This window comes from Cibotium barometz, chromosome 40, assembly GCF_041138505.1.
Source record: "Cibotium barometz isolate CiBa-2024 chromosome 40, ASM4113850v1, whole genome shotgun sequence".
Classification (NCBI taxonomy): Eukaryota; Viridiplantae; Streptophyta; class Polypodiopsida; order Cyatheales; family Cibotiaceae; genus Cibotium; species Cibotium barometz.
Window position 1 is genome coordinate 396941 of NC_141085.1, and position 72089 is coordinate 469029.

Sequence of the window (72089 nt, forward strand, 5' to 3'; positions counted from 1 at the left end):
ACCTGGAGCACCAGACCTTTCTTCATCAGGAAGGATGACATGGTCATTTGGCATTACAGCCCCACCCCACCCCACCCCCACACACACAAAAATTCCCCTATGTTGAGAGTGGCCAGCCATGGAGGGAGCCCCTCCCTTCATTTTTTCAGTTTTCTTACCGTCATGGACAGGGTTGTATTACACCAAGGATTTTTTCTTCAACAAAAAATTGGTGGTTTGTGCGGCATGCATGCAACAATTTTGGCACCATACAGACAGTGTCTCTAAATTTTCATTGAACGAACCATCACCAGAGGTTCCTTTTCATGGTAGAAGACAATATCTCGAAATTTGAAAGTTTCTACTTTTGAAGGCAACGGATCACCCCTGCCAAAAGAAAGCTGCACTTGTTGCAAAATCACTAGCAAGTATGTTACATAATGTACACGTATGGCACAAGTATGCTAACAAACATTACAAAGCCATAAAAAGGACCTTAAATATCCAATACTGCTCTTAAAAAGAATCTTTCGTAGAACATGTAGGTGTTAGTATAGCATTGAGTGAGAATGAGGCAGCGAGTAGCACCTGGGCTTCAGTAGGTGGGCTTGTTTCTGAGACTTTGGCTGGTGCACCATCTGGAACACTTACACAATTCAAAAACCCTGCTTCTTCCATTGATAGTTTATCAATTTCTCCTTCAACCTGAAAGTAACACAGACTTCAGGTCCATAAGCTGCACAATGAGCTGATTCTTTAAAAGGACACACAACATGTACTTGCTCGGGGATCCTCACAATGATGATCTCACTTGCAGACACGATGTCATCAAGCCCATACAAAACTTTCAAAGACTGCTTCTCCTGCCAGACGTAAAACACAGCTCAGATGACAACCACCTATTCCTAATTGCTTTGCTAAAACTGAGAGGGAGCATAGGCATGATACGTACCTGCCAGAAATGTTTGCCCAAAGTTCGGTACTTGCAATTGACTATTTTTCCATTCATTCTATATGGGAAAGCTATCACTTGCTGCACGAACAGTATTGCATGTGACCTATCAGAAAGGATATCCCAAGGAGGAGGGTGAACATACAGACCATACACTGTGAACACTAGAATTCTACTTACTCCAAACTGGTTAGATGTTTCCTTTACTCCATTACGAATCAAGGTATTTTTGGTGATCTTTCTGGTTTGAAAATAATAAAGTACCTGCAAAACAAGAGCCAAAATTCTCATTAGAGATCTTGCTTGAGCTTGTTTTGGCTGGTCCCTACAATTAAGGGTGGGCATTTGCACAAATGGATAAAGTTCTGTATTGGGTGTGGAGCATTCATTGATATAGAACCAGAAGACATGAAAAGATGCACCCATCCCTATCTCCAATGCAACCCTATTTTCTGAGTTATAACATTTAGATTGTACTGAGACAGCTTGTTTGCCAAAGAAACAAACATCAAATAGTTTTAAAGCTTTTTCATTCATCTGTATATAAAGTTTGCTTTTGTACATTAGCACTGCCTGTTGTCCAAAAGCTCCATTTGCTTCCAAAGCGGGTCGCATCTCCTCAGGTTTTATCCAAAAGGGCTTCGGCCATATGTACCAAAATCAAGTTATGTGTGGCTCTTGCATCAAAGAGGAAGAGGGCATTCTCGGAGGTTCTCCCAAGCTTTGCATTAAACTCTATGGATTGCCCTAAATCACCAACCACATCCACGATCAACTGCTCTCCAGGCCCCAGCACTACTATACAATCTGTACCTGCACCGGTACCTGCTGTATGGGTTGTAGGGATTGCCACGTCAACAGTAGCAACCTGTATGGAGAACTGTCGAACTGTACAGACAGCAAGTATCATCTGTGCAGAAAGAAAATGCTGTTTTGAAAGTTTATTGTCACCTGAAAATCAGTTAAACAGTTTGTTTTATCACTTTCACTGCTGGAAACCCTGTATTTGATGAGTTACAGGCTGCCCCTGCATTTTTGGTGTTGTACAATCAGCGCCCAAGTGGTTGCTACTGGATCCTTGAAAAGGTGTTTCTTGGAGAGAGCAAGAAAGTTTCTACCATTAGAAGGCATCCAAGTTCCAGTGTGAGACTGGGCATGGCTTGAGCGATCCACACAGCAGTCTGTGTGAGACTGAGCCATGTTTGAGAGATCCACACTGGAGTCTGGACCTTGTGTGAAGCTTTGGAGTTCTCCCCCTTGCTTAGTGACTTGGGGCGGTGGTGATTCTCATCCTTGCGTAGTGGCTTGGATCTGGGATCTTTGTTTGTTTTGTTTTCATTTATGCATATGGAAATTTGGCTATGAGAGCACCCTCAAAGCTTGTAACTGTAAATACTCTTTTTGGGATATAAAATTTCTAAGAGGGGGTCCGCCCGTTCCAGCCTTATTGTGGTGTTGATGGTCTTGAGCTAAGTTGAGTTGAATGTGCTAAATTATCTATTAAGTGTTGTTAACACTAGTGTTTTGGACCAGTGCTGTTTTGGACCAGTGCCATATTCTCTTTTACCTCTTGGACTGTAGGCCCTACCACCATGAGGTCCACAACCTTCTCACATGAACTATACCAAACGGACCTCCCCAAGTTTCTCTAGGAAGAGTCAAGATAAATGGCCATGAGTCCTCGATTGTCTACATCAAAAACAAAATCTCCACATATAAGCATGTGTACATAGTGTGTATGAAATCTCGTCACAGATGAAACAAGAAAAAGCAACAGTAAACTAAAACTGAAAACTGAAAGCTAAGATCTCAGACTCTTAAGATTATAGATCCTACTGTGCCAGGTATAGGGTACAATAAGTGATGGAATATGCAAGGGCTGAATAAAAACAGTCAATCACCCTGTATGCCGAACAAAAGCCCATCCAGGATGTCCATCATGGGAGAGAGAGAAAGAGAGAGATGTGGCTGCTCAAGTGAGGAGAGTGGTTGCATGACTCAATGATTGCTCTTATTCGATGAAATCATCACAAGTACATGCTTTTGTAGACTGGAAGCCTTATCTTTTGACCCTTAGAAATCCCACACAAACACTTGATGAAAGACACATGGCAACCTTATCCTATCCTCCTACTATAAGTGATCACTCCCTAAGAGGGTGTTTGATACCACTGTAAGCCCAACGGAGCATGCAGTGACAGATGCAACCACGTGTATGAGAGATAAAGATAGAGAGAGAAGGGGGAGAGAGAGATGGGAATAGGGGATTTACACAGTACACCACACTGAGCAGAGAACAAGCCCCGCCCCCTCTTCAGGAATTTATTTCAAGAACAATCCACGGGCTTTTCCAAGCCAGGACCAATACAACAGATAAATACAATATCAAACAAAGGTGTCGATGACAAGATCGGGCCGAGGTCGATGTCGAGGCACAAAATAGTTGATGCCGAGCTCACCACCAGGATGACCCACAAGAGGCTTACACCGGGCTAGTACCAAAATCCAAAGAATCCAACTGATGTTCTCAAGTATCCACAAAAAGCTCTTTCTTCCCAATCCAATCTTTTCACTAATAAAGGAGGAGGTGGCGGTTCTTCAAACGGAAGCAACTCCCCTCCCAAAGAAGGCGGCTGAAAGGAGGTGCTAATGGAAGAGTTCAGACAACAGCCAATAGTTTGTGGTGGAGGAGTAAACGGGCAACCAACAGATGACAGAAAATCGAGCAAACAGGAGGTAAAAACCCCGGCTCTGGAGCGGCGGAGGTGCCGGTGGCAGGCGGCGAGAAACTGGCACTGGGTGGCGGCGACGCCGGCGGTAGGCGGCGGAGGCGGTGAATGGCTCAAGCTCCATGGATAGGCAACTTTCCACAACACGTTAGGGTAGGGTTTCCTTAACATCTTTGGCGCCGTTGATGGAGAGTGTCATCTGTTACTTGTCTACGCTATCTTTGATTTGAATCCGACGGGGCCTCCATAGCCCGGTGCCAGGTAACCGGTGTGCCAGGTAAGCTCTTTGGCATGCGGTTTTTTAAATTTTTGTTGTATTTTGATGTTTTGCTTGGTTATTTTTTAAGTTTTTGTTGAGATTCATGTATAGCTTGGTGTTTAGAGTAGGATTACTACTTGTTTGAGTAAAACAACTTGTGGTTAGAGAGCCTAATCAAGAGGGTTTTTGCTAAATCATTTTTCTTAATTTTAAGCTTAATCTCGGACACATGGACAAGATGATGAACACATGGAAACACGGTTCCTAAAGTTGGAATTGGAAAAAGCACTCATCTAGGTCAAAAAGCAAGAAAAAGCAAAAGTCAAACTTTGTTGACCAAAAAGCTGAGGGCACCGTTGGAAAGCTCGTTGAACTGAGTCAAAAAGCTATAAGCCACTTTTTCAAAAGCAGCTCCAGGGCCAAAAAGCAAGGCCCTGAAGTTAAAATCAAGAACTTTGAATATTATTAAAATAAAAGCAAAAGCCAAGTAGTAAAAACAAAAGCAAAGCATGGTACAAGCAAGCCTCCTCTCAAGTAGTGAAAGAACCAAGCACCCTCTTGGTGGAGCATCGAAGAAATCTTGGAGGCTCATAGAAGAAGCACGTGGAGAACTCCTTGGGAAAAGCAAGAACATCATCAACTTTCTTGTGTACTACTCTTTTAGCCCCTTTGCAGCACCAACCACCACTTCTCCACCCCTTGTGAAGAAGCGCCGGCCGCCCAGAGCCGCCTGGCCGACACCGCCGCCACCCAGAGCCAGTTTCTCACCGCCTGCCACCGGCACCTCCGCCGCTCCAAAGCCGGGGTTTTACCTCCTGTTGCTGGATTTTCTATCATCTGTTGGTTGCCCGTTTACTCCACCACCAACTATTGTCTGAACTCTTCCATCAGCACCTCCTTTCAGCCAAATTCTTTGGGAGGGGAGTTGCTTCCGTTTGAAGAACCGCCACCTCCTCCTTTATTAGTGAAAAGATTGGATTGGGAAGAAAGAGCTTTTTGTGGATACTTGAGAACATTAGTTGGATTCTTTGGATTTTGGTACTAGCCCGGTGTAAGCCTCTTGTGGGTCATCCTAGTGGTGAGCTCGGCATCAACTATTTTGTGCCTCGACATCGACCTCGGCCCGATCTCGTCATCGACACCTTTGTTTGATATTGTATTCATCTGTTGTATTGGTCCTAGCTTGGAAAAGCCCGTGGATTGTTCCTGAAATAAATTCCTGAAGAGGGGGTTGTTCCCCGCTCAGTGTGGTGTACTGTGTAAATTCCCTATTCGCATCTCTCTCTCTCTATCTTTATCTCTCATACACATGGTTGCATCTGTCACTGCACACTCGGTTGGGCTTACAGTGTTCACACTTCCTTAGCCCCGAAAACCCAACAAAATCCCCTTCAAAGTGAAGGAGGTGTTTCCCGAACATACCTTCAATAGTCAAAGTGATATAGACTCTAGACTACATCATGTGCTCAATGGAGACACAATGGCAACCAACACCTGAACTCTCATGCCATGCCTGATATAAGAGCATGAGCACCTATGACAGCCTACATCACTATACCAAGCTAGCCTCCCCAATTCTAAACAAAGGTATGAAGGAAATGTTGGAGCATGACCACCTATGACAGCCTACATCAGTATACCAAGCTACCCTCCCCAGTTCTAAACAAAGGTATGAAGGAAACGTTGGAGCCTTTTATAAGAATCAAGGCTTCTTACAAGGAAAACTGACACGTAGCTCTTTATTACAATCGGTTTTGGGGGACTACCCAGGGAGAGAACCCATGACCAACACATTGGCTTTAAAGGGCCCAATCATAATCTTCCTCTACAAGAGAAAGATCTTCCATTGCTGGTGCAATGGTCACCGTGAATGCTCTGTCTTCAATTGTTGTGGATGCCTCTGCTTCATTAAGATCTCTTTCTTCTACCCAGTTGGCATTGCACTTTCTCTTGTTCTTTGGCCAGCTTTTTCAAGCATCAGTCCTCCATGTGTACAATCTTCTTGCAAAAGTTGCACCTAATTGTCTTTCCTTTTCCTTTGTTCTTTACAAACATAGCTCTGTCAACATCAAATGTCTTCTCTGATTACTCTTTGAGACAACGATCCTCATCTATTAGGGTTGTAATCATGTCATCAAAAGATGTCCTTCTATTTACCCTTACGTAGATTAGGATTTCATAATATTTTTTTATATGCTCAATGCTGGACAAGAGGACAGCTTTCTTGTCATCTTCATCACGCTCTACTTTCAAGCTTGAGAATTGTTGAGTGAGTGAACCCAAATTGTTCAAATGTTCAGCAAGGGATTCACTTTCTTTTATTTTTAAGCCAAAGAATTTTTGCTTGAGAAAAACCTTTGAATTATTGATTTTATTACCAAACAGATTTTCAACTTATCCCATACCTCCTTGCATGTCTTGTCCAAATCGACATGATGTATAAGATTGTCTTCAAGGCCAAGACAAATAAGTGCAAGAGCTTTGTCGTTTCTATCCTCCTAGTTTCTGATCTTCTCGTCATCATCTTTTGGCTTCTCTTCTTTGCCATTGCACCATCTCTCATGAGGAGAAGGCGTATCTTCTTCTACCGTGTGGGGAAGTTGCTCTCACTAAATTTTTCAATAGCCATGCTACTTCTAACAGCCTCCATGGAGCCCTAAAATTTTGAACGTTGAAGTATTAAATTAGACAAAAAATCACCTCATTACCCCAGATTGAACTTGGTGTTGCTCTGTTGTAGGCATGTTGAGCAAGAGGGTGTTGATGGCGGTAACGAGCACACCCTTGCACAATCCCACGGGCTATTGCACCAGCAAGATGTTGACTAGTTCTAAGTGCTCTTCTAGATCATTCAGGTACCTGTCACCATTTGGTCCCTTCACCAGCCTTGACCAATGTTTCACAAATTGTGCAGAGCCAAGGTGTGAACCGGGATAAGGCCTTTTGAACAGATTATAATTGATTTCTAATGCACCTTCTGAAAATCTTTTTGAACTTCTGTTTCGGAGGAATTTATTTTAATAAGAAGAGATATTTTTCCATCCAAAAATATCTAAAATCTGAATAACCTCTCTCTAGAACATTTTCTCTCTCTAAGCCAAAATAGATAGAAACAAGATCTTTTATATATCTGAAGAGGGATTTGATTACAGGGGAAGATACTGAGGTTCCCCATATCGCCATATGTCTTTCATACACAGTGTGTGTGGGATTTCTGAGGGTCAAAAGATAAGGCTTCCAGCCTACAAAAGCATGTACTTGTGATTATTTCATCGAATGAGAGCAATCATTGAGTCGTGCCACCACTCTCTCACTTGAGCAGTCACATCTCTCTCTTTCCATGACACTCAGGACATGGACATGTTGTATACAGATTTGTCGCATAGGCCAATTTGGCCTTCCGTAGACGTTAATATATCTTTTCTTTCTTTCTTTTTTCTTTTCTCTCTTTCTTTTTTTTCTTTTTTCATGAAATGGTGTTTTATATTATATGTAAAAAATGTACATCAGCCACATGGCTCACACAGAACCTATGGCCCCAAAAAAACCCCCACAAAAGATCCTCTAAAGGATCATGACCATGCAAACTTGTACACTAATAAGAAAGCCTCCTAGCCAAATAAGCATCCCAGATAAAAGCATCAAAGATGAGCCCCGAGCCGCCGTAGACCATAACGAAATAACATCTGCATCCAGTAGCTGAGCTGAGAGAAGAGAAGAAAACTGCCAAAGGAGCAAACCGCGGATACGTAGAATGTGCCCATGTATTCCAGACAAGGAATCAAAGATGAATCCATTCCGTGTAGTCCAAATATACCAAAGTCCTGTCCATCTAAGGAAATGGAATATCACAAGGTGACTGTCCGAAGTAATGACTTGAGGACAAATCCCAAATATCCACTGATGAGTCATCATTAGGGCAGCCTATAACGGTGGTAGAGGCTAGTGTGCAGCAAGAGAGCCTCCATTAATGAAGAGAGAGGGCTCCAATTTATAGATTTGGGCCTCCCATGAGCTAAAATGGCAAGAGAAGGCTACAATGACAAGTGGAGAGCCACAAAGCATCAACACAAATCTTGCCCAGATACAAACACATCATCTAAAAGCCATCCAAAAAAAACTGTCTCAAAACAGTCCCATAATTAGCTCATAAACAATCCATCAATCAGCACGGAGCCAAAAACAGTCCCGAATTCCGTGCTAAAACAGTCCCAAAAACTGAGCCTCAAATCAGCCCCTTGAAGAGCCCTCAAATCAGCCTCTTCCATATCTGCCCATAAATGAGTCGACTAACCCTGTCAGGCTCTTGGAGAAAAGCAACCAGCCATGTGGCTGCCCTGGAAGAAGTTGAACAGCTCTTTGGGAGTTCCGGAACAAGACGACCAGCTCTATGGGAGCTATGGAAGGAGTCGACCTGCTTAAAACAGTCGAGATTTTGCTGTACGGCCAATGCAAGAGAGAAGAGACACAATTGGCCAACAGAGGAGAGAGAGAAGGCTCCAGAGGGATGCGCATGCCAAGAAGGAGAAGCCCAACCTCTTTTTAATGAAGTCGACTAGCTATATTTGCAACATTTTGCCCAAAAATATCAACTTTATGCTTTTTCTTGGCTTGTACTCCAAGTTTGAGCCCAAAATATCAACTTTATGCCTTTCTTGGCTTGTACTCCAAGTTTTAGCCCAAAATATCAACTTTTTGTGCTTTTTCCAGTTTGTAGCCGAAGTTTTTCCTAGGCTTCTCTTTCTGTCCACATATACATGCCCAAAATAATATAATGTCTAGGCCTTCATTAATGATGTGTGAAAACACTGACTTATAAACATTATAAGTCTCTTTAATGATAAAAATCCATGGTGCTCATGCTGCATAGCCATCTTTTAGGCCAAACTTTGTGAGCAAATGCTCCAGCTTTCTTCTGTGGAAAATCCCGGTTCACACCTTGGCTCTTTAATGATAAAAATCCATGGTGCTCATGCTGCATAGCCTCCTCCTATAGGGGAGTGTTCACATCCTAAGAGGGTGTTCACACCTCCTAAGCCCCGGACGGCGAAAACCCAACATAGATATCCCAACCACCACATCTTGTAGACTTAGCCACCATATAGTGTGCAATCATGATTGTGATACTCCAAAATAACAAACTTATCCATAGCTTCTTCCTCCCAGGTCATTGTTTGCACATGCTCTTGATGCATATCTGCTTCAAACCAATAAATGGGCAGGCCATGCTTAACTACACTAATGGTCAGTTTTTGTCCCAAGTGGAGGATTTTCTTCTTCTTCCTTAAAAAGAAAGAAAGCCTATACTATGATACCGCTATAACTCAAGCACGGGGCTTACACAGTTTGTTTTTTTTTGTTCCCCCAAGAAAAGATCCTTCCATTAGTTACCAAAATGTAGCCAAAATGAGTAAGTACATGATCCAGCCTCAATTACGAGAGACAAGAAAAATAGATGGGGATAGAGAGGTTCTTCCTCGGTGGCTGGCCGCTCTCAAAGGAAGAGGAGGAGGAAGGGGAAGGCCAAGTGACCTTGCTGTCTCTAAACCTGAAGGACTGCTGCTCCCGTTCCGCAAAAAAGCCTCTCGGCATTTCCGCATACGCTCGGAGCCGCCCCGCAACTTCTCCCACTGGCCACGGAGGGTGTGAATGGTGTCTGTCCATATGCTCTGGATGCACTCAACGGGCAGCATGGTAGTGCCCTCTACAGTGAGCACGCCAAATGTGCCATGCTGCAATGCTACTAATGATCTCCCACCTCTAATAGGTGCCTGTGATACTCCTCCCCTTTGGGGTTGCTAAAAAAGAGGCTGTCGTGATCCTGCAGTGGGCGAGGCCCTGTCCTATCTCCTCATATGCAAGGGCTAGTGCTGACTCAGATGCCCAAGCAACCGCCCCCCAAGTAATGGTGCAAGGCAAATGCCTAGTCCATGGTGAGGATCCCTTGCCATACCTGTTGCGCCTTGGGACAATCCCAAAGGCAATGACATTGAGACTCGTGAGGGTGTCCACACCTAGAACAGAGCATCGACCGACCTCCAACTGCCAAGCTCCTGTGAGCTATCTCCCAAAAGAAAAGAGTAATCTTCCATGGCAAGAAACTGTCCCACAGCCGTTTCCAAAAAATTCCGTAGGAAACGGATGGGGATATCCTGGGTCTCTGACAATATACTGCTGTTGTTGGCGTACTATCAACCATTAGCATCTGAATCCAGCCAGGTGCCATTGCCAAGCTCCTATGAGCTATCTGCCAAAAGAAAAGAGTAATCTTCCGTGGTTGGAAGCTGTCCCACAACCATTTCCAAAAATCCCGAAGGAAATGGGTGGGGATGTCCTAGGTCATTGCTGCCCGGATCCCACTGCAGTCTCATCTCAGTGGTCGGCCCTCCCATAACCATAATCTCCATACTGCTCGCTGCCCGACTGCTCTGCTGATGCCCGACCACCCCCTCAGTGCTGGCCGACTGATCTTGATCTGGCTGACTGACCATTGTGCTGGTCGTGAGCAGGCTGCTGTCGGCCTGTTTTGAGCTGGCCGACCAACAACCAGGGGCCATATAAAATGGCCCCTTGCCCTCACACTTCTGTATTCTGTATTCCGGGATTTTATAGGTGTATATAGCAGAGTTACACTAGCTTCTCTCTCTCTTTCATCTGTGTATTGCTCTCTACAGTAGTTGTCTTCATTTCCGTTGTGCATTCTAACAGAGGCGGGTCGAGGATTCGTGTGCGAGCCACCGTGGAGGAATGGAAGACTCGATGTCAAAGGTAAACTTGTCTCTGCCTCGGATCCCAGCGAGGCTCCTCTCCTAGGCCTCGGGTGAAAGCCGTCGGAAAGTGAGCCACTCTCCAAGAGACTGTGCTAGTCCCTCGCTCAAAGCCTCCCAACAGATGTGAGGGCAGGAGCCTAGCATGTGGCTGCTAGGATGTCACATGCGGAAGCTCTCTGGGAGTCTTCTTTCAGCCCCAAACACCATCCTGGAACAACCTGATGCAAAACGCAAGCAAGAGAGACGGAGAGAGAGAGAAAGAAAGAAAGAAAGAAAGAAATAAAGTTGTATTAACGTCTTCAAAAGGCCAAAATGACCTATGAGACCAAAAGGTTACATCATATCCATGAGGTACATCATCCTAGGTACAAAATAGTAATAAAGAAAGATAACAAAAATCTAGAACTTTAAAATCTGATCTAGGTACATGAGCAGAGAGCTCTCATATCACCCTAATACATCCCTCATGGGCCGCTGTGACATGGTGCTCAAGGTGGTAAAACTGGGCTGGTGCGAGGTCGTCTTGCGATGATGGGAGATGATGGCCCGGATCCTCCTGTGGTGGCGTGGACGTGGGCGAGGGCCATGGGGTCTGGGGCGTCGAGCTCTGTATAACTCAGTGGCTCTCTGTCGAGTGTCACGCCTCTCGGCCGAGCTCCTGCACTAGCCTGTGGTCTAGGTATGATGGGTGGATCGGCCTTCAGAGTGCTGGTATGGAAGAAGTCGGTGACAGCTCTCTGTGCTAGTCCTCGAGCAAGTACAGCTAATCTGGATCTCACTAAGCACTCCCTGTGTCTACGGAGCTCTAGACGAAAAAGTCCCACGCATCTCTAATCCGGGAAGTCCATGATCCTGGAAAGTGGTCCGAACCCATCTCGGAAGAGACAGTGGAACCTCCCCTGAATCTCATAGTATACAGGGCATCGACATATTCTCAGCTGGTGGGACGAGGTGCGGATCTGGCCGACCGCACATCTCACCCGAAAGGATAGGTGTATGTCCATGTAGCGTGGACGGATGATGAACCCATCCTCTGTCAGGCATAGGAGGTGATCTTTGTAGAAGGCCATCTTCGTCTCCAGTGGACGACTAGGTGAACTCCATGTCTACTAAGTATCCAGTCTGACAATGTCCTTCCTGATAACCCTGTTCCGCTCTGTGCGGCTGAGAGCAAATGACGGGGCCTCTATGCTGTACTGGAAGGGGGGGAGTGCCTCCATCTGCATACCGTGCATGCCAAACCAAGTGCCTACCTATGCATGCCAGCACTCTATATCTCCCTCAAGTGTCAACTGTCTCGAGGACTCCTGCACATGACATAGGAAGAGGTTCCAACTTCCAAAACACAGGCTGAAGGAGTCTCTCCTCATCGTTGATTGGGGAAGATTGGTGAGAACAGAACGGATGTGGTCCCAGGCTCGGAAAAAGCTAGCCGCATAGCGGTCCTCGAAGGCTGGAGTCAGGCCATAGGTCCTCATCTCTATAAAGATCATCTCGAGCTCGAGGACTAGGGACCACCAAGAACTGGAGTATAGGCAGAGATACAGGCCATGAGAAAGTCCTTGCAGGGCTCACAACCTGGGAGGAGGCCTCTGATGATCAGCCTACCCAGAAGGGCTCTGCTATGCATAAGAGGATCAATGTTGCCCAAGCCGCCTCTGAGGGGAGGCTGAACGATGACTAACCAAGCCACCTTGGCCCCGTGCCAGCTTGCCATCGCTGCTCGCCCAGACGAAGTTGCAGATCAACTTGCCCAATACACACCCTGGAAAAGGCCCAGTAGGAGGTGATGTACCACATGGTAGTGTGAAGGACCTCCTTCGCTACCACTACTCTGTCGGCAAAAGTAGAGGTAGCGTGAAGGACCTTGTTCGCTGCCACTACTCTGTTAGCAAGAGAGAGCCTAGTCGTGCTCCAGTATAGATGCTTCTTCCGAATACTCGGAAGGAGGCTGTTGCTCGGAGGTGATCTCAATCCCAACTTTACAGCCAAGATAATGCACTGGAGCACCCTCGGAGGTTCTCCACCTCTCCAGAGAGGTAGGCCGCTATGTCATCTGCAAACTCAAAATCGAGTAGCTCCACCTCAGACCTGATAGGTAGCCTGAGGCCCTATCGTCAGGTCTCCCAAGGGCTAAAAAACTGCTCATCGCCTCCGCCACAAAAAGGAAGAGGAAGGGCATCAACAAGAAACTCCGGAGAGCCGGAGAGGGACCACCTCAAGCGTTTGCTGCCTGAGGAAAATTCAACATAAAAGGTTGCAGTATACACATGAATATTTGTCCTGGAGCTGGCAGCAGGTTGGGCAGTCCATGAAGGCAATTCAGCCCTATAAAAGGGCACACTGGCTCAATGATAGGCATTCAATCCCTCCTTGGGATTGGATCTTAGATTTAGGACTAGATTAGGGTTTCTACCTTTTCATGAAGGCAGCCTATGGCTGTTAAGATTGTACATCCTTTCTGTACCATATGAATATACTGAATACTCAGCTATCTCTCTCTCCTGTATGTGTTTTGCATCAGCATGTTCCAAGCTGGTGTTTAGGACTGAAAAAAGACTCCCAGAGCTTCCGCATGTAACATCTTCCCCATGTGACCCCTCCTTTTTTTGTTGCCTAGCAGGTTTTTAGCTTTTGGACTGCTTCATTTCGGCAGGTGTTGGCTTCCTTTGGTCCTCACCCCTTTAGGAAGGCTCCATGGTAGTTTTGTATAAGTATGTAAACTAGGCCTTAAATAAAGCGGTTCTTGTGTGTGAACAACCGATAGTATGAGTAGCTATTGTGCCATGCTTTCCAGCACTCGCCCCTCTTCCCGTTGTATGAGGGTTTGAGGGGTGGGTCTTTCTCCAAGAACAAAGGATATATGGCTGTATTCGAGTACTTGATAATGGTCTGTATTCTCTATCCAGTTTGCTCATGCAAAACTTCGTGAAAGAGCTACCCAGATGGCTACTAGAAACAGATCTTTTTTGCATAACTCCGGCTCTCTCAGCCTGCACACGTGTGTACGAAGAAGTACTTGACATACTGAGCATTTGGAATATCTTGTAAAGTAAAAGGACGGGTCTGAGAAAAGCTCAACTTGGGAGAAGGTAAACGATTTAAAGAAGAGATTCTGTTATGATGATTCGGAGGACGTAGATGTTTCTTAGACAGAGGAAGTGTTACATGTCTTGTATTGACGGGATTCCCCTACAGGTTCATATTAGGAAGTCTAGAGGGCTTAGGGTCCTTAGTGTGGGGTTAAAGGCAAAGTGCCTGAGGGGTTATCCCAATGAATGGGTTAGGCCTTAGGAATGGGTCAACTACCCACACATGAAGAACCCAGCTAGGGGGGGCATTTTGGAATATCTTGTAAAGTGAAAAGACAGGCTTGAGGAAAGCTCAACTTGGGAGAAGGTAAGCAATTTAAAGAAGAGATTCTCTAATGATGTTTCCGAGGATGTAGACGTTTCTTAGACAGAGGAAGTTCTACATGTCTTGTATTGACGGGATTCCCCTACAGCTTCATATTAGGAAGTCTAGAGGGCTTAGGGTCCTTAGTGTGGGATTAAAGGCAAAGTCCCCTAGGACTTTCAGGGTTATCCCAATGAATGGGTTAGGCCTTAGGAATTGAGGAACCCTCGTATGGGTCAACTACTCACACGTGAAGGATCAAGCTAGGGGGGCACTTGTGGACCTGGTTGAGTGCCATGTGTACAACCTTCTGAATTGCCACCTTGCTGAGTCGAGAAGATGTAGACGAGCAGGGGAAGGAGGTGAAGAAAATGAGAGAATACACAGTGAAGTAACCAGGTCTGGCTGGGAGCATGGCTGGGTGGAATACAAAAGAAGCCCTCTCATTGCAACTCATTGGACGAGAACAAGCGGGAGGATAGGTGAGAAAGCAGGCAGGGAAAAAGCAAGTTGAGGGGCAGAGTAGCGCACCATGGCTGTGTATAGTATGAAAAGGATGCACCTGAGAAACCTGTCTCCAAGCCTCTTTAAAACATAAAATCAATCAAAAGAGAATGTAGTGCCAACTAGGCAAGCCAAACATTTGTCAACTAACACATCTCACCCACCCTTGTTGGAACTCACATCTTCACGAAGATCATTTAGTTTGCATGTAACTTCAGCAGAACCTGCATTTTCTGGAATACCCTGAACAGACGTACTTGATTTGTCACCGCCATTTTCTGGAATAACCTGAACAGATGTACTTGTCTCCTCACCCGCATTTTCTGGGAGACCCTGAACAGACGAAATTGTCTTGTCACCCTGCAAAAACATAAGCAGACAAAAGTTGGAAGCAGCATCAGATTTCTTTGGCAGAACATCTTCAAAATGAAAGGCATATCACCAGGGCTCAGAAGCACAGAGAAACTTTTTGATTTGGCATACCCCTATACGGCCACTGTATAAACAGCTGCTTCGGAGGCAATTCCACATTGCAAATCCCCTGTCAAAGGGAATGATCTTAACCTTCCTCGTCATTGCAGAAGTCACATAAAATTAACAAAACAAGCATGACTGGGAACCAATCAAACCATGCAAAATATTGTAATACATGCTAGTATAGTTTCAAAAATTTCACTCACAACTGATGACTTACCCATCAGGCGAAATGTTCACTGCAAGGGTTCTCTCTCCTTTGATACCACCTTCACACTACAATTGCCATAACAAGGAAAATCAGCTGGAAAAAGAAGCAACTTCAGCCCATGTTCCCTTGTTAGAACAATCCACCTCAAACTAGATCACATATTCAGCTTTCAGCACATGATTTTGTGTTTGAATGCAAATCACCTCCCCAAATATGCGGCTATAAGGCTATGGATGAGTGTAATGGTACAAGAGTTACAATGTGACAAGCAGAAGCTCTAGGAGTCTTCTTTCAGCCCTATGCATTGCATAAGAACTCTTGATGCAAGAACAATCAACATAAAGAAAGAAAGAAAGAAATAAAGATGTATTAACGTCTACTAGAGGCCGAACTCGACCTATGAGACAAATCAATGTACAACTGTCAATGTCTTCTGGATGTCCAGAAAAAAAAAGGACAAAATGAACATGAAATAAACTATGAAAGTACTGAGCGAGTTGGGGGGGTGTGATGGATGGAGCACTACTGCTAGAGGCTCAGTATGCAACCTATAAACATAGAGAGAGAGAGAGAGAAATGAAATGAAATGAAATGTTATATTAACGTCTTCAAAAGGCCATAATGACCTACGAGACCAAAAGTTACATCATGGTGGATCTGATACAATGTCTGGATAAAAAAACCCAGAAAATGAAAAATAAAGATGATACTACTGGCACCTAGAAAATGAAACTGGAAATGGAAGGTAAACAGAAACCCTTATAGGGTGTGAATATAGTGAGGGGGGGGGGTATGCTATGGAGGTGAGTGGAATATAGTGAGGGGATATAATATCATGTGGGACGGAGGGGTACACTATGGAGGTGCCTCCATCTCATAATATGTGCCGCATCGGACGCTGGCGGATCTCCTCAATAGAGAGAGAGAGAGAGAGAGAGAGAGAGATGGCTATGTATTCAGTATATTCATAGATGTACAAAAAGGTACAAGATGCTGGCTGCCTTTAGCAACCCAAAAACCTAATCTAGACCTCAAGGGTCCTATTCTAGACCTGCCTCCAAGTGGGAGTGATGTATCCAACAATGATATCTAGCATTGCCTTTTATAGGCCTTTCGGCTGCCAGTCCAACTTGACTGTTGTCGGCCAGCTTCTTCAAGGATTAGCCTTGGATTAGGCATGTCCATGTGCATGCACATGACATCCCCTTCTGCTAAACTTGATGACACGATTCCAATTTCTGACCCTAGATGACTATCATAATCCCCTGTCTCCACACATGGTCTCCCATACTTGTCATCCTTCCCTTCTTGGCAACCTTTTTACTGAAAACCTTGCCTTAGGTCTCTGAATCCACTCCAAATCTAGAGAGAGAGAGAGAGAGAGAGAAATGAAATGAAATGAAATGTTATATTAACGTCTTCAAAAGGCCATAATGACCTATGAGACCAAAAAGTTACATCATGGTGGATTTGATACAATGTCTGGATAAAAAACCCTGAAAATGAAAAATAAAGATGATACTACTGGCACCTAGAAAATGAAACTGGAACTGGAAGGTAAACAGAAACCCTTATAGGGTGTGAATATAGTGAGGGGGGGGGGGGGGGGGTATGCTATGGAGGTGAGTGGAGTACAATGAGGGGATACAATATCATGTGGGACGGGGGGGTACACTATGGAGGTGCCTCCATCTCATAATATGTGCCGCATCGGACGCTGGCGGATCTCCTCAATATCCTCTGTGGTCAGCACCCTGACTGGGTGTCCCGCATGTCTCGCAAGAATAATCTGAATCCGCCGCTGCAACCTCCGTCTATGCTAGGATGCCCTCCTCCGTAGTCGTGGGCGTCTGGACCACCCAAGCTCAATCGCACAATCAATCAGTGTCCCGCTGGTGTGGGCGGTATCCATGTCCTGCTGCTGCTGTGGTCCATCTGGCGCAGTGATGGCTGGACTAAAGAAGTCTGTAATGTGCCTCTGAGTCTGGCTCTATGTGCGCCTAAGCAAGCTATCTCTATATCTCCGCAGCTCAAGCAAGAACAATCCCAAACACCTCTGGTCCTGGTACCCTATGACTCTGGAAAGTGGTCCAAAACCCTCTCTGAATAAACAGTGGAAACGACCACGTATCTCATAGTATGCAATACAATGGCATATATAATGCAGCTCTGTTTCTGGCTCCCCATGGCATACTCGACATATCCTGGCCTCAGCTAGTATATACCTCTATATCGGCCAATCTCAATCTCAAGCTGGTGTGAGGATGTGCGAATCTGACCAATAGCACATCGTACTGCATAAGACAAGTGTACATCCATGTAACTGGGTCTGATCACAAAACCATCTGCTGTGAGCTGAAGAAAATGCTCTCTGTAGAAACTTGAAAGCCATCTTCGTGCCCAGCTCCTCAGTCGGCTGTATCCATGTCCTCCTAATGTCCAGCTGAACTAAATCCTGACGGATGAGTCTGGTAATCTCTATCCATGTGAGAGTGAGAGAGGGTGTCTCCAGAGAATACCGGAAGGGAGGCAATCTGTCCATGCTAAAACCATGTGCCTAGAACCAAGATGTCATCTGTCCATACCAACAAGCCGTGTCTCCCTGTAAAGCTAACTGTCGGGAGGACTCAAGGGCGAGGCGTGCATATCTGTCTCGGGGGAGATCCCACAAGCCATGTATGTAGGAGACTCATCTCGTAAGAGCCTCAATCACCAGAGGGGCAGCCGCCAGCTCTACTCGAATAATCTCATGAGGTACCAAGGCCTTGGCTCTAATAATCCTAGCAATCATAGATACCAAAGGCCTCTCCATACCTCTCCACCCGCCTACGCTGTGATGGCCCACTGAAGGTCCCCATATCTGCACTCCATAAAGCATAGCTAATGTCACTAGAGTGTCAAAAAGCCAAAGTTTCATTCGGGGTTCCTGAAACTGAACCTGCAAACACATCCTGTCCAAACCACCCAGGGCTGCATGTGCTCTAGTCAATCGAGTCTCTGCTGCTCTCCTCATCGAAAACACTGGTCCACTGAATACTACCCCAAGATATGTATATGCATCTGTATACTCCACAATCTCCTGCCCATACGTAAATGTGGGAGCTGATCGCCTAACCCACTGTGGCGTGGTGTTAAACACCATAACCTTGGTTTTGCCAAGGTTGACAGACAATCCACTATCATGTGCAAACTCATGTAAAGCATCCAGATGACGCTGCATACCCTCAGGGGAGTCAGAGATCAACACAATATCATCAGCATATAACAATAGTGGGATCCATGTACCTGCTAGCTGGGCTCCTCTGTCCCCCAATCTCTCAATGTAGTCAGAAGCCTCATCCACATACATACCAAACAATGAAGGAGATAACGGGCAACCTTGCTTCACTCCTATAGTGGAGTGAACCAAAGTAGAGACCCCCTCTGGGGTGCGTACCTGTCCTGCAACTGATCTATATAAAGCCATAATCCCCCATATGAGCTCTGTGGGTACCCCCATCTCCTGTAATCGCCTCATCAATCTGGCTCTGGGCACTGTATCAAATGCTTTGTGGAAGTCCACAAAGCTACAATAAATCCGTCGCCCATGCAACCTGCCCTCCTCAATAATGGCCCGCAGAGTCAAGATGTGGTCAAGAGTAGAGAAACCTCTCCTGAACCCTGCTTGTCCCTCTGCTCGAATGCCCTCTCCCTCTGCCCATCTACTCAACTGCTGCTCAAGAATGGATGCATACAATCGTGCTAGTGTGTGACCAATCATAATAGTGCGATAATTCCCTGGCTCCATAGGGTCCCCTGACTTGAAGATAGGCACAATGGTGGACCTACTCCAAGTCTCGGGTAAGCCTTCACACATATCACGATTGAACATCACTGCTAGAAGCTCTGCCAGCATGTCTCTCGCATGAATAAAGTGCTCAGCGACCAATCCATCATGATCATATGCTCTCCCAGTCTTCATCCTATCAATGGCCTTCCTTACCATCTCTGCGGTAAAGAAAGTACATGTCTGTGGGCATGGTGCTGGCGGGTCAGGAAAAGGTGTTTGTCCAGGAACTGTATATAGAGATGCTGCATAACTACCCCAGACCTCTGTAGAAGTGATCGCCAAAGCAGGGGAGGACTCATGAAACAAACGCCAAGCCTCCCTCGAATCCTGGCTCAAGAACAGCTGGTATAATTCCTGCTCTAACTGAGCAAGAAAGGCCCGCTTCTTCCTTCGCACAAGGCGCCGGAAGGCAATACGTGACTGTCGGTGAGTAGTGACTCCCAAAGCAACCTCCCGCTGCAGTCGGACTCTTGTCTCTCTGCACTCCTCATCATACCAGCTGTTCTGGGGCATACACCTAGAACGCTGTCTCTGTCCAAGCTGAGTATGTGGATATGCCTCTCTCGCTGCATCCTGTAAAGTCTCTGTCAGTATATGGGTCAGCTCCTCCAAAGGTCTCCCTGGCTCCTCTATGTACAGACGTCTATAAATCCCATCTCTGTAGACAGCATCAGTCTCTGAAGTAAAAGTATATCGAGTGTGATCTGCCCCTCGTGTCCTCTGAGGTAAAGTGAAAAGAGATGGTCAATGTCAACAATGCATGATCCACTACTACCCCAATGGGCCGAGATCCAACTGTGAAGTCCTCAATGCATGAAACAAAGCTCGGCATAGCCATAACATAATCCACTGTGCTAGCACCATGTCTATGTGGAAAGCAAGTAAATCCAGCTGCTAACGGAAACCTCTGCAAGCCATTAAGTATGGCCAACCCATGTGCAGTCCCCATATCTACCAAATATCTCCCATACTCTGTGCACTCCACATCCTGTGAGCATCTGTCTAATCCCATATCCAGAGTGTCCAGCTCTCTCAGCATCTCCTCTGAGGTATCATAAAAGGCTGTCTGGCGGTTGCCCGTCCGGGCATTAAAGTCCCCTAACAGGATGATGTCTCCATCCCTAGAGAACTCCCATATGTCATCATCTAGCACAGAGAGAGGAGACTGCTCTAGGTGCTGCATATGTCGATGTACTAGGAGCAAAATAGCATATGGCAATATACAGGAATCTGTCTGTGTCGGCCTTCAGTCTCACCCACATATATCTAGCCTGATCATCTCTCCGAACGATGTGTAGAAGCGGTTGCAGCTCCTCCCTGAAAAGAACTGCCACCCCCCCTATCCTCTACTACTGTGTACCGATCTCGTCCCTACTCTGCAAGCTGTCTCCCATCTATATCCTGTCACCTGTGGCATCATCTGACCAGGGGCCTAGTGAGTCTCCGAGTAGAAGACTATATCTCTATCTCTAAAGCTGTCCTCAAAGGCACCTACATCAAGTCTGAGGGGATCCATTGCACTTCTAGGCTGCCAACTTTAATTTGGTCCCATAGGTCTCGCACCGTCATGTAGAGCGTCGCTCCACGATGACCACCCTCCCTTCTCTATAAAATGCTATCTTTCCCTTTTCTCTTGCCGCCCTAATCTCTGGCATGACTTCCTTCATATGTGCAAGCTGTGAAAGAGTAAGATCGTCACCAAGAAAAATGCCTGTATTCTTTAAAGTGGGTCGCCTCTTCAAGAACTCCTTCTTCGCCTCAATAGAGGGGAGAGCTCTTTCCTTTGATGTTTCCCCGTTGCCTCCGCTTTTTTTGCCCACTCTCCAAGCTTTTACAAGTGCCGGACTGTCAATCCCCATCAACACCAAGCTCTTTCACCTCCTCTTCAACTTTATCCCCGTCTTTAAGGCCGGTAATCCTCACATGCAAAGCACGTGTACGTCTTCGTTGTTCCTCTTCCAAAGTCATGTTAATGATTGTAGGTGTAGGGGTTGTTATCTCCTTACCTTTACCCTTCTTGGCGACCTCTATCCACTTCTCCGCTTCATCCATCTTCCTTTGAGTCTTGGTGATGACTTCCACCCATGAGGAAGTCTTTGCTTCGTGTTGCTTCTCTTCTTCCTTAATTGCCCGTACTTGTTCCTTGATAACCTTGAGCTCTTCTATCATGGATGGCTGAATTTCACCTTCTGCAAGTCCACCATTTGCCTTAGCCTCTGCAAGCTCCCTCTGAAGAGCTGAAATTACGCCTTTGAGCGTGTTGACTTCCCCGTGAAGGTCTTTGACTTCTGCTATGAGGTCCTCCTCCTCTTTCCACCGCTTACCCTCATTGAATACCATTTGGAGAAAGTTGGCTTTCTCCTTCCACCATCCCTCCATCTCCGCCTTCCATTCCTTCATCTCCTTTTCCACATTTGTTATCCTCTTGTTTGTGACCATAAAGGTCGCCTTCGTCGGGTTGCGCAAGGGGGAAGCCATGGAAGAAGCGAGAGAGAGAGAGAGAGAGAGAGAGAGATTGCAGATCTGAAATTCAGAAAGTGCAGCCAAACCCTAAAACGTAGATCTGCGGCAGTGTAAATAAAATTATAAGTGGGGGAGAGAGAGAGAGAGAAAGAGAGTTATGTTGCTGCCTTGGGGGCCTGAGCAAGGGTGGGTGGGGAAAGGGGAGTGACACAGGATCGAAGAGAGAGAAATGCAGGCAGCAAAGAGAGAGAGAGAGAGAGACGGGAGGGAGATAGAAAGAGATGGAGGGGGCAAAAGGCGGGGTGCAGGCAGGCAAGAGGGCGCACAGGCGGGGAGGAGGGGAGGAAGAGATGTGCAGGAGAGAGAAACGGGGGGGAGGGCAGAGAGAGAGCAAAGGGCAGGCAACGTGGGGGGGGGCAGGCAGGCAGCGGGAGGGAGAGCGAAGGGCAGGCAACGGGAGGGAGCGCGAAGGGCAGGCAACGTGAGGGGGGGGCGAAGGCAGGCAGCGGGAGGGAGAGCGAAGGGCAGGCAGCGGGAGGGGGGCGGCGAAGGCAGGCAGGCGGGCAGCGGGAGGGGGGGCGCAGCGGGAGAGGGGGGGCGCAGGTGGGCAGCGAAGGCCATGCAGCGGGAGAGAGAGAGAGATTAAGCGTCTACTAAAGATCCAATGGGCCTATGAGACCAAAGCGATACAATAATGTCCATGGCATATCTCATCATGGAATGGAAAATAGAATAGAAACAAAACATAAACATATCTATCTCACTAGGGTGATACAAAACTGTCCATGGAAACTCATGATGGAATACTAGGAACATAGAAACATGACAGTAGCATCAACTCCCAGTAGATGTTATACAACTCTCCAAAATATCAAGCATGGGGCTAATGAGTATGGCCGAGAAGTCTCCCTCAGCTATGTCACGTGGAAAGGTATCTCAATGGCATGTACACACAAGCACAAGTCCCAGCAGAAAGCCAAGTCCACAGTATCACATGAGTGGCATCAATCCCCGATAACTGCCATGGACGCCAATCCAATGTACATACATAATGAGAAAGCGCAGGTGGACCAATTGGGTGGCCAAATGGTGACAATGGATCCATGGTTGTTGACCCCCCCTAGTGCGGGCCATTGCCACGGATTTCCCTTCTCACGGGTGCCCCGTATCCTCTCAGATGGTGGATGCGCATAAGTGGGTTTGGTGGCATATGAGAGAGGTGGTCACTGGTCCCCCTCGCTTGCCAGAATTTCCTATTGACACCCTTTACTTTAGAGGAGCTAGCAAAGGCTGTGCAAGCACTCGCCATGGGCAAATGCCCTGGAGAGAATGGGCTTCCTATTTCCTTATTTCTTCGTCGTTGGAATCTCATGGAAGGCCTTCAATGAGATTATGACCACGGGCTCCATGCTAGAGAAACTGTCAGAGGGATTGATTCATTTAATTCCCAAGGAGGGTGGTGTCACGACCCTATGTTTTTCTCTGGACAGTATGCAGGTGTGCACGGGGACATGGTGGACAGTGTGAACGACATCAGATTGGAGTTAAAAAGGAAACCCATGTGTGGACAACCCCAAGTGTGAAGGGGGCAAAGAGATTTTAACTCAAAAGGTTTTGAAAACCTTTAGAGACATTAGAATACTTTTTATGAAATTAAACGTGGCCCATATGCTATTATTGGGGCCACGTGTGTGCTTTTTCTAAGAAGGAGCTGGCGGGCTGTTTTGGAGGCGCCTCTCTATTGGTACACAAGCGCTTGTGCTTTTTCTCTCTCTCACTTGGAGAAGGGCGAGCAGATGGCATGGCAGCTAGGCGTCTTTTGATTAGTGAAAAAGCAGAGCGCTGGACTGCAGAAAACAGAGCACCTCTTGAGCATTTTGGACAACATCTTCACCTTTTGGGAGGCGATCGCTTTGGCCAGGTTGAGGCAACAAGATTTGATAGTTCTCCTTGATGTTGAGAAAGCCTATAACAGGGTGGACTGGGGCTCTCTCAAGGGGACAATTGTGGTGGGGAACCAAGTTCTCGCCACTGTGGTACATCACCTCTTGTTGGGCCTTTTCCCAAGCTTGCATTGGTCAGGTTCAACCGTTGATCAGCAACTTTCTTTGGGCTGGGAGCGATGGGAGGCCTGCGCGGGTCAAGGTGGCTGAGAGGGTGATCATTCCAGCCTCAACCTAGGGGGGGCCTAGGCTTCATCTGTCAGAGTTGGGAAGTGGAAGCATGAATAAGATGACAAGGTAGAGAGAGAGATGGCGAACAATGTCAACAATGTTTTAAGCAAGAGGTTACAGCGGCATAGAATAGCCAATAGACGAGTGCGATCTGTATGTGTGTGTTACAAAATGAGTGAGGCTGCCTATAAATAGGCTTAGTGCACGACTTATCTAGATGAGAACGACTATCTAGTATCCAACACAACCTCCTAAAATAGACTACCCAACTATCAAGTAAACCCTAGTTCCCACCACATATGAGATGCACTATTCTAACACCCCCCTCTACAACTCATTATTGCTTGAAGAAAACTTGTTGGAGAAGATGCAACCATGGACACCCCAATACCGGCCGGATACTGAATACACCTGGGGAAATGCACCTGCCAACCTGTCTCCTCAAATAACAATGCGCTCACAAGCACCAAAGGAAACTAGTCGCTCCTAGTTTCTACACAACTGTGGAAGGATGGTGGGGGCCTTGCCTGGCAGATCTCTCATCTCTGCATCTCTGCAGTTCCAATTCCAGATCCCTCTTTTGATCATTGGACTCCCAATTCCTGCCAAAGATGAGAGATTGCAGTAGTATTGTTGCGTGGCATATTTGGAGAGCTTGTTGTGGCCAGGCCATCAAGGGCACCCTCAACCCACCAGTGGAGTTCATCCGGAGCATCTAGCTCGATATCACTCATATTCTCCTTCACAATGGCTCCAATCACATGCAGAAGTACCGCGAGGCCTTCCTATGGATTTGGCGTCCCGGCATTATAGACCACCCCCCACCCCCGCACCCCCCCAGGGCCAACCAAGGGAGAAGAGCACGCCTTTCCCTTTTTTCTCAGCTTCTTGATAACCACTCCCCTCTATGGAGCTGAGTTGGTACTTCGCCTGCATGGCTGTTTTGTTTGGTAACTATTAGAAGGATCTCTTTCAGAGGGCTGGGGGGGAGGGAGGAAGGGGGGAAAAAAGGGTATGGTAGGATGAGGGCTTCTGGTGGAGCCATTGGAGGCTCGTTCCTAGCTAGAGACAGAAATTGGAAAAGGTGTCCCATCTTCTTTTTATAGGCCCAAGATGATGTTCAGCTGAGATGGAGTTCACATCATGTCCTTCAAGGTCCTCCCAGGGAAGGGCTGCCTTAAGTGCCCATGCCGTTGCCTCCTATCATCTTCTCCTACTGCAAGCCTTCTGGCACCTGTATTCAGTTGTGTCCTGGCTTCGCCTAGTGTTTCGTTCATGAAGAAGAGCTGAAAACACTAAGTCCCAATTTAAAACTATCCTTCACCATATGCAGATGATAAATAGGGAAACACGAGTGTGATTGATCAGGTCTAAATCCGTCTCACTCATTGAGACCTGGATGATTCTTAATAAACAAAGAAGTACGATACGACTACAATTAATTCTGGAGAGCGCCATCCACCAGGTCTAACCTTGGGGCAAAGAACTCTTCGATAACCGCCCTTGTCATACGAAGGGAGGGAGATGTTAAAAGTTTCGAGCTGGTGTTTTACAGCAGCCTCGTTACCTGTGGAGCCAGAAAATGAACCCAGATTAAAAAAGGGCATCCTTTCAATCGTCTCTCTCTCTCTCTCTCTCTCTCTCTCTCTCTCTCTCTCTCTCTCGCACGCACGCGCGCGCGTACGCACACAAACATACACAAAACCCAAACCTAGAGTTCCCAAGCTTTGTGCTGTGCTGTAGTGTCTTCTGCTGCTGCTAAGTCGCGAGCCCACGTGGCTGCTACTGTGATATCGCAAGTACGCGCGTGAAATAGAATGCCGGGACGGTCGGAAAATGGCTTGTCTCATGGCAGCTTGCGCAGCCATGCCAGCCTCGCTCGAGGTCTTCCCAAGGTTTTCACATCCTGAGGTTTTTCCCAGGTTTTCAAATATATACATCTCTTATAAGAGTGTTGAATTAAATAAGAAAGGCCTCCTCCATCATTGTTAGATTAGAGAGAGAAAGGGTAAGGGGGATCTTGGAAATTGTAGAGGGGAAGTGATGATGACCAAGGAAATGAAAGTTCACAGAAATGAGTGGAAGAAGTAAATAATTCTAATTTTGAGAGTAATTTTTTCAATTGAAACGATAATAATTTTCTGAATGAAAATCAGGGTTGAACATCAAACTACCACGACGTTATCAATGATACACCAAAAATCCATAAAGATAGAATGATTGAGGTTGATTTCCTTTCCTTCTATTCTAGACCTTATTTTCGACCAGCTCCACGTGGCAAGCGGGGAGCTCCCCAGTTCAAGGGGCGTGAGGAAGGCGTGGAAGCTCTCGTTAGCGCCCCCAGCTCCCTAGTTCTAGAGGCATGAGGGAGACGTGGAAGCTCTCGTTAGTGCCCAGCTCCCTAGTTCCAGAGGCATGTGGGAGGCGTGAAGCTCTCATTAGCACCCAGCTCCCCAGTTCGAAAGGCGTGAAGGAGGCCTTACTACCCTACTCATTAGCGCCCAACTGCCCTCGATTGTTGTTGTTGGCTCTTGTTGCACGCCCATGATGACCATCACCGAATCGCATTCCCTTTTGCTGCATCAGCACCATCCATGTAGGTCTTTTTTATATTTTAAAAACTTTATTTTTACTTCTTGTGCATGCCCATTGCTACACCACCACGTAGGTTTTTTTTATGTTAAAAACATTTTTTTTCTTGTTGCAGGTTTCTTTGTATATATCCAAAAAAATTTGATATACGTTGGTATTACTAACTACTAGCAAGCACTGATAAATTGACGCCTGCTTACTTTATTGCTGAGAGAGTATTTTAGACTTATATTAAAATATTCAATTCTATGTGATTATTCTATTACATTAAATAATGACTGTTTTTTTAGATTAAGAAAAAACCACTGTGTTGTTGTGCATGTAATTAGAAAGGGGTAACAAATCATAATCCCTTAATAAAATAGATTTTTATTTTAGATTTTTGGGCAAATGTAAGTGACTTTGAGACTGCTTTCTAATTCGTGTATTTTATAAAGACGGAGAAAGAGACAGATATTAAAACAGATGTATGTAGATATATATATGAATGAAGATATTCAAATAGATGTATGTATATTTTTTAGATGTCTCTAAATATATTTATATATTTGTATATATATAATGTATGGAAATATATATTTATATTTATATATAAAATGTATGTATATATATATATATAATGAATATTTACATAACTATATATCTAAATAAAAATCTACATCTATATATCTATGTAATGTATGTCGATTCGTTTAAAAAAATGGAGATATGTATATGTGGGTGTGGGTGTGGGTGTGTGTGTGTGTGTGTGTGTGTGTATATATGAATAAGAGATAGATGATAGAGAGAGAGCGAGAGAGATAGAGAGAGAGAGATCTAAATATATATCTATATCTGTATATTTATATTTGATGTAATGATTATAGATTTGATTTAAATGAATAACTATATCTATATATCTATATATATGTAAAGAGTATAACGTAATGTATGTAGATTCTCTTTTTTAATAGAGATATATAAATAGATAAATATATAAATAACTATATCCATATAGATATATTTGAATTTTTATATGTATATAATTTAAATATGTATATTTGAATGGTAGGTCATTTTTATTTACAGAGAGAGAGATTAAAATAAATTTTTATTTATCTATATCTATCTACTATTCCTTACATTCAAGCGGTTGTGCAAGCATGCAAAACACATAGAGTTGCATAGCGTAGCATAGCAAGCTGGGTATAGGCACATTAGAGTGGTGCGACAAACGAGGCAAAGCGCATGGCAAAGCAAGAAAATAGCACACTACTAGGTGAAGCCTAGCTCGCACAACAATCAAAGATGCCAACACAGCAAGGGAGCAAAAAATGCAACTTGGAGGAAGAAAGCGTAACATGGAAAAAGAAAAAGAGTTGGTGCTCCTTCATCTTCTCCTCCTTGATTTTCTTGCCTTGATTAGCAAGTTTTAAAGACTTGGAGGAGGGTTGGGAGTCATTTGAGTGAGCTACTATAGAGGCATTTATGGTGTCTATGGTGGTGCACGCAAAAGCCTTTTAGATTAGCCACCACATACGCAAACGCAAGTGACAGTGAAAGTGGGAGCCTAGCTTTAATAAGTAGAACTAATTAAGTAAAGGATTTTTACAATGATTGACGCTGGCTAGGTAGTAGCTACAATGATCAACATTGGGCTATGGATGTGTGAACAAAGGATTTGTACAATGATTGACGTTGGCTAGGTAGTAGCTACAATGATCAACATTGGGCTGTGGATGTGTGAACAAAAGCCCACTACTAGTCCCAGCCCTAAGTTGGGATGAATGGACGTCATACTAGGGGTTGTTGTTGGTTGTACGAGCCCTCCGTTTAGAAGATTAATGAATGCAAAATTGACACATTGAGAAAGTCATTCTCTTGATCCTCCCACTAGATCACAAGAGAGCATATTATTACATATTGAATATGTATATTTGATAAATAGATTCAAATACTAATCTATGTGCATGTCGATTTGTATGTATATACTATAAAAATAACATTTTTCTCATTTTTTAAAATTTGCAAGGCGGAGAGAGAGAGAGAGAGAGAGAGAGAGAGAGTAAAATTAGTTTTTTTTATTTTAAAAAGGAAAAAATAAAAAGAGTATAATTAATAATTATATTATCACGGGACCCTTTTGTACTTCTTGAAGAATAATTACAAACTCAAAAAATACATCAAAAATTAAAACAAACACTTGAATTAAATTGAAATCAAATAACATAGCATAAGGAAATAGAATAATGTCACCATCAAGACAAGATTGGGTGCAATCTTCCCCCCATGTCGTGTAGCTCCCCTTCCACGACATGAGTATTTAGAGAATTTTTATTCATGAAAATAGCCCAAGGAGCTAAGAATAGATGTGCATACAAATTGGGCTTGCTTTTCCCACTTTTGGGGTATAGCTTTACATATTTTTAATCATATCAAAATCCCTAAGGTTTGTACATATAAAAACCTTTGCCCAAATATAATTGCTAATGGGCCTTGTTACATAAAATAACTTTGTGCACATTTGCACATATATTAATCTTGTGCTCACTTGCACATTCCATTAAGCTGAATCCTGCACAAATTAAATTAAACATATTTTCTCTATGATTATTAATTCAGCAGAAATATGATATATACCTGTAACAGTCCTCCTGTTTGAGGAAGCAACTGTCCTCGATTGCGTAAGAAAAATGTTGAGAGAACAAGATTATTGATGTCATAACCTGCAAGGTAAACTCAGAGGTCCGAACATGGCTCAAAGGCATGGCTCAGAGGTTCTTATGGACATGGAATACCAACAAGAAAACTTGTGCGACACCAAAATTGGTGATCGTCACACTGATTATCAAATAAAAAATAATATGCACAAAAGTTTAATACAAAATAAAAATGATCATCATCTTCACACCATCTCTCAATCCATCAGCCATACGACACCTCAATCGGTACCCTCGTATAGTGTGACACCTCAATCGGTGCCCTCGCACATCTCATGCAGTGTGATACCTCAATCGGTACCCTCACACTTCTCGCTACTATACTCAGACGCTATCCACATTAGTTAAACAATTAATTGAACACATGAATTAATCCCAACGTCGTCTTGAGATATAGACAACCCATAAATAATCAAATAACAGCCACACACATGTTGGCCCGGCGTAAGTACCCCGAGAATCACCCCGCTGTACGAACCAACTGAAACAAACAGTGGATGCCCAAAAGCATAGTACCATATACGGGCGTCCCCGATATACAGTTGCATAAACGCATGAGAGGTTGGCTTCATGATTGGTGTGGAAGACTAGATCTACACATAATGCATATGCAATGAACCAATCAAATGAATGTATGTAAGACGAGTCTAAGTGTCCCACACCACATAAGCGCGTTGTACATACACACATAGGATGGTAAAGAGATAGAAGACATAAATGTGTTTGGAGTAAGTATATGAAACCAATCTGATGTCCCATACCACTATATTAACTCCATACATCACTTCCTTCTAAATAGAAGTTTGAGGCAGAGTGGCCAGTTCCCTCTGAAACTTAAATTTCGACACAAATTTTCTCCATCTAGAAATTTTATTTAAGTTACTGAACTTGAACTAATCTTAATGTTGAATGTATGATTTATTAATTAGGTTCTTAGGTTGGATAAATATTATAGAAATAGTTATGAAAACTTGTATAAAATGAAATAAATATATATACATATACATACCTCCATCGTTGTGGTGTGATTGAGATAATCTGTCAAAAGAAATTTGACACTCAAAAAGACGTGAGTTGTTATTACTTTTATGGATAGGGAATAATAACCTTGAGTTGAGAAGCTACTAGAGAGGATGTGAGATTATAAATGAGTATTGGATAAATTTGATAAAACACGAATGACTAGTAATGATTCTAACCATCTTGATTAAGTGAACAAGTCTGGATGATGAAAGATTAATTTACTTTTGAAGTTGAAATAAACTTGAATAATAAACATGGGTAAGAGAGATGTACCTTTTATATATTCGATTGCAATGATGCTCTACATTTAGAAAAATGAGAAATAATGCAAACACTACTAGAGGTTTAGGGCATACCGACGTTAGAACACCGACACAAATGTCGAATGTCGGTATGTACGTCCTAAACTTGGAGGCGAAAAGTCGGGCGGGTAATTTTTAAAAGTTCGTATACCAACGTCCTAAACTTGGAGGCGAAAAGTCGGGCGGGTAATTTTTAAAAGTTCGTATACCAATGCTTATACCGACGGGTATACCGACGAATATACCGATGGATATACCGATGCATATACCGATGGATATACTGACGGATATACCGACGCCCGTAAGTTTTTTACAGCCGAGAACCTATTGTTCTCTGTTTTGCGCGGCGTCGAACTGCATCCAGAGAAGGTATGCGTTCATCTCCCTCAAGCGTTCGCCTTCTTCCATTCAACCCACTCTTGTTGTGTGTGTGTGTGTGTGTGTGGAGAGACTTAGTGAAGTGTGTGTGTAGATCTCCCTCTCTCTCTCTCTCCTTGGACGGTTTGTAATATTACTTCTCTTTTTGTTCTCAATTTGTAATTTTTAATTGAAATTGAGTATGCAAGCTTGTTGTTTTTAATTTGTTCTCAATTTATAATTTTTAATTGAAATTGAGTATGCAAGCTTGTTGTTTTATGCACATATATGCTAATATTAGCATATATGTGAGTGCATAAGAAATTAATGTATGTGCTTATTTGTCTTTACACACACACACACACACTTTGCAAGAGAGAGAGAGAGAGAGAGAGAGAGAGAGAGATTTTCCTTTTGGCACATACCCAAGGCGTTTTGGTCTCTTTTTTGACTTAAAATCTAATGTCTAAGACATGCATGTGAACGCTATGTCTATATGTATATACTCTAATGTAATTACCTAAAGCACATATCCATAAGCTAATGTATATGCCTAAACATCGCTAATGTATACTTGATCTCCCTCAACGGCTAATGTATATGCCTAAACATCACTAATGTATACTTGATCTCCCTCAACGGCTGGCGAAAAGAAGCCCGTTTGATGCTTTAAAAGTTATTTTTAAAATCTCCCTCAACGGCTGGGGAAAAGAAGCCCGTTTGACGCTTTAAATGTTATTTTTAAAATCTCCCTCAACGGCTGGGGAAAAGAAGCCCGTTTGACGCTTTAAATGTTATTTTTAAAATCTCCCTCACGGCGGCTAGGGAAAAGAAGCCCTGTTTTATGGTTTACATAATGCTTTGTGTAATGCATAATGATTTGCATTTAATGAGCTACATATACATGTTATCCTGCTAGATGGAGCCTCTCAATCTTGAAGAGAGAATAGCGTGTCCATGCATGCGATGTAAGTACCAAATATTTTAAAAACGAAGGATTTGCAACCAGCATATTCATGACGCTCACATATTCATGACGCTCGCATATTTCCAATGGAGCGCTTACAAAATTTACGGTTTCAATCGTACAACCAAGCAAGTGTGCAGTCGCATCTTGATAACATTGCGCCTATGAATTCTCGTCCCCAACAAAGGATGAGAATATCGAAGGAGGGAGTGACAGATGGAGCTCAATTAACAGCACCCGCGAGGGAATGGAAGAAGGTCAGGGAATGGAACAAGGTCCAATGGAGGAAATGTTGGATGCCTTTATCGAGCAACAAGAAGTTCTCTTCGAGGAGCATGAACATGAAGATCATCAACCCCACGACATTCTCAACGGTCAAATTATGAACCAGAGGAAGAGGCCATGCGTAAACTTGCACGCCTTCCACTATACAATGGTGCCAAGATATCTGTATTGCGTGCATCTCTTACGATGCTAAATTTATAGTGGATGGTCTAATACAAGTGTCACTGAAGTAAGGGATTTTTGGAGATTACACCTAATGTTGAAATGATAAATTTTTAACTTGTATTTGACTAAATCTTAATAGTAACGATCAGATATTGCCATACTTGCAGGCTTTTGAAAGACCAGATATTGCCATAGGGCAATGAGATGCCTCCATCTCGTGCAAATGCCAAGAAGTTATTGAAATCCATAGGCATGGATTACAATAATATTCATGCTTGTCGCAATGATTGTTGCCTCTTCCGCCATGAATATGAGTATTTGCAAGAATGTCCCCATTGTGGCTCTAACAGATATAGATAAGATGTTCAGGGGGAAGCTGTCCCGGTAAAGGTTCTTAGGCACTTTCCAATCATCCCAAGAATAAAAAGCATGTTCAGGTGCAAATCTATAGCAAGCTTGATGACATGGCATGCCACAACTCGATCCACAGATGAAGTGCCCTAGCAATGGATGGTGTAAACCCTTTTGGTTTAAGGAGCTCTTCATGGAGCACATGGCCTGTTTGCCTTGTGAATTATAATCTTCCGCCATGGTTAGCAATAAAGAAAGGTCAGTTGTTGCTCTCATTAATAGTTCCAGGAAAGTACAAGGTGAAGAACATGGATGTATATTTGGCACCACTTATTGATGAGTTACGCACCTTGTGGAACGGAATTGAAGTGAAGGACATGTCAAAGCAGCAGAGTGGCCAAAGACTTGCAACTGTGCAAGGTATTCTCATGTGGACAATGCATGATTGGCCTGGCTATGGAGAATGCTCAGGTTTGTCTATATCGGGTTATAATGCATGTCCTCTATGTGGTCCTTGACTTGATTCAAAATACTCAAAAGCATTACGAAAGAATGTCTACCAAGGACATGTTAGGTATCTTCCAGAAAATCATGAATTGCGGGATGGTAATCTAGGAAGACCTCCTCCAAGTGCACTGAAGGCAAGCGATTGGAAGATCAAATGGGAGGAATGTGGCAACTTGGCATGTCCTGGGATGAAGAGGCTCTCTATCTTTCACCAACTCCCCTATTGGGGTGATCTCCTTATAAACCATTTGCTTGACCCGATGCATATTTTCAAGAATGTAGCTGACATTCTGTGGAAGACCATGACAGGAAAAAAGGAGACTAAAGGCCAAAGGGACGACTTAGAAGAGATAGGTTGCATGCAAGAGTTGTGGGCTCGCACTAGACCCAATGGAAAGGTGCTACTTCCAAGAGCCCCATGGGTTTTTAGTAAGATGGAAGAACAACAAGTGAAGAGGACAATTTCAGAGTTTCGGACTCCTACAGGTTGTATGCATTGCTTGAAAAGTGCATTTACAAAGGATGATGATCTTAGTGGCCTCAAGAGTCATGATTGGCACAAGTTTCTACAATTTGTGCTCCCCATAGCAATAAAGGATTGCCTCACTGAAGACATTAGAGCTACTATCTATAAGATTAGCACATTGGTGCGTTGGATTTCTTCAAAAGAGATAAAGAGAGACACTTTGGAGACAGCGCGTTTAAACTCCATAGAGACACTCTGCATGGTAGAGAAGTTTTTCCCTACGAGTTTATTAACAATCCAGATGCATCTGCTAGTTCATGTTGTAGATGAGGTTGCAGTTGCTGGAACAGTCCATTCAAGATGGATGTTCTTTTTGGAGAGGTTTATGAAGACATTAAAGGGATTTGTTCGCCAAATGGCTCGCCCGGAGGGAAGTATGTCAGAAGGGTGGCTGATACAAGAGTCCCTTGTTTACATCACTGAATATTTTTTTCTTCAGATCCAGAGATACCTCGACTATGGTCTCAAGAGTCTAACAGGCGAGTCATTGGTGAGGAACCTCAAGGCCAAGGCATTAAGAGAAAGATGGATAACAATTTGAGGGAAAAAATCAACAAATTTTGCATCTTGAACTCTCATGTAATGGAGAAGTGGATTGAGACATATGAAGCTCTCAAGCGACAGCAAATACAAGATCATTTAAGTTTCAGAAGGAATCGCACTACAAGAAATCTCCCATATCCAGAAGGTCTGCAAGATCTTCCAGACTTTCCCACAGGTAGATGGCTAGAAGCTTTAATTTTAGAAGCCAAACGTGCTGGTTTAACTATAACAGAGGAGGAGGAGGAGCTTACAAAAGGATGCGATTGGCATGTAAGCATGTCTCTCTTTTTTTTCTCTACATGTCTCAGTTTTTGTTTGTCCATCAACAATCTTTATGTGCTATTTGTAGTATCACAAATATGGGGCGTTTTGGTCACATGGACGTCATTTTCGAGTAGAACGAATAGACCAAAGAAGAGCAACCTTTGATTGTGGTGTCACAGCACAGTTTGTTCAAGAAAGTCGTGCAAGTGCAAGTGATGATAACACAATTAGTGGAATGCTTGATTACTTTGAAACCATTCAAGACATATTAAAGGTTGGCTTTAGAAGTTTTGAGTTGTTTATCTTTGATGTGAAGTGGTTCTGTGAGATCCCTGTTCCCACCGCGCAACAGAATCGAGGTACTAGCAGTGGAAGTAGAACTTCTTGCATGGGGTAGAGTCCCACACTCGGGGCCTCGTCCACGGATATCCGGACAAGAGACTAATCCGTCGGTTTTTCCAAAACCAAACCCGGAAAAACTTCCTTTATCCGGAAAGCACGGACGATTCCACCAGGATAACTTTTTACTCTAACGTAGTCAAGACCATTACTGATCAGACTGATCCGACTGCACCTATAAAGGTACTCGGTCAGATCAAGGAAGAAACTTGCACTTGGATCATTGGGATCAACGCTTTTTTCCCCATCAAGAGGCACAGCCGTTGATTCCTATCCATAGAACAATTACTATCTGGGATTTACTTCATCTATCGTAATAACAGAAATTGAGTCTTGATTTACGGATCCATCAGTCCAGCCTAACCCCATCTAGTCCCATGGGTTAGTCAACCGCCCAACCACTGTAGTGATGGGATCCAATTAGGAATTTGGTTAGGTTTTGTCTCGGGTACCAGGGAAAAGAGTTCCCAGGCCCCCTAGCCAGAAGTTCATGAAAACATAAAACTAGTCACACCACTTACACACCCAATATGAAATTGCCTTTTTCTCAACATCAGCTAACTTTAAAACAATCCTTTAATGAAACCATTATGTCACTGATGACAATCCTTAAAGTCTGTTGAATCCTTATTTCCAGCATTCATTCATTGGTATACTTATGGCATCATTGGCAACCAGAACGCTCACCACCTGTTCACTCAGGGGCCTTTTCCATAGTTCCTAGCTCATAGTAACCGGCAATACATTCATATAACAGAATGGAATCTCCGTGGAAGATCAGCAAGATCAATCCACAGATCCATATAAAAGAGCCATGGACTCACCCGTTGAGGACCAGCAAGGTCAATCAACCAGATCCATGCCCGGTTTCAGAAAACAACTCTTATTCCTTGCTCCAATATCTCACATCTCCATGTATACATCCACATCTACATTCTCATTCACATCCATACATCTACATCTACATGCATACATCCACATTTCCATGTATACATCCACATCTACATTCTCATTCACATCCATACATCTATATCTACATGCATACATCCACATTTCACATTCATACATCCACACTCCCATTTTCACATCCACATATCCACATACATACATCCATTTCCACATTCCTATTCATATAACCCCATACGCCTTCACATCTATTCTTTTACATCGCATCCATTCTCGCCCTATCACAACCATATACATCTTATCCCATCACATACACTTCTTACCTCATCCCATACACATCTTATCACATCTTAACTCATCTTATCACATCCTAACTCATCTTATATGCATCTTATCCCACCCTAATATCTATTTATAGAATACAAGAGAATTCTTATATTTGATATAAGATTTCTTTATGCATCTATTTATGCATAAATTCCAATTTAAGGAGACTAACACTTTCGAAATAAGAATCAATCTTTTATGCATCTTCCTATGCATAAATTCATTTTAAATGAGAATGACGCTTTTGGATTAAAATAAATTCTTTATGCATCTTTCCATGCATAAATCCAATTTAGTAGGAAATTCACTTTTAGAATAAAAGAATTTCTCTTATGCATCTAATTTATGCATAAAATCCATTTATGAGAAAAATATCTTTTATGCATCCATTTGTGCATAAAAATAAAAAATGATAAAAGTAACACTTTTATAATTAAAATAATAATCTTTTATGCATACCTCTATGCATGAAATTCAAATATGATAAAAGTAACACTTTTACAAAATAATAATCTTTTATGCATACCTCTATGCATGAAATCCAAATATGATAAAAGTAACGCTTTTACATTAAAATAATAATCTTTTATGCATACCTCTATGCATGAAATCCAAATATGATAAAAGTAACACTTTTATATTAAAATAATAATCTTTTATGCATACCTCTATGCATGAAATCCAAATATGATAAAAGTAACACTTTTATATTAAAATAATAATCTTTTATGCATACCTCTATGCATGAAATCCAAATATGATAAAAGTAACACTTTTACAATAAAATAATCATCAATTATGCATAACATAAAAATCAATTTCTCCATGATTACAGTAAAATTCTTTCAATTAATCTAGGATGATAATTCCTAGAATATGGTAGGAAGTCCTCTTTTCATGCTTTGAATGAAATTATTTTATGTGTAATTTTTATAAAAATTTTGCCATAGCTCCGCTACTATGACTGATAAATCTCAATTTATTTTGAAGGATAAAGCTTATCATTAAGGGAATGATTAGATTGATCCCTAATTGGATCATTAACCCAATAATGGATTGAATCATCAATATTCATGAAATACATAAACTAAAAGCATAGAAAAAAAACCATTAATTTGGCCTCAAGCATAGATTCATCAATATTCATGAAATACATAAACTAAAAGCATAGAAAAAAAACCATTAATTTGGCCTCAAGCAGCATAGATTAATCTTGGATTAAGGAAAAGCTTTATGAAAAGCTTCATTTGGATTGAGAATGGGTCATGAGTATGACCATTTCTTGAGTGAGAGAGAAATTACATAAAAATTATTAGAATTAAGCATAAATAGAAATTTATGTAATTCTTTACTATCATTAATCAATTAACTTCAATAGCATTCATCAAATTATGTAATTCTTCACTACCATTCATCAATTAACTTCAATAGCATTAAAAAACCATCCCAATTAAGCTTCTCAAGCTTGAGAGGGGTTGAGAAGAGAGAAACATTGAGAAATTATAGAAAAGAATCAAAATTCGCCATTTACCTTACAAATTGCTTGATTCTTTGTTCACGGTAGAGGCCCCCAACCAATCAGTTGGTTTAGTATGTTGATGGAGCCACCAATGGGGATTGAAGAAAGAGGGAAGCTCCAATTTCTCCAATTTGGAGAGAATTTTAGAGAATAGTAGAAATTAGCATTATTTCAGCATAACTCTAGTATAGTAAAATTCTCCTATTTTTTTCAAAGGATTCATGTTCTATTTATAGGAGAGGGAAGCTCTAACCAAAGCTAACTGATTTCTAGAATTTTCTAGATTTCAGTTTGGTTGAATTTGGACCTAGTTTGGTTATTTTTTGATTCAGTTTGGTTCCATTTTGATTTGGTTTGGTTCAAGAGAGAGGAGAGATAAAAATATCACATTATTTTTGAGTTTAAAACTCATTCAAGCATGTGAAGTATGCACCTCATTAAAGGGACTCCCCTTCCTTACATATGTGTCAAAATGGAATCATTATACCCAAAATATCTCATATTTTTGATATTACTCATAGTTTCTTACTAATTTAAACCTTGTACATAGTCAACTCTTCATCTTATGTGAGCATTTACTCATTTTTGGGTATCTTCTTTTACAAATTGGATTTATCTCCTTCCCACACATGGATTGATCCTATTGGCCCACAAGAACCTTAATTGGACCATAATCCAAAAATTTCTGAAAATCTAGACCCTTAGGCTAAGGTCCTTTATACCCATTTCCAATTAATTCCAATTGCACATTGGAAAGTTCTTTTTGAATTTCTGTTTCAAGGGAATTCATTTTAATATTATGAGAAAATTTTCTATCTAAAAATATTCAAAATCTGAATATTCTCTCTCTATGTCAAAACAGGCAGAGACAAGATCTTTTATATTTGTGAAGAGGGGATTGATTACATGGGAAGATGCTAGACATCTTGAGAGGCTGGGGAGGAATCATACATTCTCTCCCACTTGAAAAACGAGAGATGTCCTCATCTCGCAAACTAGGGGTAATTTCGTAAGATGCACGAATATGAGACTAAGAGAAAATTTAATTAAGATTAACCCCCAAGAAAAGTCTCAAAGAGAGAAAGACACAAGACAAGAACAAAGATTTTAACTTTATTCACTCTTGGATCATATACAGCAAGATAGAAGAACTTTTTTACAATTCCATAAGCCCGTCCATCATATGGTCACAAAAGCAGCACTCACAAGCTGCACATGTATAAGATAACTCATCTATGGGAATAATTCGACTGGTTATTGCAGCACCTACCTCAGTGGTATGAGGTGATCTAACAAAAGGACCTCTAAGAGGCAAGCCAAAAATGGGATAAAGGCATATCTTCTGGTGAGGAAGAAAGCACACTAGTAAGAAGACCCGCTCAGAAAATCCACCATGCCTTGATCTCATCACGCAGTAGTATCGGGGACCCAAACCCAAAGCTTCAATAACCATAGCCAAGCGGACATTGTTACGGAAGTGCTGTCGCCCCCACGGTGTTACCCTAGTTATATCTCGACAGGTCCACCATTTGGTCTGAGCTACAGAAGTTCCCAAGTGAGGGAAAAGTGAGCGCTCATACAGTTCTATAAAATCCTTCTTCACAGACTCACTTGCGTCTTGAAGGTGAGAATTCATCATGGATAAAACCAAGTCTTGTTGCCAAGCCATAAGAGAGATTAAGAAAGAAAGAAGATCGATGGAAGTAAGATTACTGCGAGTGACAAGTAAGAGTTACGACTTATATAAAAAAAAGAACTAGCGTAACCTAGAAGCCAACGGGGTATCTTGCCACTGAAGTTTTTCCGCCTTTCGATGAATTGGGTTTGGCACATTTTTCTTTAGAAGGTTTACATGAAATACATTATGAACTTTGAGATGATGAGGTAGAAAAAGCTCGTAGGCTAAGTCACCTACTTTCTTTGAAATCAGATATGGCCCACAATATATGTGGCTAACTTCGTATACTTCCCAAGAGATAAAAAACTTCTTTTGGGCCGTACTTGAATGAAGACCATATTTGCTTCTTTGAATTCTCTGACTGTCCTCTTCTTATCTGCATACTACTGCTTCTGTCGATCCTGGGCAGTCTTTTAACTGAGGACCAAATCCTTGTCATCCAAAACACCGGTTCACACTTCTGAACTCATCGTTCTGAATCCTTAAAATAGGCGGGGCTCCTGAGAAAGTATTCTGGGGAAAGGTCTTCCTTCTTAAACAGAATCCTCTTTTATTTTAGAGCGGAAAAATATAAGATCAGAAAGGGAGGTTCTTACTCCTGTATACCTCGAAGGCTGGGGGAGGAATCTTACAGGTTCAAGGTAATCACAAATGGGCCACATACAACTGTACGTAGAGACAAGAGTGGCCTCATCCAAGTGGACTCCACAAAGGTATGGACCGATCAGCAAGATACTTTTGTGCGTCCAGAGCATTGTGAGCAGGTTGTCTTTAAAGCGGATCCAAAAGATCCACGCTGGCTATTTGTGGTTTAAGTAAACTTACATAGAAATATTAGAAATTTTATTTACTAAGTTACAAAGGATAGCAACTTACTTACAAGTGTTGAACAGCTTTGCTACAAAATACATCATTAAAAGGTCACAAATATCGCAAGTATATGTGATGTTTCAATTATGAAAAATAGAGGGACTTACTTGGGAGTGTTGGAATCATTATGAAAAAGACGAATATTATTGCTCATGCTATATGGTACCAAACAATTTAAAAGTAGTTCCAAGATTCATATATCTTGAATTAATTATTACCAATTTTAAGCACATAATGCAATTAATGAATGGGTTGAATACGTACTCATATGATGTTGGGGAAGCACATCTACATGGTAAAGTGTTGATAAACAAATGTAGATATGAATTGTTGTAGATATCTTAGTTTTCACCCACAATTCGTAAGAAGTCGGAAGTTCGTAGAAAGCTTTGATTTACTCTGGCTTGCAAATTTTGAAAGACCATTGCCTGACGGGTTCTCCGCAAAATATTTGGAGAACAGTTTATTGTCCAGCTTTGGTAGTGTCCACTGCAATTGGCTTGAATTTGCTATCTCCACCTCCTCATCGGTCAAGAGTTTATAGTTACTCCTTTCCATAATTTTGAAAAGATGATGAAGAAACTGCTGCTCCAAGATATCCACCCTTGCTGCAGATAGACCCTGCTGTTCCAACTTCTTGGTACTATGTACAGGATCAAACAAAGAATATAATTGCATGGGCTCTTCAAAATCTGCATGATACCAGGCCCAGATTGTGGAATCGATTCGCTTGCATAGCATTAAAAATTCTTCTCTGTCAAGAAGATCGGCTAGTCCCATGACCAATCGTGGCTTCATGGTCATCATCACAGATTCTCGCTCGATTCTTGTGATTTCTTGCTTCTTTCTTTTCCGCTGTCTAGCCATTATTATGGTTCAATATGCCACCTTACTTTAAAGATACAAACACGAATCCCTAGGTTTTTGGGTTACAACGTACTTATTTTCCCAATTGAGCTGTGAGGCGAGACTCGAGATCGTTTCTGCACGGGCTGTTACCTGTTGCTCGCACACACTATGGCGCCAAGCCTGCTGGAGTGGATGGTAGGGAGGCGCAGCAAGCAATATATATATATATATATATATATATATAAACTATGCTTTAATTAACCTTTTTACTAAGGGCCCCAATTTAATTAACCTTTTTACCTAGGGCCCCAACCCAACGAACTGCACATGGTCCTGCGGCGCACATAAAAATTCAACGAAATCCCAGCACGGATTTTGAAGAGAGAGAGAGTTTTAAAAAATCAATTTCGGTCTGCGCGTGACGGAGAATGGGTTGAGAGAAATATATATATATATATATATATAATTTCTAGTTTGCCCACAAGCTTTTGTAAAAGAGATTTGCGCCCAGGCTCCAGCCCATTACTGTGGAAGATATAAAAAAGAAAAACGAAAAGATAAATGGGGAGGAGAAAATAAATTTGTGTAGCCCTCGTCCATCCATGATAGAATTCTTGAAATTCTTGTCGTTTTGCAGCAGTTTAGCAATCTGACTATGGCTCTACATGCTCCTCTCCTTGCTGATTCAATCCGTACGGACGGATTATGAAGCAGATTAGTGAAATTAAAGGTGGTTTTATGGTTTTGCAAACCCACTAATGGTTTTGGGCAAGAGATTAATGAGAATTTCTTATCCAATAGTTAACAACAAGCCTTCTTTCAACCATACATAAACATAAATCCATAAAAGTTAACCTGTTCTTCTTCAATTTAAATTTATGTACCTTTGTCTCTTCCACAAGTCTTTGACCGCCTTCAAGAAGATTAAATTAAACCAAAGCTCTAATACCAGTGTCACTTGACCCTTTTGTACTTCTTGAAGAAAATAATTAAAACTCATAAAATACATCAAAAAATAAAACAAAGACTTGAATTAAATTGAAATCAAATAACATAGCATAACACAAAGCAAAGAAAATAGAATAACATCACCATCAAGACAAGATTGGCCCCCTCCCATGTCATGTAGCTCCCCTTCCATGACATGAGTATTTAGAGAATTTTTATTCATAAAAATAGCCCAAGGAGCTAAGAATAGATGTGCGTATAAATTGGGCTTTCTTTTCCCACTTTTGGGGTATAGCTTTACATATTTTTAATCACATCAAAATCCCTAAGGTTTGTACATATAAAAACCTTGCCCAAATATAATTGTTATTGGGCCTTGTTACATAAAATAACTTTGTGCACATTTGCATATATATTAATCTTGTGCTCACTTGCACATTCCAGTAAGCTAAATCCTACACAAATTAAATTAAACATATTTTCTCTACGATTATTAATTCATCAAAAATATGATAAAATATAGTTGTAACATATATAAAAAGATTTTAGTTACAATTATATTAAACACCACATATTTATATTTACATTTATTTATGTATGCATGCATGTATATATATAATTAGTTTTTTAGAAAAGATTTTTGTTAAAAGCATATATTTGTTTTAAATATGAATAATTACTTACATTTTGAGTTAAAGAGGGAGTTAGAGAAAGAGAGAAGGGAGAGAATTATTTTTTAAATGGTATTTTGTTCTATTTTAAATAGGAAAAATGAGCCTTTTTTCAATGGGGAAAAAAGAGAGGAGAAGGAAGAGAGAAAAAGAGGGAAGAGAGAGAGAGAGAGAGAGAGAGAGAGAGCATACAAAAAGCATCAAACTACTCAATTGAGAGCCCCTATGTAGCCACGATTTTCTTATCTTTGAGTACATGAGGATTTTTTATTACGCTTGGTAAGGAGGAGTGGATGTCCTACTTGCCGGTCATGTGGCTCAAAGCAAGGCCATATAATTGTCTAAACTGAAGCAAAAATCCTGAGAAGAAATCCAAGCATGCAACAAACTACCTAGAGCATGTAAGCTACAGAAAGCATGTATAGGAATTCTTGTCCATTTGCTTAAAAGTGTGAAAGAACAATGTTTCCAACATATCCTGGGCTCCTATGCAAAACCAAGTCCTCCTTGGATCAATTTACAAGAAGACCATGCTTCTTTGCAAGAATCCATTACAAAAAAAAAGGAGAAAAAAATGGCGATGCATGTAAATATGCTCACAAAAACATTTTTAAGTCTAGTAATAATCTATCTATAGACAAAGTGTGTGTGAAATGCAAAAAGATCCCATGACTATGGAGCTTTCTCTTACGTCATGGGAGAGTCCCCACATGGATGATGAACTCAAGAGGAGGTTCAATCTCTGTAGTTGTCATTAAGAGGTCCTTGGTCTTCAATGTATGGCGAAGTGTTAACCACATTTGGTTCACATTACTTTCAAACGTGTGATCACTTCTATAACACCATTTGTAAGTGCACCATGCACTTAATGATTATTGATTGTGGGATCTAGTTGAGCCTACGACATGTGCATTTTTGGCTACAATGGAATTTGTATATACAAAGTATAGGCATAAGCTTAACTAGCTTTTGGGCTCCCATACATATATGGGCAGTCGTGCACTTGTAAATATGAGGCCATGTATATAAGACATTTTCAATAATGAGAAAAGGGACTATCCCATTAATCACAATTGAGATTGAGTTTTCTAAATTGTAGGTCTTGTGTTTGATAATGCTTCCCTCTTATTGATGCATGCTTATGGGATGGTTGAGTGTTTACATTAGGTTTACTTGTGTATTCTCTCTCTCTCTCTCTTATTGATGCATGCTGACGAAGACTCTAGCTACACATGTGGCAGAGCTAAGATCGGCATGATAAAGGCCTCAATGGGGTAGACTGGCATGGATCTGTGGGAGTCATACCTTAGCTTGGGGGTGGTTTGAAACGTAGAACTTATAGTTGGGAGGTGAGCTAGCTTGACCCCTCTTAGGGGGTTTGTAATAATCACTTGTGTTTTGTGTTTGGGAGATCCATGTACCATATACATGATTAATTACCCAAAAGTGGAGTGGTTAATCTTAACCACTCAGGGGCTTAGCACTGTAATTTCTCAGCCATTCATCCGATTTCCCCTCCCAAAATATTAACCTTAGGTAGTTTTATCAGTAATGGGAAACGTCCTTCCCAATAATTAAACCCCCAAATTGATTTTCTAACCATTGTGCATAAATTCAATTATGAAAGCACCTTGCAAGGCATAATAGTTAATAATTTTTTACCCATTGATTGGTTTTTTCATTCAAGATTAATCTAGGGCTTAAACTTTTATGACATCATCAATTAATGTCTAAAGGCTTTATAAAAAAATTTAAACAACCTTAGATGTGTTAGATTAGATTTCTATATCCATCAAAATTGTTTGGGAGCTTTAATAATATGTGTAGGTTTAGATTGAATAGAATTTGATCATGCTATATTTTCTTCTTACATGGCCACCCCCTTAGCATAGCTTGTGCCATTCTCAAAATACATAGTAGAGGAACATAAATAGATGGAATTGGGTAGTCCACCATCATATGTGGATTATCTAGGCCTGTAATTTCACTAGTTACATAGAGGTGCTCCTTAAGCTTCCCTATGCTATAGGGTTTAGGGATACTCCCTTAATCGACCACCATATGTGGATTATCTAGGCCTATAATTTCACTAGTTACATAGAGGTGCTCCTTAAGCTCCCCCTATGCTATAGGGTTTAGAGGTACTCCTTAGTTCACCATCATATATGTGGATTATCTAGGCATGTAATTTCACTAGCTACATAGAGGTGCTCCTTAAGCTCCCCCTATGCTATAGGGTTTAGAGGTACTCCTTAGTTCACCATCATATATGTGGATTATCTAGGCATGTAATTTCACTAGCTACATAGAGGTACTCATTAAGCTCCCTTTATTAATGCTATAGGAGTTATTAGATCTTGTGGCCTAGTTAGAGGTATTTTGGATGGTACCCTAGCATATGAAGTAGCTCTTGAGGTTGTAATTGTGTATAGTAGTTTTGGCAAAGGATTTGGTAGGATAGGAACCAAAGTGAGCTTAAATAATTATTAGAAGTCCACAAGATTATACTACATGACCAGATGTTTCTATTCCATTTTCAAATCTCTTGATTAAGGTTGTGACATTCTCTCTACTAGGTTAGTGGAGGTGGACATTGTTAAGGCTCACCCTAACCCTCCTTGAAACACATCCAAAAAGAGATTACCTCTGGTTAACCGCAACTGTCGTGAGTGAGGATCTTTCCAATGGTCGAGCTCGTAACCCTCAAGGTCTCCAAGCTCTACAACTCCTTGAGAAGCAATTCCACCGCGTCTCTCGCGATCGTTGTCACACCGCCGTGTTGCACTACGGGTCCTCGTCCCTCCTCTCACCTCACTTCACTCACACACTCACTAGTATGCATTAGGGAGAGAGATTAGCAAGAGCAAGACTAAATTGCACAATGGGAGAGTATGTTGTATTATGAGAGAAATTCACTTATATACATGGCCATAAGTGTTCACACTCACTTAAACTATGGCCGACCGGGCACTTTAGGCTCATAAGAGGCCTAATGCTATTACAACGGCTACTCTCATAATATATCCATGAATACATCACTTAGGACTTCATCCTAACTTGCTACCACATGCTCTTGAAGCGGGAATTGCCATAAATACTCTGTCACACCATACGGGCGCCCGTCCAAGTTGTAGCTTTGGACACTATTGCTTGATATCTTGAATGTATGACCCTTTGGTGTATCTACCGTGACTCCTTGATGTAAGATAATGGCAGTAGCTCTTGTTAATCCTAGAATTGGATTAACATTTTTCGCTTCTTGACAATCGCGTCCTCGTGATCGTGTTGAAGACTTTTGTGTGGGGAGAATGAACAAGCTTTGTCGATGGCTTTGATGTTGCATGACGTTGTGTGGATAAAAACAGAGACTGATGATGTGTATATACTGTGCAAAGTACTAAGAGTTTCAGGAAATATGTAATCAGTTTGAGTCAGTTTTGAGTTTTGGGTGAGATTAAATCTGTTGTACAGGAGGAGCAGAGGCATAATCATCAAGCCTTGCATCCTCATGATGTGGTGATCTTGTTGCTTTTGTTGGCAAGTCTTCGGGTGTGTGTGTGTATGTATCAGTGTCTGCAGCATGAGTGCTGATTGTTTACATTTGAGCATGCCCTTTGTAAATATATAGCATGGATGACTTGTGGCGTGTGACCTAAGGCTAATGAGGAGGCAAAAAGGGTGGTGCTAATGGCATGTGAACAAGGGATGGGAAGGCTAAAGTGGCTTGGGGACTTGGCTGAAAGGACTGCGCAGTATGAACAGCCATAAGATAATAAAATCTAATATGAAATTAGAAGCTTCAAGCTTCCATAAAATCAAAATGGCAGGTTTACCTTCACCGCATGCGCCAAAAATCCGAAGAGGCGTGGACATTAGGGATGGAAAGGGAAGCTTGCTGCATTGGGAAGAAGAGATAGAGGAGAGGACGTCGATGGGCTAGCAGGCGGGAAAAAAAAATAAGAAAGGTGATGAAGAGGAGCGTGGAGCTGAAGCAGGCACCTGTCTTTTTGAATTGAGAGACTGTGAAGCTGTGGACGTAGAGGAGAGATTGTGGAGTTGCTACGGTTGCTGTGGAGAGAAGGTGGCAAGCGGAGCCTGCTGAATTCGCTGCTGGAGGCTAAGGGAAGCAACAGAGAGCTGGTCGAAGTACTACATCTCCATTGCAAAGGAAAGAGGCTTTTGAAGTTTCCAGAGCCAAGAACCAGAAGAAGAGAGGCGACCTGCATGGGCTGCACTGGAGATTTTTAGGGACAGAAGAGATATTTTTCTGGAAGCTGAGCCGGGGAGCGTTGGAGACGGGGGAGTTGTTGCTGCTGTGAGCCTGTGTGTTGGGCTAGCTAAATCATGAGAGGTGATCCAAAGAAGGCTTGGGCTGTGTGTTTGGCTTCAGCGAGTTCTCTTTCAAGATTTTGAATGTGTTGGAGCCGGTCTTGTTCTTGCACCTATTGTTGCGAGCTGTAGGCCAGGAAGCGCAGAGGAAGACTATGAGGGGAGGCTATTGTTCTGTGAGAGAGCATCTGTTTCCTTAGAAGCCGACAGCTTGGGGTTGTAAGCACAGATGCTATGGGGCAGCTTCTGTTAAAACATAATAGAAGACATTAGACTTTGTTCGAGATGTGGTGCTGCAGTGCCTTGGTTTTGAAGAGGACGTCTGTGTTATTTTCTTTGAAGTCTACAGTTTGGATATGTGGGAGGATGGTGTGAAGTGACCATTGTTGAAGCTGGAAACAGGAGAGAGGAGGGAGCCGCAGGGCTGAGGTTGAGTTGTGATGATGTTGGGATTTTCTCAAAGGCCGACGGTCTGGTTTTCTTGGAGCTATGTGGTCGTGAGGCGATATGTGTGCAAGCTGAGGGAATAGAAGACAAAGAAAGATGCCTTTTTGGAGAGGTGGTTGTCTGCCAAGATGGCTAAGAAATGCCATGCTGCAAGTTAGGGCCATGGAGCTTTGGGACCTGCTCGTTGCTGCTCTAAAATGGTGGAAGGGTCGGCTGTATGAGGTGTTGATGTTTTTTCTAAGCTTGGAGTCAGTTATATGCAAGTTTTGTGGATTGCTTTGGGGCTGAGTTATAAACTTTGCTGTCCTGAAAATACAGTCTTGTAAACTTGAAGAAAAGCCTTGAGGATAGCCCACCTCAGATATGTACCTTGTCTTGGAGTTTGGTCTGGATATCGAGGAACTGTACTTTGAAGATGCTTCTATGTTTGAGGTTGTTTATTCTGATAGTGATGCAGGGTACTGGTCAGTCATAGTTCATATCACTGAAGGGGAGTGTGCTGATTGTGAATGGGTGTTAGATGAAGATGGTTTTGAGGATATAATGGATGTTCAACTCTGTAAAGACGAAGACTTGTATTGAAATAAAGTTTTGGTCATACTCTTGGGTCTGGTGTTCTGGGTGTGTTTGTATCAGTGTGTGGAAGTGTGACACTCTATAAAGGCATATATAGCTATACCGCTTCCATGTCATCACTTTTTGGTGCCTCCATAGAGGAAGAAATTTCTTTCGGTTTGTGAAAGAAGACAAGGGTTTGTGTGAAGAAAGATTGAAGAGATGACTCAGGACTTTCCAGAATATTGGGGATTACCGCATGAAAGTGCGTTTAAATTTCTGGAAAAGATGGAATTTATAGCTTTGATGAAAGACAGGGCAACCCCGGAGATCCTCTCTGAATTTTGACTTATTGCTGACAGGGTGATGCAAAAGCATGGCTACAGATGTTTGTGACTACACACAGAAATGCTCATCAACAGGACCCTGAGTACCGTGTAGCTAGGGCTGCATTTTTGGCACAGTTTGCCCGTGTAAGAAGTCCGAATGATGTGTGGAAAGAGTTGTGTAAAATTCAGCAGAAGGATGAACAGGATGTGGATCAGTATTTGATTGAGTTTGGTAGACTGTGGAGTCTATGGTGTGAGGCTTTGATTCCTGAAGTACCCCCACAGATGATTAAGAGAGACCGGTTTGTGGTTGGTCTAGAGCCAACCCTTCGTCTGAAGGTGGAGCTGAAGAATCTGGATAGCTTTGAGGAAGCTGTCAGAGTTGCTCGAGAGAAGGAGTGGAAGGTGAAGCCTCTGAGGTAGTTGGGAATACAGGAAGAGCCAAAGAAGTTTGTGAAGATGCCAGAGATTGAGAGTATGCATCCTAAAAGAGAAGCTGCTGTTGTTCCTGAACAGGAGGATACTTTGAAGAGAGACATTCATGATGCAGTGGAACTCATGAAGTCTTTAAGTTTGAATTGGATGGAAGCAGGTGGAAGGGGAAGAAGCCGAGGTGCTCCAAATAATAGGAGAGATATTGTGCCAACAGGTGAAGGAAATATGGGAGGATCAGGGAGAGAACGAGGCTATTATTTAAGCAATGTCAAATGCTGGAATTGCGGGGAGCGGGGACATATCAGCCCTCAATGTGATAAACCACCCAGGGCAGGTGGTGGAATGTATCTCGTGATGCAGAGAACTAATGATAGATCAGGAGATCACAGTATTGAGGTGAAAGATCCAAATTAGCCCTCTACCAGTGGAGTTAAATGGGAAGATAAAGGAAAGGGACCGGCTCTTAGCTTGATAGGAGTGGAGACTATTCCAAAGATCATGCCTGTGGCCAAGAGGACAAGAAGTACAATGGCGGAAGCTGAACCATCATCTAAGAAAGGAAAACATGTTCAATTTGATAGCCCTCAACCAGAGAAGAAGAAAAGGAAGCCAAGAAGACGCTATAAAACTTCAGATTTGCGTATCGGTCAAGGTCAGGAAGAAGATACCCTGATGGGAGATTTAAAAGAAAGGGCAGCCAATATAACTTTTGCCCAATTGCTTGGATTGTGTCCGAAGCTTAAGAGAGAGTGGAAGAGGTTGGCAAATCCGAGGAAAGCAAACGAGCAGGAGCCCACGCAAGGTGAAATGGAGTTGATGTCTGTGGAAGATCTTCCTGATATCTGTCCGTCGGTTGATGCTTGGTGTGGAGGTGTGAGTGTTGGAGAGGCATATGTGGATGGCGGTGCACAAATCAGCGTAATGACTCAGTCCTACATGGAGAGACTGGGGTTAAAGCTGAATGCTAATTCAGATTTTAGACTTTGATTGGCGAATCATGCAAAAGTGAAGTGTCTGGGTATATGTACAGGAGTACCAGTGACTGCTTTTGGTGTGATTTGCAGCATAAATTGCCATATTATGCCGGCTGGTTCGGGAGCTTATCCGTTGATTTTAGGTAGACCTTGGCTCAGACAGGTGGGTGCCATCCAAAATTGGAGGAGGGGTACTATAACTGTACATAATAAGAGAGGAAGAGCCAGGAAGTTCAATATGAGTAGCAAGCTGGAAATGAAGAGTGAGCCTGAAGAAACAAGTGTTGATGAATATACAGATAGTGAAATTGAGGAAGAAAGTTCTACTTCTGATGATGAAGGTCAGGTATCATTTTTAGTGAAAGAAGAAGATGAGTATATAATGCAAGCTGAAGAGATGTCAAAGGAGGAAGAAGAGAGCAAACTTGAAGATATGGACAGTCTGATGCAGCCTCCATCACCCAGTGCTGCAGAGAAAGAGAAGCTGTTACAAGGTATGCTGAATCCCAGATTGCAGCCAACGGAAAAAGAGGAGTATATGAAGGTAATACATAAATTTCCAGATTTGTTTATTACCTCATATGAAGAAATCCGAGGATTCAAATGTGAACCAATGCCTATAGTATTGAAAGAGGGTGTGAAGCCAGTGTTTCAGAAGCTGAGAAGAATAAATAGAGAGCTATTGCCTGTGTTGAGAGAGGAGTTGAGTAAGTTATTAAGGGCAGGATTAATTTATCCAGTAGATCACTCAGATTGGGCAAATCCAGTGGTCATTACTCCAAAGCATACAGGTGGGTGGAGAGTCTGTATTGATTACAAGCCTCTAAATGTTGCAACAAGAAGCAATCACTATCCTCTGCCATTCATTGATGACTTTTTAGACAGGGTGGCTGGGTACGAGAGATATAGTGTATGCGATGGCTTCTCTGGGTATTTTCAGATTTCAATTGCTGAGAAAGACCAAGCTAAAACCACTATCATTACACTGTGGGGTTGTTATTGTTATTGAGTAGTACCATTTGGTTTGAAAAATGCACCCTCATGGTATCAGAGGAATACTGATAGAGTACTTACACCTCTTACTGATGATTTTGTGAGAGCTTTTTTGGATGATATATGTGTATATAGTTCTCAAAAGGAGCATGGCGATAAATTGGAGCAAGTATTTTCTAAAATGGATAATGCAGGTGGACAGTTGAATCCTAAATTGGAGCAAGTATTTTCTAAAATGGATAATGCAGGTGGACAGTTGAATCCTAAAAAATGTCATTTAGGATGTTCAAAAGTGAAGCTGTTGGGCCATATGATATCTCAAAATGGAATTGAACCTGATCCAGAGAAAATAAAAGCTCTTATCTTATTATCTGCACCATCAACATCCAGGCAGCTCTGCTGACTTGTGTCCAGAAGGTAAAGTATATGGCGAGATTTATTCATTTAGTATCTCAATTGCTTTATCCTCAACAGGCCATGAAGAAAGAACCATTGCAATGGAATGAAGAATGCGAGAAAGTTTTTGAGAAAGTGAAGGAGGTATTGGGAGGTATTTCCAGTGTAAAAGCCCCAGATTTCTCCCAGGTCTTTTATGTGAATCCATCTTTTCGTCTGGATGTGGTTGGAGCAATTTTAATGCAGAGAGGAGATGAGTCCAGATACATGAAACCTGTATATTATGCAAGTAGAGTGAAGACGGAAGCAGGACGTCTGTGTTATTTTCTTTGAAGTCTACAGTTTGGATATGTGGGAGGATGTTGTGAAGTGACCATTGTTGAAGCTGGAAACAGGAGAGAGGAGGGAGCCACAGGGCTGAGGTTGAGTTGTGATGATGTTGGGATTTTCTCAAAGGCCGACAGTCTGGTTTTCTTGGAGCTATGTGGCCGTGAGGCGATATGTGTGCAAGCTGAGGGAATAGAAGATAAAGAAAGATGCCTTTTGGAGAGGTGGTTGTCTACCAAGATGGCTAAGAAATGCCATGCTGCAAGTTAGGGCCGTGGAGCTTTGGGACCTGCTCGTTGCTGCTCTAAAATGGTGGAAGGGTCGGCTGTATGAGGTGTTGATGTTTTTTCTAAGCTTGGAGTCAGTTATATGCAAGTTTTGTGGATTGCTTTGGGGCTGAGTTGTAAACTTTGCTATCCTGAAAATACAGTCTTGTAAACTTGAAGAAAAGCCTTGAGGATAGCCCACCTCAGATATGTACCTTGTCTTGGAGTTTGGTCCGCATATCGAGGAACTGTACTTTGAAGATGCTTCTATGTTTGAGGTTGTTTATTCTGATAGTGATGCAGGGTACTGGTCAGTCATAGTTCATATCACTAAAGGGGAGTGGGCTGATTGTGAATGGGTGTTAGATGAAGATGGTTCTGAGGATGTAATGGATGTTCAACTCTGTAAAGACGAAGACTTGTATTGAAATAAAGTTTTGTTTATATTCTTGGGTCTGGTGTTCTGGGTGTGTTTGTATCAGTATGTGGAAGTGTGACACTCTATAAAGGCATATATAGCTATACCGCTTCCGTGTCATCAACGTTCAATGGTTTTTGTTCCATCCCGGAAGGAATAAGAAAAGCTAATTAATGAATGAAGAGGTTAGTGGTGTATTAGGAATTCCTAACGGGGTGGGAGATTTTTGCAAATGATTGCATTTTTATATTTATGTGAGTTTTTTTTCTCACTTTGTTTTTGGCAATCATCGGCAAGGTTACATGTGATTTTTGTTAGTGTTGGGGACACTAAGAGATGTTAATAATGGGAGAGGAGAGAGTAGGATCCGGGCGGAATGTAGACTTAATCATCAGAATGAGATGGTGATTCTCAGTTCCTCATTTGATTCATTGAAGCGACATTCATCATTTGAAGTATTTGGCTTGTGATGATGTCCTTGTATGGCAGGATTTTTGTCAAATGTTGTTGAGTAGGACATGATCCTGTCTTCTTCTTTCCATGTGCTTTTTATGTTTTTATTTATATTTAAGTGCTCTTAGAAGCAGATTTTCATGAAGTACAAGAATTGAGTCATATAGACTCTTATTGAACTGCTCTGTGTTGAAGTAGTGACTTGTTGTTGAGGATTGAAAGAATTACGTCGACTTGCGAGGCTAATATAGATATCTTCACTAAGGATTGAAGATCATTGATTTGTGAAGATGGTGGCGTCGTTTGGAGAGGTTTGTAATTTGAAGGAAAATTTCAGGCAATGGGTTGTACCATTGACGAGGCTTTCGCCCACCATGGCCCCCCCATCTAGAGATGTACCTGGAAGTTGTCGATGGTGAAGGTTTGGTGCAAATGTTCTCAAGAGCATGAGTATGGATATGTACTCATGGAGCAGCTGCTACATTAATTCATCCAAAAGAATAGTAAGCAATAAGCTTAGCAAATATTTAGTGGCTATTGTTTGATATGGCTTAATCCGTGATGGGGCTTAAATTGTGAAAGTGTAGGTTCTTAAGCCTAGAGATGGAACTCCTTGAATTTGTAAATTTTGACCTCATTTTTTTTCTCCACGTGAACTGCTAAGACGTGAAACACTGAGGTGTGAAAGATCATACGTGAATGTCATGATGTGAAATAGCATACGTGAAAGTCATGACGTGAAAGAGCTGACATGAAAGTCATGATGTGAAATAGTAGACGTGAAAGTCATGACGTGAAAGTGCAAGTCATGACGTGAAAGTGCAGATGTGAAAGTCATGACATGAAAGTCTTGCCGTGATGAAAGAGTAGACGTGAAATAGCAGACGTGAAAGTCATGACGTGAAGATCTAAGATATAAAAGTGCAGACGTGAAAGTCTTGCCGCCGTGAAGGAGCAGACGTGAAGATCTAAGACATGAAAGTATAGACGTGAAAGTCATGACGTGAAAGAAAAGACGTGAAAGTATAGACGTGAAAGAGAAGACGTGAAAGTCATGACGTGAAATAGCAGACGTGAAAGTCATGACATGAATCTACAGAGACTGACCAATTGTGTTTGCACTTACTTAGGAATGGATCATTTATCATTTCCAGAGGGGTGACAAGAGCATTGTTATTTTGTTCTTGATGTGCTCTTAAGTCTCTATATTTAATCTTGAATTTGTTGCTGAAATGATGTTGAGGCAGTAGGGAAGACTGTTGATTGTTTGCTTGAAAGGACAAGCTCTTGTGTTGGTGCGGATGCACGAGAGTAGTTGAGGGAATTGCTTGCTGTTTCTTGGGCCTCCATTTTTGTCGAATTATAGGTGAAGTTGTTGGGGTTGAAGTCGGTGGTGAGGTTTTCTTCACATTGTTCGATTTTGGCAACCATATGATGGAATTACCATCATATGGTTGAAGTCGGTGGTGAGGTTTTCTTCACATTGTTCGATTTTGGCAACCATATGATGGAATTACCATCATGGTATCCTTGTTGTTGAAGTACATGCATAGATACCCATCTTTGATGAACACTGTAATTTGGTTGCCGATGTGCTTGGTGTTGAGGCTTCCTTCTTTGTGCGAGCTTAGGGGACTTTGTGATGCGCTTGGGGACCCAAGCTTTGGTATTTTTTTGGTAGTGCCCTTGTGCTTGTAGCAATGTTTTTGGTACCCACACTTATTGCATTGGTGTTCTTTGAGGAACTCGCATAGGCTTTTGTGTACGGTGTTGTGGAGTACTTTTCTTCTTCCTTGGCTTTTGAGTGCTACGTTGAGGAAGAGGATTTGACTGTCGAGGCACCCAAATTTGATTGGCACCTTCATAGTAGCGTTGAGCTATAAGTAGCTGCTTCTCCACCCACATTTTGATACTATTAAGATATCTTGATTGTGGTTGTCGTGGTGGAGTTTTCTTTTGGGGTGATGTGGAAGGTTTGGGACCCTCCTTGACTTTTGTTGGTGTGCTGAGGCTGCAAGTTTGAGACTCATTGTTGGCATTGTTGATGATGAGGTTAGAGTCTCTTGTGGAGTGGCTGTCGATGTGACGAGGTCTTTGAGCATGTGTTTATCTCCTTTGGTAAGGTTTGTCAATAAAGATGCATAGGAGCCGTGGCCTTTCCTTTGAGTTCCCTGTTAAAGATAGATGGTTGGGCTCTGGGAAATGCTTCAGGAATAGCTGCTGATGATTGTGAGATTTTGGCATCGAACTTCATAGGTGAGGATGGGTTTGATGGAGTAGAGGCTTTATCGGAGTTGGTTGTTGATGCAGATGGTAGGTCATTGTGTAGAGGGGCTTTTGTGGAAGAGGCTTGTATCCTTTTGCGTTCAGCATCATAGATATCCATTAAAGCTGGATCCTCTTCCTCGCAGTATGGTATTGTCAACTTTTTGTCGTTGACCGTCATGATATCCTTTTGCGTTCAGCATCATAGATATCCATTAAAGCTGGATCCTCTTCCTCGCAGTATGGTATTGTCAACTTTTTGTCGTTGACCGTCAGGATGACTCTGTCACTAGCAAAGCACAGTGGTGCTTGGGCACAACATACATTGTATATTCAAAGTACCCCAAACATGGCATGTTCAAGTCTTGTGTAAAGGTAATCCTTTCAGGATGTGCCGTGAGTGTTGGTTAACCTAACAAACCCCATAGTAGCTCGAGGGTCATGAGATTGTGATCTCGTTTTGGATAAAGTTGTGCTTGAGCTGTGGTGATTTCATTTGAAATTTCCAATCTAACAAAAATCCTAGGGATCTTTTCAGTAAGATATGTTTGAAGTTTCGGCTCTTGCACGGTTTTTTCCTCCCGTAAAATAGCAATTGTACATTGCATGCAGGAGTGTTCAAGGTGATTGTTTGCATGGATTCATCTAGTGAATACAATGATTCACTTATCCAAGGTCCACCAATGATGACATCATACTCAAGGGAATCTAGGGTGACATGAAATGTAAATTCCATATTGCCATCGATTGTTCGAATAGTGTATCTAAAGTAACCTGGACCTTCAATGTTTTGTTCATTGGTTCCTTTTGCAACACTATTGCTTGTCAGGATGAGTTTAGGTTGTCCCAATGACACCCAAGTGTCTATTATCATGATGTTATGACTTGCTCAAGGGCTAATCAATACGCGCTTGCGCTGAACATCATTGCCTGTTAGGGAAATCCAACCATACCATGATAGAATCTTCCAAAGGAACCATGGGTGTTTCAGTTAGAGTTTCAGCTTCAAATCTTATGTCTATTTCATATTTCCATTCACTTTCATCCTCCGTTTGGGTCTCATCTTTTTCAAGAGTACCCAATGTGTACAATGACACACTTGGCCCTCTGACAATTCTTAATGAGGGCTGTTTGGAAACTTGCGAATCCTGACATTCCTTGTTTATGTAGTTCGTTATGTCCTTGTATAACTTAGGTTGAGCCATTAAAGGTGCAAGTGTTGATATGATGCTGGCTTTATCATGAGAGAAGAGCACTCCTCCAAACGAGGTTTTGAGAGACTTTTTTAATCTTGTAAGGAAATTATCGAATTCCTTACGTGCTTTCTCAAGCCTATAGTTCGTATAGTCTGTTTCAAATGACTCTTCTGTAGAGAGTATGTCTTTCTCTTGAAAGGGAAAGCGATACTCCTCTAGGTTTTGTATCTTGGTTGCTGTTTTAGGTTTGACATTATGAGGCTCAATCACAATCGGTGACCCTGTAAGACATTCAACCTTGCTAAGCATGCACTCGTGAGCTCGTTTGTTACGTTCTACATATGTCTTGTGATCATTATTATACGTTCGCGGTGGTTGGGTGGGTTCTAGTTTCTTGATTGGTCTATGTGGTGCACTGAGCAAAGAGTAAGAACTTGTCTCATCCTCATTTAGTGATGTACTAGAACTTGTTTCATTTTCTGACTTCCTTGGGTTTGTCAGTTCTTCACTATGTTTACCCATGTGACGGGATCAAATTTTCTTTTGGGTTTTTGTATCCTTTGTCGTACATATGGGTGTTGAGGTTTGTGTGGTGGTATTTAATGTGGATGCTTCTACATCTTGTATAGCTTTGGGCTTTGTCGTATTTATGTCTCCTTTTGGGTTTATGTCCTCTACAGACTCCTTTTCCTTGTCTTTTACTTCGACCTTGGTTTCAATACTTTTTTGTCCTTTGTTTTTCTTGGGTTTAGAAGGTTTTATTTTCTCTTTTGGTTTCTGTTTTAAAGCATGTTCTTCTACCCATGTTGAGGTGTTGTCTTTTACATTCTTTTGGACTGTTTGTCGTGCCTTGGCTTGTAAGCGTGTAAGCACATTCAATGGCACTATGGACAATTTTCCATTTTGTACACTTAAGATGTTAAGAGTTGTATCTATTGTGGCCATGTTAGAGTGCCTAAATGCTCCTTAATGAGCAATCACATTTTTTTTCTACTTTTTATACTTTCCCACAGCTCGTTTTACAGCCTCAAGAGGCTTGGCGTACTCTTCGTTGGATCAAGCGGTTGTCCGTTTGTCCTAATTAGCTTAGGGCGCTATACGCACGTGAACGACCTTATAGATATTTTTTGGAAAAAGCGTATGCTAGGAACTTCCCAAATAGAAGAGGAGGTCCTAAAACCTATTTTCTATCACTGTCTCAAGACGAAGAATTTTTTCGAGAATTTTTTTCCCTGTTTCACAGCACCATTTTGAGGGTCTTTTGGGGGTGTTCCAAAAGGAATTTTGAAAAACTCTATATGAGGGAGTTGTAGTATTTTTGGAGTACTACAACTTTGTTTCCCTGATTTGTTCATGATTTTATCGTCTAGACCTGTAAAAAGTTACCCGAACATGGCTCGTCGTCGTTTTCGCACTGTTTTTTGTGTGTGATTTTTCGTGGTTTTTGGACTGTTTTTGGTCTTGATTTTCGGGTCGAATTTTGAGGCTGCTGGTTGGAGGTCAAAATGATCAATTTTGACTTTGGACGAATAAGTCCAAAGTCGAAGAGCTCGATGTCAGCTTTCCAATGAGCCCTAGAGAGCGCCTTCATCGGTGGATATACGGTTTAAGAGATACGGGCCTCCAAATAGAGGTGGTTTCCAGAGTCTTTTTATTTTTATTTTTTGGGCACCGCGTGAGCTTCTGTTTCACGCTGTGAAACACTTTTCATGCGTGAACCGAACTTCATGTGAAAATTAAATTTTAATAATATTATTATTATTTTTGGCACCACGTGAACTTTTGTTTCACGCCGTGAAACACTTTTCATGCGTGAATCGGACTTCACGTGAATTAAATTTCATTTTTTTTGGTGCTGCCGTGAACTTTTGTTTCATGCCGTGAAACACTTTTCATGCGTGAACTGGACTTCACGTAAATTAAATTTTGATTATTTTTTTGGGTACCGCGTGAACTTCTGTTTCATGCTGTGAAACACTTTTCACGTGTGAACCGGACTTCACGTGAAAATTAAATTTCAATTTTTTTTTGGCGCCGGTGAACTTCTGTTTCACACCGTGAAACACTTTTCATGCATGAACCGAACTTCATGTGAAAATTAAATTTCGATTTTTTTTTTAGTGTCGCGTGAACTTCTATTTCACGCCGTGAAACACTTTTCACGTGTGAACTGGACTTCACGTGAAAATTAAATTTTGATTTTTTTCTACACTGCATAAACTTCTGTTTCACGCGTGAACCAGACTTTACGTGAAAATTATTATTATTATTATTGTGCCGCGTGAACCGGACTTTATGTGAAAATTAAATTTTGATTATTTTTTGTGTCGCGTGAACTTCTATTTCACGTCGTGAAACACTTTTCACGCATGAACTGGACTTCATGTGAAAATTAAATTTTGATTTTTTTTAGTCTAGTGGGAAATACGAATTTTCTTTTTTAGGTGGAATATTTTTTGAATTTAAAATGAAAGGGATATGGGCATTTTAACAAAAAAGGTAAATGGAATCAAAAAAGTCAACCCTAATGACACACCTTACACCCTTCATAAATGACCCCCAAAATGGACAAATTGACAACTCATGAGCCTCTTCTCATTGAATGCTTATTAGCCTTAATGAGTTATGTAAAAAGGTGATCAAAGATTAATACAAGATAAATTGTTTCACTAATCTTTCCCTCTTTTACACTAATCAAGGACTCTAATTAACCACTAATCTCTAATTAATTCACACAATTGAGCACATCATTGGATAGAGCAAGGAAAAACTAATCTTTGTGCATCAACCATTGTGTAAATTAATCTAAATTATGAGATTAATTAAACTCTTAATTATAACTTTCTCTTTAAAGCAAAATTAAGCAAAGAGAGTCAAATTTCTCCAATTGATCAAACAATTGATGTGATTAGGTGTTTTGATGCATCTAGATGCTCTCAAAACACTCAAAAATCATCATTTTGACTACTTATATGATCAACTTAGATCCCAATTAATACATTTTCTAAATTTTTAGCCTCTTTGAATAAGATTAATCACTCTTAATGACAAAAACTAGTCCATTAAGAGAAATTAGTCAAATTCAAGGGTTTTTTTAATGGTTTTAAGAAAATTTTTGAGAGATTAAGCTACTCCTAATGCTTACTAACACTCTAATCCAAACAATTTTAACAAGAAACTCACAATTAAACCAAAATTAATGATCTTAAATCTATGTTTAAACTAAAGAGAGCTAACATTCACTAAGAAATGCATTCTCTTGCATTGTTTGATGCAATGGATGCAAACTAAGCCTAATACAAACTATGTGCAAGCCCTAAGAACATGAAAAACCACAAAAATAACAAATTAATTTAAAAATTAAGCAAAAAGCATTCTTTTCAAGAACAAAAAAAGAGAGCTATTCTACACCAAATCTCACACAAATCACCATCAAATCCACATCTTTTTCATGGAAAACCACTAATTAAGATAATGGGCAATGGGTTATGCATAGATTAGAGAAAATGATGGAAAAAGCCAAGGGATGGCTCCCAAGCAGTGGCGCCAAAAATGTTAAGGCTCACCCTAACCCTCCTTGAAACATATCCAAAAAGAGATTACCTGGTGAACCGCAACTGTTGTGAGTATCTTTCCAATGGCCGAGCTCATAACCCTCAAGGTCTCCAAGCTCTACAACTCCTTGAGAAGCAATTCCACCGCGTCTCCCGTGAGCGTTGTCACACCGCCGCATTGCACTACGGGTCCTCGTCCCTCCTCTCACCTCACTTCACTCACACACACTCACTAGCATGCATTAGGGAGAGAGAATAGCAAGAGGATTAGCAAGAGAAAGACTCAATTGCACAATGGGAGAGTATGTTGTATTATGAGAGAAATTCACTTATATACATGGCCATAAGTGTTCACACACTTAAACTATGGCCGACTGGGCACTTTAGGCTCATAAGAGGCCTAATGCTATTACAATGACTACTCTCATAATATATCCATGAAGTGTATCACTTAGGACTTCATCCTAACTTGCTACCATACACTCTTGAAGGGAGAATTGCCATAAATACTCCGTCACATCATTACGTGGGCACCTGTCCAAGTTGTAGCTTTGGACACTATTGCTTATATCTTGAATGTATGACCCTTTGGTGTATTTACCGTGACTCCTTGATGTAAGATAATGGTGGTAGCTCTTATTAATCCTAGAATTGGATTAACAGACATTATTACTCTAATCAAATTTGAAATTATTACAGGTTGCAAAAGATCTTTTCAAGTTTTTTAGTTACTTCCCTTTGGGAATCTATCATGGCATCCAGGCATGTAATGTAGGTCCTTGTGTCCCTTCAACTGGGCCACCCCAACCATTAGATGAAATATTGGTGTATTCTAAGTTTGGGTCAACCATTGTGTTAGCAACATTAGCAGCTTGCGTACATGTTCTAGTGGGTCCTAGGTGACTAAGTGGAAGTGTTTATTTAAGCATTGTGCCTTCAAGTCTTAGGTGACTAAGTGGAAGTGTTTATTTAAGCATTGTGCCTTCAAGTCTTGAGGTTTGGCTCATATCAAGTTGTTATCCTTGAAGCATCATTTGAGTTGGATCTTCTAAAAAAGAGTTAGTCAACATGTGGAGCTTTCTATCATCCAATATTTTATAAAGGTTTGTTGACCTATGTTCATCAATGTTGTTGGTGATTGAGGGGTGTTATTGTGGGGGATCTAACGATTAATGTGGGGCTCTATCAATTTTCCTCCAACACCACCCCATATATCAGTGCTCACATCTTGGCTCATGACATCACCACTACTATTATAATCCTTACAATATAGGATTTATGTACTTGTACTCATGGGTATCTACCAATGTCCAATGGAATTGAGCCTCTACTAGACTACTATGTAGTTTGGACATTGTTTGCCTCACATTCTAACAAACCACCCACATTAAAGATGCATTAAAAGTGAAATGAAAAATAAAGTGTATATTTTTTGATGCACTTTCCTAAAAAATTAGGTTATTTCTAACAAACCACCTAGACTAAAGGTGCATCAAAAGTGACACTACCCTGTACTTGTATTCATGAGTATCTACCAATGTCCAATGGAATTGAGCCTCTAGTAGCCTACTATGTAGTTTGGACGATGTTTGCCTCAAATTCTAACAAACCACCTAGATTGAAGATGTATTAAAGTGAAACGACAATTGAAGTGAATATTTTTTGATGTGCTTTCCTTAAAGATTGGGTTATTTCTAATAAACCACCTAGACTAAAGGTGCATTAAAAGTGACACCATCCTAATTGCACAAATTTTACTACTATGAGGGGTTTTGTTTTCAAACTTATTGAATTACTACACATAGAAATTTACATTTTGTTGTGTACTTTTTTTAGTTTCTATAGATGGCTATTGGACTCTTTCTATATTGTACCTTTTATATTTATATGTATCATAATCAATGTCTCAATCTAAAGGATTTCCATGTGAAAATGGATTAATTTTAGTAACAGTGATGTGAAAATCAAGTAACTTCTATGTTGTAGAAATAATGTTCTATATAATTTCTACATGTGGCTATTAGATTTCTACACCACGGTTTTTTATTTTTATGAGCGAATCAAAATTAAATCCTTATCTAGCATGTGTTGGTCTATGACTAGACCTCGATGATGGATATTTTTGTGGTGTACAATTAGATTCCTACATGTTGTAATGAGGATTTCTACATATGGAAATCACTTTTTGCAAAATGTACACACATCGCTTTCCTCATTGATTTCCATTTTTCCTTACATGGTATTTACCCTTCATCAACACAAAAACAAATCACGAATTAGTAAATTTCAACTTCCTAAAACCGTGAGTTTCTTCAACTTCAAGCTTTTAGAACTCCAACAATCCAAGATAAGATATAATGTGAGTAAGCCTATAGAGGTGTTTCTTAATAGCCATGCCAAAACTCTTTAACCCTATTAATGTAAGGGCTATCTAGGTACTTACCTCTTAAGCTAATGGCTCAACCTCCTAATGATAAAAGCTACTTGTGCCTCTATTGTCACTCTACTATAGTCCTTGATCCATTGGGTATAGAGTAATGCATGGAGATGCATGGGGATTATGCATAGAGATGAGGTGATGTGGACACTTCCTCCCTCAACACATCATATCCTTGCTCACTTAGGCAATAGAGAATAAACTCTTTCACACAAGTATGCAAGCAATCCTTCTCTCAACTTGCATATTTTGAGAATAAGGATGCACCTATGTCATGCAGTGTTGATTCATGCGTGAATCTTAAGCATGAAGAGATGATGATGCTTCCTATGATTTTAGAAAGAGACATATACTCCTAAGTTGGAAGAGGCAAGTGATTATGACATGGATTATTTTGATGCCTATACCACTTGGAAAGATGATGGATTGGAAATCAATTGCATAAAGGAAGCCATGTCATATGAAAGCTTCTCTTTTGTTGATGTTATGGACTTATGCTCATATTGGTTATGCCTGGGCATAAACTTCTACATAGAGCACTGGGAAGTAGCATCTATGTACTCTTATTCATCGTCGCATGATCATGAACCTTTCTATTTTGAAGATTTGGGTTTGGAGCCACATGGGGATTTCCAAGGATCATTACTCATGAAGGATGCATTTTTCGTGGATATTTGGGATGCCCATATGGAAGTATTTTGTTTTGATGGGCCGAATTTTGATCATACCTGTCATTTGATGGATTATCCACTTGGTGATATGCTTTTTGGGGAGATAATTCCCTAATATGTTTTTGTGGATCATCATGTTGACATGCCTTATGATCCGGAAGGACTCCTATGGATAGATGATGTAGCTTTGAAGCTCACATCGATACTCATGGATTGTACGGTTATGCGTGGGCATGATGTTTTGCATTCGGGGGACCATGATCGTATTCTTCCATGTGATGTTGGTATGGTTATCCACATGAGGCATACTCGCGGGATCCAAGTGGCATTTATGAGATTTTACCATGTCTCATTCCATATGGTCTGAGTACTCTATTGGTTTTCATGATAATGGACATATGGTCCTAGAGAGAGTAGAGTAGAGTAGAGTAGTTTATTATCGTCCAACGGAAGGCCAAATTATGACCCATGGGACCTTTGCAGATATACAATGAGTCTCCTCCCCCATGGTAGGAAAGGGTAGCTACGGTGAAAGAACAATCTATGCAGTGTGGTTCTCCCGAAAGCGTAACATGCGGGTGATGAGAGCCCCTAACTTCGATAGAGGAGTAGTGGTCAGAAACTGGTGAAGTGGCCCCTGTAAAGGGATATCAAAGTCAGCCCGTATGTGTGCATATGCTGGACATGTCATAATCATGTGCTCCTCTGATTCTACATGCTGTAGTCCACACAGCTTGCATAACCTCGTCTCTCGTGCCTGGCACCTGTCTCGATCAATAAAGTGTGTGATCGAGTTCGAAGTCGTGCAATACTCCGTCTAAATACCACTGAGAGCAGGTTGGCTATGTATGGCTGTGTGTGTGTGAGAGAGAGAGAGAGAGAGAGAGAGAGAGAGAGAGAGAGAGAGAGAGAGAGAGAGAGAGAGAGAAGAGAGGAGATAGAGATAGATAGAGAGAGAGAGAGAGAGAGAGAGAGAGAGAAGAGAGGAGATAGAGAGAAAGGGAGGAGATGGGTTGTAGGGGAGGAGCTAGGCTGGGCTGGGCTGGGCTAGGAGGTGGTGGGGAGAGCTAGAGAGAGGGCATTTAAAGTTGAGACAAGCCAAGAAAATCTCCCTCCACCAAGCTCCCTCATTGTGACAACCTCCTTAAAGGGAAAATCTTGAACCTAATTGAACCATGCTTTCAATAAGAGGATTAACCAAGCCATTAGAGACTAGTGAACAAATATACCCATTTTCATGCAAAATATGCTCATGTGCAGAGATCAATACATGAAACACTCAATCATTTAAAGTTCAAAGCTTGAACCTAATTGAACCATGCCATCAATAAGAGGTTAATTAACTAAGCCATTAGAGGCTAATTAGTGATGAGCAAAAATACCCATTTTCATGCAAAATATGACATTTTTGGAAGCTTCCATCATTCACCATTAGAATGAGGATTTGTGTGTGTAGGAGCTTCAAGGAAGTAGAATGGTGCTTTATGCAAGACCTATGCGTGTACACATGTATAAAATCAACCAAACAAGGAGGAAAGAGGAATTTTCAGCATATATTTCAGCCTTGGGGGGAGTATTGCACAAAACAACACCGTCCGTAAAGTGGAAAAGAGTTTCCATTCTTGCATACAAGCTGTCTACAAGCATCCCAATTCATTAATCCATGTGGCCAAGTATCAAACTTGCTCATAGAGGAGGAAAGAACTCCATTATCTTTCACACTTGCTCATAGAGGAGGAAAGAACTCCATTATCTTTCAAACACAAGAGCCATAAATTTTCAGCTTGCATAATAAGCATGCAGTCAACCATATCGGTCCACATAGCACCACAAAAGGGTGTTTCCATGATGCATGGAACTTCTCTTGGTACATGGGAACTATCCAACCATGGTATCATATCAAAATTGCCAAGATAATAAGTGATGAAACCACATGTACCAATCTGTCCACCAAAAATTGCAGCACGCTCTTCTTTGACTTGGGACTTTATAGCAACCTTCAAAAGATCTTCAATGTCCATCTCCATGTAAAGCCAAAATGCGGGAGTGAATGGAAACCCTTTCTTTTCTATTTTGCAATTCAATTCATGTACAAGAGTATACACCAAGGAAGGTATTCCATCCCCTTCTTCTCCCAATTTAAGCTCGACTTTCATACATGGAAGTTCTATCATTTCCATTTGGCATTATAAACAAGAAGATTTCCCATCCTTCCCAAATGAAGAAGAACTATCAAAAGAAGCAACATCCCTTCATGGTAATCTTCTTATACCCTCAAATGTTCCTTGGAACTCTTGATGAAGCCCTTGCATATCTTCATGCATCTTTTGCCACTCCTTGAGCATTCTTGCCTTTGTATTACAGTTGCCTTGTGTCCAAACAAGATTGGTTGTAGAAGCATGAGGGAATGAAAAAGTTGATGAAGTTGAAGAGTGCGAGGTTGAGGGTAAAGGGTATGAAGGAATTGAAGAAGTAGATGGAGAGGATGAAGGGTTGGCCGCTTGTAGGTCCAAACAATAGAGAGAAGGCTCTTCTTCAAAAGCATATTCCTCCTCTTCTTGGCCATTGGTCTCCTCTTTAAAAGCATCCTCTTCTTCTTCATCTTCTTTGCCATTGGTCTCCTCTTCAAAAGCATAACCACTTTGTGAAGAATCCTCATGGACATCATAATGTGCATACTCATAAGCATAAGGATGTACATGTTGCCCATAGTACATGCCTTCACCTTGACAAGAATTCCTCTTCCTATATTGCCCATGTGATGTGGACTTGGGTAGATGTGAATAGATGTGAAGTAGTGTAAATAGATGTGAACATGATGTGATGATATGTGGATGTGATGTGGATCTGAATGAATATAGATGGATGTGATGTGATATGAATGGATGAGATGCAATGTGGATATGTTGTGATATGATGTGATGAGATGTGATTGGATGAGAATGGATGAAGGACGATGGGAATACATATGACTGGATGTGGAATAAGCAATGTGAATTGATGTAGAAGAATGTGGAATAATGAGAAATGATGTGGAATAATGTGAAAAGATGAGAGTTCGTCAAAAATTGTATTTATGAAACCTGTTTTTAAATGATTGTTTTATGTCAAGAATGTTGGGGAAGCATTTTGACCATCTTGTGAATGAGGTCGTCGAGACCTAAGAAGTGATAAAGTTGTAACACCTGACGGAGAGTCAATGGAAGACGTCTCTTGTAACAAGGTCGGTCGAGGTCTTGACCAGCCGCGGTTTAATTTAAATGGTAAGCTTCCAGTACGATGGATGAGGGACCAAGGAGGCCGCCTATGAGTGAAGTGCTAGGTGACCTGCGAAGGAGCCTAGAGGGTGTTAACCATACGGTGCTCGGGATTGTCGAAGATACCCACGCGCGCGTCGAGGAAGAAAAATGGAACAAGGTGTTAGAGTTGTTTTCTGAATTCGGGCATGGATCTGGTTGATTGTCCTTGCTTGTCCCCAACAACGGATGAGTCCATCGCTCTTTTATATAGATTTGTTGGTTGATCTTGTTGATTTTCAACAGAGTCCATCTGGATTTTCTTATGTGATCATATTGCCGGGTATTATGAGCTAGGAACTATTGAAAAGGCCCATGAGTGAACAAGTGGTGAGCGTTCTGGTTGCCAATGATGTCATAGGTACACCAATGAAGGGATGATTAGAAATTAGAATTCAAGATGATGATGGTATTTACCTTATAACTCCAAGGACCGTGACTACCCGTATATACCGTGGGTATATCTGCAGCTCTTTACTGACAATATATACGAGTAAATTTAAGACCTTGAAATTATAAGCAAAAATGCTATCCAGAGGATGAATTAGAATGCTAGTTGATATGATTTTAGAATTCTGGTTAAGTTGATTTGGATTCTGATTGAAAGATGATGATTCTTGAATTCTGGTTGAAAGAAGATAAGTTGAAAAAAGCCACAATGAGGATGAATGGGACGAATCCCAGTGATGATGTTAGTAACTGGAATGACGATTTATGACTTCAGCAAATCACTATGAGATTAGTGTATTGTGCTGACAGATTGTTGTTGTTAACCTTTGACCCAGTGGATCTAATTAAGGGATGACAAATTGAGAACGTGCATAACTGAAATTCTCATGGAGGAATGTTCAGATAAAATTTTTGTTCTGATGGACCATTATTGTGTTAAGGGTATGAATGATATATTTTGTTTGTTCTCTGATAATGAGTTCTATATGTTCTTCTTGTAGAAGGGATCTTTATCCCAAGATTTTACATGGGTTGACCAGACTATAAGGAACCCCACAATTAGTTGGACCTTAAGGTGAAAGAGTTTATCCTCCTGCTGGCGAGATGAGGACATCTCGCATTTTTTAAGTGGGGTAGGATGTAAGATTCCTCCCTCCAGCTTTTGAGGTGTAAAGGTGTAAGAACCTCCTCTTCTATTCTTGAAATTATTCCCCTCTCTGAAATAGGAGAAAGATCTTGTTTTATCCTGTTTTGGCCTAAAAAGAGAAAATGTCTAGAGAGATAATCCAAAATTTAGATATCTTTGGATATAAAAATCCTCCTAGTGTCTAAAATGGATTTCCTTGAAACAGAAGTTCAAAATGAACTTTCCAATGTGCATTAGAAATTAATTGAAAATGGTATAAGGGACCTTAGCCTAAGGGTCTACATTTTCAGAAATTTTTGGATTATGGTTCTAATGGGCCAATTGGATTAATCCAAGTGTTGGATGAGATAAATCCAAAGAATAAAATAAAATACCCAAAAATGAGTAAATGCTCACATAAGATGAAGAGTTGACTGAGTACAAGGTTTATTAGTTAAAAATTATATTACTAAAAAAATGAGATATTTTGGAATAACGATGCATTTTTTACACCTTGGTAAGGAGAGGGGGACTCTTGAGGTAGGCACCTATTTCACATGTGTGGAAGGGTTTTTAATTCAAAAAAATTATGATATTTTTTATCTCTCCTCTCTCCTGGATCAAACCAAATCAAAAAGGGAGCCAAACTAGTCTAAATCTTGTCCAAATTGAGTCAAATTGAGTCTAAATCTTGTCCAAATTGAGTCAAACTGAGCCTGAAAATTTCTAGAACCCAGTTGGACTTGGTAAGTGGCCTCTCTCACCTATAAATAGACTCTTAGTCTTTTGTAAAAAATTCTGTGAGCTATACCATGTCAGTATTATATTAAAATAATCATATTTTCTATTATCCCTTAAATTTTTCTCTCTTGGGAGCTTGGAGCTCTCTCTCTTTACAACAACTCTTGGAGTTTCTCTTCTCCTCTTGGTGGACCAATTGATTGGTCGGGGGCTTCGCTGGCTGCTGATAGAGAATCAAGCCAAACTTGGAGGTAAAATCAAATTTATGGTTTTTTTTCAATTTATCTCAATGACTTTCTTCTTCTCAACCCCTCTCAAGCTTGAGAAGCTTTCTAAATAATTGTTTTAATTCAAATAAAGCTTTTCCTTAAAGACTTAATGCTTAATTAAGAGAAAGTTAATCTTTATGCTTATTTGTAATGCTTTCTTTAAGTAAATCTCTCTCTCTAAAAAGAATAGCCATCTTTATGGCTAAATTCTTTGAAAAAGGATGCTTATCAATGATAGTCTCTTAATTCAAAGCTATGTACCTAGTCTGATTCTAGGCACAAGTTGGGGCCATGTCTTTACCTCTCCAAGTATCTAATCCTCCACCGTACCGCTTTCCCAAGGCACTCACGGCACGGTGGACTCAATCCATGCTCCCCTTGAGCCTCTTCTCCAATGCCTGAGGCACCTCACAACATACTAGATGCTAGGAATGGAAAGTTGTGAGAACAATTGTGATGTGGTAGTGTGCTTTACTTGAATGTAAAAGCAAGGAAGATTACTTACAACCACATGGCATGACTCATGCCCTTTTACAACTCATTCATTACAACCAAAGAGCATGGACTCATGCTTTTCAATCAAATCCCAAGAATCTTTCATCCATCCAACAAAACCACTCAACTCCAATCACCACAACAATAGCATTTGAGGGTAAGCAAGATCAATAGCTCAATCCACAATCTCATATGCATGCCCACACTCCATGTGGCTCCTCATAGCATTGAGATGGCTATAAGTGGTTCAATGACATCCAATACCACTTTGCAATGCTTAAGGATATGAGAATATGTGTCACATCAATGCAAAATTGGTGCCAATAGCTCATTATGGGTTCCATAACCCTTCCAATGCATAGAATCACATCCATTGCATTCATGTGCATGCATAATGCCAATCAATTGATGAAGATTTCCCTTTTCTAATGATCAATGGCATCCCAATGGATTATGGTAAGCCATAGATTCATCATAAGGGTATGAATGCTTGCCTTCATCACAAAAATCTTCAAGAAGGCATCCCACATGTGGCTCAATGGCAAATGAGAGCAAATAGTTTGCTATGTACTCCCATTTTTGGCATGTAGACAATACCAATGAGCTAATTGAGCATGTACAAAACCCTAATTTTTGTAATTTAGGGTTTTTCTACACATGGAATCCCCCTTGATTGCAATGGAAGCTTTATTTCATGGAAAATGTTGGATAGCCACTTAACAAAGAGTGTTTAGAACCACCACTTGTTGATTTTGATGAAGGAAAAAAAATGCTTTAATGCCTCTAATTGTGAAGACTTGTTCTTTGTTTTTGGAAGCTCACCATAGCCAAGAATGTCATCAAGAAGATCCAAGAAATCACCACCACTGCCTCAAGAAGCTGCCCCGTAGCTTGCAATCATGGCTCACAGCCTCAAGAAGCAAATGGAATTGATCTTAAACGCATCTGCTGTGCCTAGGCACTTTATGTAGGTCGCAACATTCAACTACGCCCATCAGCTCTGAGTGAAAGCCTCGGCAGCACTGGATGCTTGACAAGTTCGATGGCGCCTTTGAGAGAAAAACGCTTCAAATGGCAGCAAGACGGAGATCAATGGCCGCAGTCTGGCAGCAGTAGAGCAAGATGGAGATCAGTGGCCCGCTGTCTGTGTGCTCTCCTCACTCACGACCGTATTGCCTTTGTCGTGCACGCGGCCAGAGCTGCTCGGCCCTTTCTTTCTGCAGGCTATTCCCTCACTTGCGAAGGCCTGACTTAACTTGCGAAATGGAATGAAATGGTTCTCTTCGTTTCTGTGGACATGGCCAAGAAGGCTCCAAGAATTGCTCCAAGAATGCCAAGAAAGGCTCAAGAATGCTCTAAGAAAGGTCTAATGGCTTCCCTTCCTAGGGTTTCATGAAAATGAGGAAGAAGAAGAGATAATGTGCAAAAAAATTTAGAAATTTTTACTTAATGTGGTACTCATTCTCATCCTCTCACTATAGGTTCATGACACACACTCTCTCTCTCTCTCTCTCTCTCTCTCTCTCCTGCTTGCATAGCTGAGCTAATAGGTCTAACAAAGTCTATTCTCCATTTCTCAAAAGGTTGTTGCACTATGATTGGAACCAAAGGCATTATGTCTTGTCTTTGAGGAATGTTAAAGTGTTGGCATTTGTCACAGTGTTTGACAAATTCCATGGCATCAACAAACATAATTGGCCACCATCATAACCCTACTTTGTAATATTTTTTGAGTAGTTACCTTGCAACATAATTTCCACCCAACGATTCCACTATGGGCCTCTTCCAAAATAGTTAGAGATTCAATATTGTCACGTTGTTTGCATGCTTTAATAATGTATGCTTGATCCATTTGTAATCACTACAATCATGTCACTTAAGCAGGCCTACAGTCTCATGTGTGTCCATTTTATAAGCATAAAGTTGAGTATCCCAAGCTAGATTTAGTTTATGATACTAGCCATCCTACCCTTTGGAAGAAATCAATAGATGGAAGGATTTTGCGAGGTACAACTTGAAGGAATTTAAAAGTACCCATTGTAAGAATGTATCATTTGATGGCACTACATTCACATTAATGTGATGGTGATATCTGTGTAGAAGTTATGGAACGAGGTAGAGAGCTATCGACATTAATTCTAAATAATTTCATAATAGAAAAGGATTTAGTGCTTGACTTATATGTTGGTGGTGGAGATTTTGCACAAGAGGCTCGTTCAAGAGGAAAGTGTGTAGTTTGTGTAGACCTAGATGAAGAAGTAGTTAAATTTGCTCTAGAAAAATTAAGTTTGTAAGATAATTTTCACTTAATGAAAATTTGGTAGCATTCCCCAAAAAAAAAAAAGAGAAGCGAGAGAGAGAGTAGAAAAATTAAGTTTGTAAGAAGACAATTTTTACTTAATCGAAATTTGGTCTCAAAATTTTGTGGCATTCCAAAAAAAAAAAGAGGAGAGAGAGAGAGAGAGAGAGAGAGAGAGAGAGAGAGAGAGAGAGAGAGAGAGAGAGAGAGAGAGAGAGAGAGATTATTTTAGTAATAAGGGCTCCCATTTCATCAATGAGATCATTGGACATCTATTGATTATTTTTATGGTGGTGCATTAAAAGTCATAATCATAGTATCCTCAAGCTATAATGGGTAGGCAGGAAGAACCGAAAGCCATCACGATACTATCCTCAGGTAAGCAAAAAGAACCAAAAGCCATCACGATACTATCCTCAAGCCAATGGGTAGGCAGAAAGTACTTTGTGGTATCTTAACCAAGACTACAGAAGCTAGTCATAAATGATTGAGAGCATAAGCTAACAGCAGCAATGTGGGCCTATATGACTTCCTATAAGGTAGCTCCAGGATAAACTCCTTTTTGGCTTGCCTATCACATTGAGAGGCAGTGATACCTATAGATTATTTAGTGTCCATGTTGAGGATAGCGTTGAAAGAATAGAATGCTCTAGCTAAGAGGTTGATTGAATTAGAAAAGCTTGATGAAATTAGAGTAATTACTCTCCACCATGGGATGATAGTGGACAAGGTCACGCGCAAACAATGGTTTGATTAAAACCTAAAATCTAAGGAGCTATAGGAAGGATACCTAGAGCTTATGTACAAAGTCGGTTCTTTCGAAAGGAAACAACTGAAATATTGAGGGCTAGGGCCATTTAGAGTTGTAGAACTCACCGCCCAAGGTGTTGCTCACATAAAAACCATTGATGTAATTGAGATGCATGGCTACATAAATGGTAGCAAACTCAAAGAATACTATGGACCCTTAACCCAAGACATGTTGGAGTAGTCGTACAAAAAAAACAAGAGAGGCTTAGGGAAGAGGCATATGAAGAGGTTAAGGCAAGGGCAACCAAAGCCAAAGCAAAACAAAATGGGCTAACACTACAAGCTACTCTAACCTTAATCAAAGAAACATGGCTACTCTAACCTTGATCAAAGAAGAGGACCTTGAAATAGAGCCTCCTCATCTCAAAGTTGGACTCTCTATGGAGAGGAAAACAACCAATCTTCTTGCGATGATTGATTCAGGAGCAAATCACAGCTTACTCTTGTATAAAACATGGGTAAAGCTGAAGAAGCTAGAGTTAGAGTCAACATCAGCTAAGGACAAAAGTGTGCATGTAGGAACAACAGGGGTCTTGGGAAGTTTAAAGGTTAATATTTCCACCAGAAATAA

The 72089-nt window shown here is 41.4% G+C and overlaps 1 protein-coding gene across 1 annotated transcript; it reads right to left on the bottom strand.

The window, feature by feature from the left end:
* Positions 1-384: 384 nt before the first annotated feature.
* LOC147615080 (primase-helicase Twinkle, chloroplastic/mitochondrial-like) lies at positions 385-25781 on the bottom strand. The gene is made up of 9 exons (XM_086779031.1): positions 25452-25781; positions 25213-25307; positions 15284-15339; positions 15073-15130; positions 14770-14949; positions 1112-1195; positions 932-1012; positions 777-842; positions 385-684 (listed from the first exon to the last, which is right to left on the bottom strand). The coding sequence occupies exons 1-9, from the start codon at positions 25678-25680 to the stop codon at positions 496-498; spliced, it is 1038 nt and encodes a 345-aa protein (XP_086635157.1). The 5' UTR covers positions 25681-25781; the 3' UTR covers positions 385-495.
* Positions 25782-72089: the final 46308 nt, after the last annotated feature.

Coding starts and splice junctions, on each gene's coding strand:
- LOC147615080 (XM_086779031.1), bottom strand. CDS start 25,680: ATGTATATATTTGAAAACCTGGGAAAAACCTCAGGATGTGAAAACCTT. Junction 14,950..15,072: donor TATACAGTGGCCGTATAGGG/GTATGCCAAATC, acceptor ATGTTTTTGCAG/GGTGACAAGACAATTTCGTC. Junction 1,013..1,111: donor AAACATCTAACCAGTTTGGA/GTAAGTAGAATT, acceptor CTGTTCGTGCAG/CAAGTGATAGCTTTCCCATA.